General features: G+C 36.6%; 2 protein-coding genes and 2 non-coding genes across 9 annotated transcripts; 2 read left to right on the top strand and 2 right to left on the bottom strand.

Moving 5' to 3' along the window:
* Positions 1-14444: 14444 nt before the first annotated feature.
* LOC120070404 lies at positions 14445-14551 on the bottom strand. Its single transcript, XR_005479898.1, has one exon. It is a non-coding gene; the product is annotated as a small nucleolar RNA R71 (small nucleolar RNA).
* Positions 14552-31538: 16987 nt separating this feature from the next.
* On the top strand, positions 31539-36839 carry LOC120087676 (ubiquitin carboxyl-terminal hydrolase 2). Of its 4 annotated transcripts, none has more exons than XR_005484646.1 (4): positions 31539-31911; positions 32260-34985; positions 35736-36143; positions 36293-36434. XR_005484646.1 is itself a non-coding variant. In XM_039044543.1 (3 exons), exons 2-3 carry the CDS (start codon positions 32266-32268, stop codon positions 36528-36530), a joined length of 2958 nt encoding a protein of 985 aa, XP_038900471.1. In that variant the 5' UTR covers positions 31542-31911; positions 32247-32265; the 3' UTR covers positions 36531-36839. The 4 variants fall into 4 exon arrangements, 2 of the variants coding, with proteins under 2 accessions (XP_038900471.1, XP_038900463.1); XR_005484647.1 differs by having other exon boundaries at positions 35696-36143; XM_039044543.1 differs by lacking the exon at positions 35736-36143 and having other exon boundaries at positions 31542-31911; positions 32247-34985; positions 36293-36839.
* A 1137-nt stretch (positions 36840-37976) lies between these two features.
* LOC120087696 (O-fucosyltransferase 1) lies at positions 37977-42775 on the bottom strand. 3 transcript variants are annotated; one of them, XM_039044561.1, is made up of 10 exons: positions 42500-42775; positions 42234-42399; positions 41604-41682; positions 41399-41469; positions 40873-40961; positions 39970-40093; positions 39595-39878; positions 39289-39418; positions 38430-39159; positions 37977-38237 (listed from the first exon to the last, which is right to left on the bottom strand). In XM_039044561.1, the coding sequence occupies exons 1-9, from the start codon at positions 42505-42507 to the stop codon at positions 38539-38541; spliced, it is 1572 nt and encodes a 523-aa protein (XP_038900489.1). In that variant the 5' UTR covers positions 42508-42775; the 3' UTR covers positions 37977-38237; positions 38430-38538. The 3 variants fall into 3 exon arrangements, with proteins under 3 accessions (XP_038900489.1, XP_038900497.1, XP_038900502.1); XM_039044569.1 differs by lacking the exon at positions 42500-42775 and adding an exon at positions 41767-41959 and having other exon boundaries at positions 42234-42375; XM_039044574.1 differs by lacking the exon at positions 42500-42775 and adding an exon at positions 41767-41956 and having other exon boundaries at positions 42234-42373.
* Positions 42776-44941: 2166 nt separating this feature from the next.
* TRNAY-GUA lies at positions 44942-45031 on the top strand. The gene is given in 2 exon segments: positions 44942-44978; positions 44996-45031. It is a non-coding gene; the product is annotated as a tRNA-Tyr (tRNA).
* Positions 45032-72089: the final 27058 nt, after the last annotated feature.

Below are 72089 nucleotides of genomic sequence, written 5' to 3'. Positions count from 1 at the left end.
CTACTAACTCGTAAATGGTTAAGCTTTAGAGTAGCTTGAGAAATTAATTAGAATCATTCAAATTAAATGGAATGTGAGAATATATATTTAAATATGATTTGAATATATAAAGATGATTATTGTGCAAAAATTAATTTAATATTTGATATTAATTAATTAATATTTTAAATTAATTTATGAAATTAATTTTAGAAAATGATTTTTTCAGTAATTAAAATCAAAATTGAATTTTGAAATCAAATTTTGGTTTTAAAAGAAAATTGGAAAAATCGTATTGCATGCTACAAAAAGGAAAATGTTAATTTTCCAATATTATCTTCTTCATGCTCACACAAAGTCCATTTCCTTCTCTTCATTAATACTGCAAGCATGAGCTGCAAGCCATGCGTTTCTCTTCTTTGCATGTTCATCTGCAATAAATAAAGAAGTTTGGAGTGATTTGAAGGAATGCTAACACATAAATTTTGAGAGAAAATTTCAGTTAGAAGAAAGTGTTCTTCAAAGTGAGTTGTTGTGAGTCTCTGCCTGTTCTTCATCGTTTCAAGTTGTTCTTAAGTCCCACAACTCGGTCTAAAGCTCTAAGAGGGTAGTAGGGAAGATCTTGAGGTGGTTCACGGTGATCTTTGGTGAAGACTGTTGTTGTACAATCAAGTTCTTGGATAGTTCTTCAAATGTATGATCTTAAAACCCTCTTTTTAGAAGAGCATGCTTTAGTTTCTGCCAAAATTAGTGAATTTGAATGCTTATGGATCCTTGATACTTCCACTGCATGTTATCTAACTCTAATAGTAAGTTGTTATAAAATTGGGTTAGATATTTAAAATTTATAACAATGAATAATTGCATGCTTACATAGGTTAATCACTTGTTTTAATAGTTAAAATAGGTCGACATCTTGTAAAACTAAGGTTATAAATTCAACCGGTCTATAATCCTGTCTAAGGCTGGGGGTATTTAAGTTGACGGTCTACGGAACACCTCTTACTTAGGGATTATGGTCGAATAATTGAGCATTGTTAACTATTTTTATGAGCAATATGTGAGCGGTGTGAGATTTTAAAACTGGTTTATCACCAAGACATCATAGGTTAAAACCAAATATAAGCATTATACTTGGATAAAAACCTAGACTTGGGTTGTTTAATTAGTTGGAACAAGCCTAAAGAAATGCATACCTCGTTTAACGTTAGAACACTTCAGTGGAAGTCTAATAACATATATGATATGTGATGCTCAATTTTATGAAGTGGAAATGTGGATGATATGCGTTGATGAAATTGCATTGTATACTCAAGTTTCCCCAGCAGAATCCAAGTGTAAATTTCTCTGAGTTTCCTGGTAAATCCAGAGTCAAACAAGGGACTTGTGAAAACAGATTGCGTTAGTAATTTTTATGAAAACCTTGCGGTAACCAAGTAAATAAATTGTTAGTTTGTTGTTGATTGCGTTAATGAGAAAATAAACAAATGCGGCGGATTTAAGAAAAGGAAGTTGAGTGATAGATGCAATGAGTATGCGATGAACGGGTTGAGAAGATCTTTAGCTAGCATTACTTGGGAATGCGTCAGACTATGCGATCATGTTACCACCATACACCGCAAGTCCTTTTCCAATGCAAACGTGATGCTCCTAAGTCTATGACGCATGTGTTGAATGCAAAAGTGTCCATAGAGCTTATTCCTAAGTCTCTACTCTTGTCCTATGCGATGATGCAAAATGCATGAAAGCAAGGTGACCGCGTACAATCATATTCTATCTCTAGGATGCATGTGATGGGTTAATAACAAATAGTGCTTATTCCTAAGCTCCTATCTCTCGATTATGCGTTCTAATCTGGTTCTTCCGAGCCTAGATTCTAACCTGACCTTCCCAAGTCTAGATCCTGTCCTTAGACTACCATCCTGAGTATCTCTAATGAACGAATGAAGCATACATAATACAAGATAATCGCAAAGAATGAAGATTCCTTAGTTGTGCTAGCTAAATGCTTCTCAACCCATTCAACTGATTTAGTTACTCATGCGTAAATAATAGAGAGCAAACAAATATAGAGAAGGAAATTCCATTTTTATAAATGAGTTTAAGTACAAAATAACAATGGAAGTTAGAGGTAGAGAGCCTGGTAGCAATTCCTTGTTGACCGAGGCTTTTACACTGAAATCTCTATTCGGTTCTAAAGATGTTCCTGCTCTCACAGGCATCGGCCCTCTCTCTGCCCTTGAAGCTTCTGGCGCTCTCCCAAGCTTACCGGAATGATCTGCCGACACAACCTCCTTCCTCGCTTCCGCCTTAAAATGAAAGAAAGCTAAGAACAAAGATGTATGAACTAAAGAATGGTGAACTGATCATCACAACCCTTTTCTGAAGAACGCCCCTGGTATTTATAAAGCATCCATGGTGAAAGGCGGCTTCTCTCTCATGGTTGTATAGACGGGACGGCTTTAATTCCTAACTGATGCATCGAATAATTGTCACCGAAAAGCTTATTGTACTTTGTGATCGTTATTGGCTGTCAACTTAATTCGGATTCGACTGTCATCAGTTTTTTGTCCCATCGCGCTTAATTAGCCTTTCAACTAGATGTGCTCACCATGTTGCGCTGACCAAGTTGCGGTGATCCTTCTCGAATGAATGTTTTCGAACACAATCATCGCAAAGCCCTACGGTGAAGTTGCACTCAACCAATGATTTCCTATGATCGCAATTCTTGCATTGCGTCAACGCATACTCTACACAGAAATACAAAAATACAAAAATCAACTATTCTAATGCGTTGAACGCATGCGACTGCAATATTATGAAATTGATGCTTAATGGGCAAAAATTAACATATTTTATCAATGCAATCCAACATTATTTAAGAACTTAGCACTATAACGTGCATTTCTGCCCGTTATCGATATGCTATTAGAACACTTCAATGAAATTAAATAACATATATGATATGTTAGAATGCTTCAGTGGGAGATTAATAAACATATATGATATGATTATTTTTAGCTCCCATGCCCCTAAGAGTTCACGATCGAAATTCATGTTTCACTTCGTGTCACCCTGGAAGTGACCTCCATTCGGAAAGTGTTTACATGAATCGAGATTTTTGGTGAAAAGGGGAAATTATTCACCATAAAATCAAATGTGATGATTTGATTTTAATTTTCACGTCCCAAGATGTTCACACCATGAGGTTCATGTAGCACTTTGTGTCACCCTAGGAGTGACCTCCATTCGGAAAGAGTTTGCGTCAATCAATATCAAGGTGAATGAAGGGAAGTTGTTCAATGAAAAATCAAATATACGATATATTGGTTTGAATTCACACATCCCTAGAAAATTCCCACCGTGAGATCCATGCAGCACTTCGTATCACCATAGAAGTGACCTCCATTTGGAAAGTATTTGTCATGAGGTCAAGATCAAAGTGATGGGGGAAGTAGTTCATAGTAAGTAGGTGAAGGATATGTGTCAACGTATCATGCGGTCTCTTCTGTTGGTTTGGACCGTAAGATTCCTAGGTTGTGCCTGCTTGTCGTATTTAAGTCAGCCTCACTAGTCGTTTAATGACAGCTATCCCCTCGAAGGGTTTTAACATAGTATTCAGAACAACTCAAACTCCAGAAATGGATAAGATTTCTAAAGTCGTTTTCAACTTTGACTTTCCAATTTAGGAGCATCTTTGTGGTCGATTTCTGAGGTCTAAAAATATAGGGTTGCACTTACAGAATTACTAAAAAGTTAGTAATTTTCGACCAAAAACAGTAGCTAAATGACTATCGAAATATGAGTTATTCTAAGGATAATATTTAGTCAAGAATGTCTTGATGTATTATCGTTGCAAAAATAATCTTGGGTACATTATTTTTCTAAAACTTGATTGGGTTTAGAAAAAAATTCACTGATAAATTTTGTTCATATTTTTCAAAATGACAAGTTCATTAGTACAATGGTTGGCATCTGATGAGCTTATTGGGGATAATTATGTCACCTGGAAAACAAACTTGAATACTATACTAGTGATAGATGATCTACGATTCATTTTAACAAAGTAGTGTCCTCCTATTCTTGGCTCAAATGCAAATCGAATTGTTCGGGATGCATACGATAGATGGATCAGGGAAAATGACAAAGCCCATGCCTATATCCTTGCCAGCATATCTGATGTCTTGGTGAAGAAATATGAGAGTATGGGTACTGCCAAAGAGATTATGGAATCTCTCTGTAGGATGTTTGGACAACCGTCCTTCTCCCTGAGGCATGATGCTATCAAATACGTTTACAACTGTCGTATAAAAGAAGGGGCCTTTGTTAGAGAACATGTCTTGAACATGATGGTCCATTTCAATGTAGCAGAAGTAAATGGGGTTGTCATTGACGAGAAAAGTCAAGTTGGTTTTATTCTAGAATCTCTTCCGAAAAGTTTTCTGTAGTTCTGCACGAACGCCCTTATGAATAAAATAGAATATAACTTGACTACTCTTCTAAATGAGCTACAAGCTTACCAGACTATGATGAGAGCAAAAGGTCTGGAACGAGAAGTAAATGTTACTACAGCTGAAAAGAGAGGAACGTCCTTTAAAAAGCCTGATATTGCTTCTTCTTCACAGACTAAGAGTATTCCAGTTAAGAAGAACAAGGGGAAAGGGAAGAAAAAAACCCGCTGGTGGAAGAGGCAAGGCTAATATTGCAGATAAAGGAAAATATTTCCACTGCAACGAAGAAAGGTACTGGAAGAGAAACTGTCCTTAGTACCTTGCAAAGAATAGAGTAGAGAAAGCAAAACAGACAAACTAGTTCTTGAAGATTGCTTGTTGTCCTCAAGTTGACCAGTGGGAGATGTTGTCATTGTTGTCAGAAGATGATCTTATCTACTTTTGTTATTGTAATAAAAGTTATTTTGCCTCATTATAAAGAACAAATTGTATAAACTTTTTTTTTTTTTTGTAAATGAAATGTTCATTAATAAAAGTTATGTTTGTTCTATTGCAAAGCAACTCCTGTTAGAACAAACCTAGTTAAAAGCCTTTTGTAAATATTTAGATATTTAAAACGGCTGGAAGTCAAAACAAGTAGTTATTTAACCTAAGTGATAAGTTTAGAATACTTGAAAAGTTCAAAGTGTACAAAACTTGTTAGGTAAAATAAGACCGAAATACTTCGGTTGGATCAAAGTATAGAAAGTTTGAGATTTCTAGGACTATTCTGATAGAACATGAAATCCAGTGAAAACTTTCTACATCTAGTTGCCTTAATTATTTTTCCAACATTATTCCAATTTTAATGTATTTCTAATCCATATGAGATATGAAGAACTCATAAAATTTGTTTATGATATGTAAAAATTGTTTATATAGTTCAGAAATCTGAAAAGATCGATATAACTGTTAATGTCGAACCCTTAAGTGTTGGAATATTGTTCAAGATCACCATGTATTATTTGTTTCCATAAAGGTTTGCATATATCAATAAAGAGTTATTGATTAAGACTAACACTGTAAACAAAAGTTGTTTTGGACAGGTTAAATGCATCTTACTCAAAGAGTTGAGAGTACCTCGATGTAGTGGGAGGAATGTATGACTTTTTAGCCATTATTGAGAAAATAGTGTTGTGAAAATAAGATACATTCCCCATATAGTTTAATAAGAAGTCTAATGTTTACAACAATTCTCTCGGCTAGGACTATCAGGTATATAACCTAGGGCAAGTGGGAGAAAAAACCAGATATGTGATATCGAATGGTAAACCATGGGTATGTGATGCCCTTGTTTATTGTATTTCTCTATAAAAACTCAAAAACTCAGTATTATATATTCAGATATATATGGTACCACTGAAGTTTTAGTCCAAGTGGGAGTTTGTTAGGTTTTATGTCCTAAAACTCGTGGTTTGTAAAATAATTAAAACTCATTCTAAAAATTCAATAAGTTGTTATTGAACATATGAATTGCTTATTTCGCTTTAGAAATAAAACCAATAAATTAAAAGATCTAGGACTATTACATGAATACTTGAACTTTACGTCGAGACATAAAAGTGGACTAGGTTCGAGTAAATAGTCTAAATGATCTATAGTATATGAATAAGGTTGGGTACCTTATTCTGGTAACACTATCAGATGTGGCCCACTCTGTAGTTGTTACAAGAAGTTGTAAAGTGCTACAGACGAAGTGATCCTAATTCGTATATGTAATGACATGAGGAGTGGAGGTGTCCTGTGCAATAAGTTTGCACGAGATCAAACCATGAAATAAGTCACTCTTACTTTATAACGTTGTTTACTTTTTAAGACTGACTATTTCAAAGCGATGACCTAGGTAACTTGACCTTTATCTTGAGTTAGCTATGAACTCCTATTTATTCGAGATTATCCTTAGATTTGCATAAGTGAGGGTTGACTCAATAGTGTCAGCTCAATAAACCTCCATTGTAGGGGTAAGACCGGGTAGATAGCTGGGGACATAGGGTGCAAGATGGAATCCACTCCTACCCGCTTTCAGGGATGTAGAGAGGTTGTTCCCTTAAATACTGACTACGGGTCTTGAACAAGGGACCCCACTCTCTCATTGGCCCGAGAGGGACTTGGTTTGATGATCGGATCACAAACCAATTGTTCATTAGAGGATCAGTGAGATTTAAGGAAAAAAAAAAGGTAATCTTGGGGGTAAAATAGTCATTTGACCCAGTCGTTATTACGAACAACCTATGAAGGGTTAACTTACTAATCATGGTTATATTGAGTGGACATAATATATTTACAGTGAAGGGAGTGTAACTCTGAGCTTTAGTGTAGTGACCTAGTAGTTAATGAATGGGGGTTAATTCGGTGTAAAGAGTTTAGCCAATTAATCTCGGATCGTTGGAGCCCATGATTTGTAAATCCACGAAGTCCCCTATTAGCTCACAAATGGATTAACCTTGGAGTAGCGTGACAAGTTAATTTGAAATGTTCGAATTAGAATTAAGGGAATTAGTAATTATATGTGATATAATTACGCGTTTAATTTTGGAATTAAACGAAATTAGAGAATCAATTAATATTTAAATATGATTTAAATATTAAATTCATGAATAAGGATTCGTGATGGTGGAATTAGTGTTAAATTAATTTAATATTTGATATTGAATTAATTTTTTAAAATTAATAAAGATTTCATTTTTGAAAATTGATTTTAGAAATCAATTACAAAATCAAAATTGAGAAAGATGGAAAACGGAAAATCTCAAAAGTGGATTTCTCTAGCATAGCCGCCCCATTAACTCGGTTGACCCGGAAGGGGGTAGCATTTGTTTGGAATGAGGCTTGTGAAAGCAGTTTCCAGGACCTCAAGCAGAGGCTGGTTTCAGCCCCAGTTCTCATAGTACCGGACGGATCAGGTGGTTTCGTCATTTTCAGTTATTTATCCAAGAAGGGGTTGGGATGCGTATTGATGCAGCAGGGTAGAGTAGTTGCTTACACTTCACGTCAGCTGAAGAAGCACGAACGGAATTATCCCACGCATGACTTGGAATTAGCAGCGGTGGTTTTTGCTCTCAAGATTTGGAGACATTACTTGTATGAGGAAAAGATACAGATCTTCACCGACCACAAGAGTTTGAAGAACTTTTTCACTCAAAAGGAGCTAAACATGAGGCAAAGAAGGTGGTTGGAACTTATAAAGGATTATGACTGTGAAATTTTGTACCACCCGGGGAAAGCAAACGTAGTGGCAGATGCTTTAAGCAGAAAGGTGGCCCATTCCGCAGCTCTCATTACCGGACAGACTCACCTATGTAGGGAACTGGAGAAGGCAGAGATTGCAGTAGTCGTGGGGAAGGTCGCGGTACAGTTAGCACAGTTGTTGGTGCAACCAAGCCTAAGGCAGAAGATTATTGATGCGCAGCGGAAGCCGGGGTACGATTCCCTTGACAGCAAAATCTAATTTTTATGAAAATCCCGTGACGACCCTTATTTGAAGGAAAGAGTTCATAGACTGGAGTCAGGCCAGGATAGCGAATTCTCTGTGTCAGCAGAAGGTGGCCTCCTTTATTAGGGGCGTCTGTGCGTGCCGACGGTTAATGACATTAAGGAAGAGCTGTTGTCAGAGGCTCATAATTCCTTATTCTCGGTCCACACGGCAGCACCAAGATGTACCAGGATCTGAAACGTTACTACTGGTGGAATGATATGAAAAGAGAGGTTGCGGAGTTCGTCAGTAAGTGTTTGGTGTGCCAACAGGTGAAAGCCTCGAGGCAGAGGCCAGCAGGCTTGTTACAACCATTAAATGTACCATAATAGAAGTGGGAACATGTGTCTATGGACTTCATCGTGGGGTTGCCTCGAACAGTTAAAGGTTTCACTGTGATATGGGTCGTTGTAGACAGACTTACAAAGCTAGCACATTTCATACCTAGAAAGTCCACCTTTTCAGTGAATAAGTGGGCACAGATATACATGAAGGAAGTGGTAAGATTGCATAGAGTACCCATGTCCATTGTGCCGGACAGAGACCCTCGTTTCATGTCTAACTTCTGGAAAAGTCTCCAGGCGGCATTGGGGACCCGGTTAAACTTCAGTACAGCGTTCCACCCTCAGACTGATGGGCAGACAAAGAGATTGAATCAGATACTGGAAGACATGTTGCGTGCCTGTGCCATAGAGTTTCCGGAAGCTGGGATGCTCACCTGCACTTAATGAAGTTTGCGTACAATAACAGCTACCAGTCCACTATTAGGATGTCACCCTTCGAGGCCCTATATGGGAAGAGTTGTAGGTCCTCTGTGTGTTGGGATGAGATAGGAGTGAAGAGATTGTTAGGACCTGAATTGGTGCATACCACAAATGAGGCCATACAGAAAATCATGGCTCGTATGCAGACAGAAGAGCTATGCCGATGTAAGATATAAGGACCTGGAATTTGAGACTGGGGTGAAAGTATTCTTAAAGGTGGCACCCATGAAGGGTATTCTGAGGTTTGGCAGGAAAGGAAAGTTGAGTGCGAGATTCATTGGACCTTTCGAGGTCCTAGAACGAGTTGGCCCCGTAGCTTACCATTTGGCCTTGCCCCCAGCATTGTCTTCAGTTCATAATGTCTTCCATGTTTCGATGCTAAGGAATTATGTGCAGACCCATCCCATGTAGTTGACTATGAGCCCTTGCAGTTGAATGATAACTTGAGCTACGAGGAGAAGCCCATAGAGATTCTTGCCAGAGAAGTAAAGACATTGCGCCGTTGGGAAATTGTTTTTGTGAAAGTTTTGTGGCAGAACCACCAGTTCAGGGAAGTCACCTGGGAGCGAGAGGATGAGATGAAGGCCCAGTACCCGGAGCTTTTTCAGGAATGAACTTTCGGGGACGAAAGTTCTTTGAGGAGGGAAGAATGTAACACCCTGTATTTTTTTTAGTGTTAATGTAATTTTAATATTTTATTATTGGAGGGCATTTTTTGGAATTTTGGATTTCCAGTGTAAGTGCAGGAATTTTTTTTTTTTTTTTTTAACCTTGGAAGTTGTTCAATTTGGAAATTTATGACAGGAATAAATTTCTTTTCAGGAAGTAAAGGTAGTAAATGAAATATAGTAGAATAAGGAAAAGAATAAAATAAAGGGTTTATTGTATTTCCTTATAAATTATTGTTTTTTTTTTTTTATTATTATTTATAAAAAAACAACCTTTCTCTTCTTCTTCCTTGAGCCACTCAAAAGCCCTAGCCGCCCCTTTGTTTTTGTTTCTCCAGCCGCCATCGATGCAGCTTCGTTCGCTACCTCCAGCCACCAGCGTTCCACCGACGTCGGTTCGAGCCATCTCTGCCACCGCCAACCTAACCCGATTTCGTTGCATCGTTGCAGAGCTCAGCCCCGCCCTCCGGATCCACACGTCCGTCACCGTCTCACGTTCGCTTCAGCTGCAGACTCGCGCGACCAGAAACCCAGCCTCATTCGCCGCTTCAACCGCCGTCTCACGTTCGCTCCAGCTGCGGACTTGCGCGACCAGAAACGCAACTTCGTTCGTCGCTCGTCCAACCCGCTGTCCGAGCCCAGCCGCCTTCCTTCACTGTCGTTCGTCGGATTTCGGCGAATGTTGGTAAGTTTTGGGTGAGGTCAGTTGAGTTTTGAAGGGTTTGGGTTGCCCATTAAAAATTGTGGATTTTCCTTTTTGTTGATACCGATTATATTTGGGATTTAGATCCAAGACTGGGGTACTTCAGAATGCGCAACGTGTTACCCAGCGGATTCAAGTTTGTTCGGCAAGTAGTTTGGTAAACGTTATGATCCTTGTTGTTGGTTGTTAGGTACCCATTGATTATTGGACTAAAGGATGGTTTAATTTTAAGTATTCTTGAAGGTTCCAAGTCATCAACCATTGAGTTCTAAAATCTACTAAGAGGAGATTTTGAAGTCGAAATCTTGCGAGTGTTTGTGGAGCAAGTTTCGTTTTGGGTAAGTTAATTGGTGATCATTGGATGCATTTTGTATGTTTGGATCCTGGTTCCAAGACTGAAATTTAGTATTATGTATGTATTAGGGGACTTAATTCAAGGTTTATTTTGTTGAAGAGCATTAGCTTAGATTAATATCTAAACTTGACTTCGAGGTAAGTAATCTTATCACTGGAACTGCCCACGGGCCAGGCTCTAGTTGTATGCTAGCATGATAAGTGTATGTTATGGTAAATGTTAGCATGTTGATTGACAGTATGACTTGAATCAAAGTATGTTCTAGCACAAATTCTGATTTATTTACATACACACCTGAGTGCTTGATCGTTAGTATGTGATAGTATGTGTTTTCATATGTTGATGTCTAATCTGCTGGCGTTGAGGCATACTTGTATGTTGTGGCTTTATGATATAAGTTATACATGGATGATGTATAATATGTTGTTAAGAATTATGGGTATGTGATACAGCCATGGTATTAAGGATTTTTATGTATGCTTTAGAACCGTACCATGTTGAATTTTAGTACGTTAGGACTGTGTGAATATCCTTATTGATTAGTTAGATGCCCACCAATTTTGTGTTTCCTTCGGGATTCACCAGTTTGTATTTTCTTTGGGATTCACCAGTTTTGTGTTTCCTTCGGGATTCACCAGTTTTGTGGGCATACTTAACTACAATAGGATAGGACTCAGTCTCTTATATGTTACATGTATTTATGTGCCATATGTGGGTATCTAAAGGACGTAGATGCCTAGCCTGACCCCAGTGATGGGGTTACTTACTGAGTATTTCATACTCATTCTTTCTTATGTTGATGTTTCAGGTAAGGGTAGAGATGCACCGGCGATGGCGCAGCGGAATTCATGATCAAGCCATTGGGATTAGTTTTTTCGCTTCCGCATCATGAGATTTAGAGTTCTTTTCATGTTTCCCTTAATGTTTAGTTTTGATGGTTGAAACTTATTATTAAGAATTGTTTTTCATATGCACTTATTAACCTTTATGATATGGGTACCCTATTATTGTTTTTAACAATTGCATTTATTAAATGTCTTTTGAACTTCTCTTGTTTTTAATTAGCATTTATTTCAAATAACTGAGCGTCGTTTTAAATTATTTGCATGCATTTATTTTAGTAACGGCCTTACCTAGGTCCTAGGGGGTCGGGTCGTTACAATTGGTATCAGAGCCTGTGTTTTGGGTTCTGTAGACTGACATACTATGTAAGTCTAGATAGTCCCTGTGGCCAGTAACGAATTTCTCGTCATCGCCAGGTACGTTCTACTAACGAAAGTTTCCATGTGTATGTGAGGACAGTGATGTAGTGTCTTAAACGCATGATGTCTGAGAGAGGCCCAGAAATAGTTAGCTAACGTACGAATTTATGACAGGACATGGCACCTAAACGTAGAACAAGGAAAGCAGTTAAAGAAGAAGTACCAGTAGAAAGAGAAGGGAGTAATCAAACTGCTCCGGCAACGCCAATTCCGCCTACAACCCAAGTGGATGAAAAGGCAATGGAAGCCCAAATTAGTGAAGCTGTGGCAACCACTCTGATGGGGAAGCTGCAGGAGTTGATCCGTAGCACGATGGCAGGACAGCCTGCCCAGACTCAGGCTCAGGAGGAACCGGTGCCGAGCCGTTACAAACAAACCCGTCCGCAGGACAAGGACACACAGAGCCTTTCTCTCGAGGCCAAACATTTAAAGGATTTCCAGAAGTATGACCCTCGCCCCTTTGATGGATCGTTAGGAGACACCACAGGCAAAGTTGTGGTTGTCATCCATTGAAATAATTTTCCGTTTTATGAGGTGCCCGGAAGAGCACAAAACTGCAATGCGATTATGCCGATTGGTAACGCGACAATTTGGTGGCGTTCGGCAGAAAAGATGATCAATATTTGAAGGTGACCTTGCAACCTGGGAACAGTTCAAGGAACGTTTTTATGAGAAGTACTTTTCGGCCAACACCCGATACAGCAAGCAGGCAGAATTCTTGAACCTGAAGTAGGGCGTTATGTCAGTGGAGGAGTACGAGCAAGAATTCGATAAGCTGTCTCAGTTTGCTCTTAAGCTAGTGGCCACCGAGGCAGCGAGGACCGAGAGATTTATCCAGGGCCTGAGAAGCGTGTTGCGAGGGATGGTGCATGCCTTGGATATCTAGACTTATGTCGTGGCACTACGAGCCGCTGTGAGGATTGATGCCGACTCCCAAGGGGGAAAGGAATACATGAGGTCACTCGGGATTGGGACCTCCACAGGGAAGAAAAGGAAGGTTGAGCACAGAACTCTTGAACATCAGCAGAGGGGTCAGAACACAGTGCATGCTCCATGTTAGTGGGGACAACAGAGTACCCAGGCTGGGAATGGCAGGGAGGATAGACCAATATGCACCACTTGCGGTAAGCAACACTAGGGACATTGTTTAGCCAGCTCTGGGAATTGTTTCCGTTGTGGCCAGAAGGGACATATGAAAGATAGATACCCAAGGAAGAATGCGCCTGCGCACAGGAGCCAGCCCGTAGGATCGTTCCAGGGAGGCCCGAACTGCCAGCAACAGCAGGGAAAGTTATTTTCTACCACTCGGCGTGAGGCCGAGAAGTCAGGCATCGTGGTGACAGGTACACTTCCCATTTTGGGACACCATGCTTTTGTTTTATTTGACTCTGGTTCTTCGCACTCATTTATATCTGCTATGTTTTGTGAGACACGCCATGTTAGACTCAGAATCGTTGCCATTTGCATTGTCTATTTCCACTCCCTCGGGAGAGATCATGTTAGCTACAGAAAAGATAAAGGCATGTCAAGTAGAGGTATCAGACCGCGCATTAGATGTAACCCTGATAATTTTAGATATGCACGATTTTGATGTTATATTAGGCATGGATTAGTTAGCTGCTAACCATGCCAACATAGATTGCTCTCGTAAGAAGGTTATCTTTAAGCCTCCTATAGGAGCCTGTTTTAAGTTTAAAGGGGTTGGCACCGTAGTCCTACCCAAGGTGATATCCGCATTGAAGGCCAGTAGGCTATTCGACCAAGGAGCCTGGGGCTTTATGATTGCATAGTCTGACACATTCCTAAGTAACGCCAGCTAAAGACCTTCTCAACCCGTTCATCTGCATATTCAGTGCATCTATCACACAATCAGACTTTTCTCAAAGTTGTCGCATTTGTTTATTTTTCATTACCGCAATCAACAAACAAACCAACAATCAATTGAATTACCGGATACCACAAAGTTTTCTAAAAATTACCATCGCAACCTGTTTTCACAAGTCCCTGAGTTTAACCCTAGACTTACCAGGAACTCAGTGGAATTTATACTTGGATTCCACTGAGAAAACTTGAGTGCTCAACGCATTTTTCACCATCGCATTTCATCCACTATTCCACATCATAAAACAACGCACCAAGTTTTTGATGCCGTTACCGAGGACTTCGGCAAAATAGTGTGCTAACGGTGATTTTTTTTATTTCTTTGCAGACTCTCAATCTCTGGTGAATTACGACTCGAAGATTGAGAGAACATTTCGACGTAGATTAAGAGACAACTGCCAACAACAAGAGAGAACACCAAGAATGATGGGACAACCGGAAGCAAAGGCCGCTAACGCGAATAATATAATGGCCAACCCCATCCTTCTGGCAAATGACCGTAATAGACCCATCCGGGACTATGCATTGCCTAACCTCTATTATTTCTCTCCAGGAATCATGAGGCCGGCGTTAAATGGATCGAGGTTTGAAATGAAGTCGGTAATGTTGCAGATGATCCAGGCTGCTTGGCAGGTTGAAGGAAGGCGTGGCGAAGACCCACACGCCCACCTCCGGAGCTTCATAGAAATCTGCAACACTTTTGTGTTCCCAAATATCTCCACTGAGGAAGTTCGACTCACCTTGTTCCCATTTTCCTTATGCGATCAAGTAAGAAAATGGGCATATTCTCTCGAACCGGGGGAGATAACTTCGTGGGCTCATGTGGTGGAAAATTTTATAAAGAAGTATTTCCCACCAATCGAGAATGCTAGTAGAAGGAAATTAATAACAAATTTTGAACAAGAAGATGACGAATCGCTCAGCGATGCCTGGGCGAGGTTCAAGTGGCTGGTAAGAGACTGTCCACATAATGGATTACCAGACTGCCTACAGATGGAGATCTTTTACCAAGGATTGAATCCCTCTTTGCAGACCGTTGCCAATGCGGTAGCCGCTGGTGGTCTGCTAGATAAAATATATGAGAAGGTAAAGAGTATACTTGATCACATTTCCAAAAATCATGAGGATTGGCGGGAAAGCGATCAAAGATTAAGAATTAAAGATAATGATGCAAACAACGGGGCCATCGCATCCCTGCAAAATCAAATGACTGCGATGATGAGTTTGATACAAGACATCGCAATTAATAATATGGGAGCGAAGAAAGGGCAGGTCAGCATAATTACTCAAACAACCATGAGTTGTGTCATTTGTAGTGATACTCACTCGATGGAAGAATGCCCAACAAACCCATAGTCGGTATGCTTCATGAGAAATAATCCATATTCCGATACATATAACCCCGGGTGGCGAAACCACCCAAATTTTGCACGAAAAAATCAACAACAAAGCTTTCAACCTGTGGCACAAAAAGGAAGGCCACCTGGATTTTTCATGCAAACAACCGGTCCAGTGCATAACCAAGCTAGCAGCTCATAAACACCGCAATTTGCGTCCTTTGAAAGCTTGTTGAAGCAGTACATTGAGAAAAACAAATCAGTGCTTTAGAATCAAGATTCAAATGGGACAAATTGCAGACGAGCTAAAAAATAGACCGCAAGGAGCGTTGCCGAGCTCAATTGAGCTCCCTCGCAATGTTAGAGGTACCGGCAAAGAACAATTCTTAGCAGTCTCCTTGCTAAGTGACAACATGACTGCGGAAGTAGGGGAGGAGCCCATTGCGACCAACTTGAATGCGGTGACAACCGAAGACCTGTTGACCTATAGTTCGAAAAGCCCGAGAAAATGGACCTTGAAGTTGCATCCACCCTCAAGCCTCTAGATCTTGAGATAGAAGAAGTCCAACCACCAGCGACTCCGCAAAGATTGAAAGAGAAACAAAATGATGAAGACAAGATCGCAATAGTGACTGCAGCGCAAAATGCTATGATCCCACCAAAAATGTGCGACCCAGGAATCTTCACGATACCATGCTCCATTGGAGGGGTCTACAGTGGCCAAGCACTATGTGACCTTGAGGTAAGTATAAACATAATGCCGCTATCAATCTTCAAACAATTGAATGTCGACACACTCACGCCCACAAAGGAAACTCTCCTACTCACGAATAGATCTCGGATACACCCCATCCAGCTCCTCGCGAATGAAACGATTCAAAAAAATATACAAAGGAGAGTTGAAAAATGCCGCAATCTCAATCGATAAATTAATCCTGTCGGCAGACTTCCTCATTTTGGATTATAAAGTAGACGAAGATGCACTCATCATATTGGGACGACCATTCCTTTCGACCAGTTGCGCTCAAATTGATGTGCGCAAGGGGGAGATTGTAATGAACATTCATGGGGAAAAACTCTGGAATAAGGCAGTAAAGATCCTAGAGGACAAAGAAAAGAGGGAAAACCCACCGTGGACGTGAACAACCCAGCTTGGAATAAGCGGTCCCTGAGTTATTATATGACTCAACCTCATCAGGGATACAACTCTTTTGAATATCCTTTTTCCTGCATTAATACTTCATGAACATTCATCATACTCGTTATTATATATTGTCGCAATTACTTTGTTGTTATCTGGACTCTTTATATTCTTAAAAAAAAAGACTGCGGTAAAAGAATGTTGTTTTGTTTAAATTATTTGACCCTCTCACTATTTTTAGTGCAATGATCGAGGCACAGGATTGTGAAGGTGTTTCACGAAGAAGCAACTCATCTTACTCCGTCACCGCAATCCAAAGAAGATAGATCGCCGCAAAGAATGATGCATCAATACATAATGCGAACGACAGCGCAAATTTTGGGGTTATATTCTTCCTTCACTTTATTTCAAATTTTGCACTATCGCATCGCATTTTAGTATTAAAATTTTTATCACCGCATCCTCTTTGATTACCGCAATCATTTGACATGGATAAATTTAGTAAGTTACTGCATGTTGTCTCTTTACCAATTATGATTTCAATGACGAAAAACATGCTTCTATTTCTTTTGTATATACTAGAATCAACTTAACTTTAAGATAGTTATCTCATGAACTATTCCTAGAAGTTAGGGGTTTGCTAGCTTTCTTTCAAACTCTCTTTACAAAGCTTTCTAAGAACATCGCATGACTTATTTCAATCTTTTGGCAATGAGGACATTGTCGCATTTTAAATTTAGGGTTTATTTTCAACCTTGCTATTTTGAAAAAAAAAAAAAAGAAGAAAAGAGGAAAATAACAACTCCAATGTCAACACAATGGGAAACCCATGTTGATAAGAGTTAAGTTGTGAAGGGCACTTACCCATAGTTGGATGTCTGCATGACACACGTGAGGGCAAGCCAAAACGAAAGTAAGTCACCAGGATCAACGCATAAATAAATGACTGCAACTCCACTACCAAGTAGGTATGAGTTTACTCTGAGAAAGAGCGCATTGCTCGTAGTTGGATGTCGCATGACACACGTGAGGGCAAGCCAAAATGAAAGTAAGTCACCATGATCAACGCATAAATAAATGACCGCAACTCCGCTGCCAAGTAGTTATGAGTTTAGTCTGAGAAAGAGCGCATTACTCGTAGTTGGATGTTTGCATGACACACATAAGGGCAAGCCAAAACGAAGGCAAGGCACTTGGATCAGCACAAGGTCAGAAAAAAAAATAATAACGTCAAGAAATATGCAAGGATAAAATCATTTAACACCCCGTTGGAAAAAAAAAATTTAAATAAATCATGCGATGTTCCAGAATTTAGTAAAGTCCTTTTGAAGGTTAAGTTTGCAATCCCTAGGTCTTAGAAATATTTTAAGAGGAGACTTGAATAAGACTTAAGGAAACTTTGGTATATAGGATGTGAATGAAGTATCCTTGAGAAATCTAGGAAAAGAACATTGCGGTCGACTTGCTAAAGGAAATCTTTAGCTTATGCTTGAGGCAAGCATTGTTTAAAATTGGGAGTGTGATAGCAAGCAAAAATACACGTTATCATAGTACTAAGTTCTTAAACAATGTTGGCTTGCGTTGATAAAATATGTTAAATTGCGCCCAAAAAGCATCAAATTCATAATATTGCGGTCGTATGCGTTCATCGCATAGAAATAGTTGGTTTTTGTGTTTTTATGCAGAATATGCGTTGACGCAAGGCAGAAATTGCGATCATAGGAAATCATTGGTCGAGCGCAGTATTACCGCAAGACTTTGCGATGATTGTGTTCGCAAATATTTGCTCAAGAAGGATTGCTGCAACTTAGTGGGCGCAACTTGGTGGGCACATCTGGGGGAAAGGCATAATTAATCGCGATAGGACAGAAAGCTGATGACGGTCGAATCCGAATTAATCTGACAGTCGCTAACGATAACAAGTACGTTCAGCTTTTCGGTGACAAATATTCAGCACATCAGTCAAGGAATTAAAGCCATCCCATCTGTGAAATCATAAGAGAGAAGCCGCCTTCACCCCGAAGCTCTATAGATACCGGAGGCATCCTTCAATAAAGGGGTTCACCAGTTCACCATCTCACGAGTTCACAAGTTCTATTCATAGTTTAGCCTTGTTCTTAGATTTTCTTTTACTTTAAGGCAGACGCGAGAGAAGAAGGTTGTGCTGACAGATCGTTCTGGTAAGCTTGGGAGAGCATCGGAAGCTTCAAGAACAGAGAGGGCCGACTCCTACGGAAGCAGGAATATCTTTTGAACCGAATAGATATTGACAGTATAAAAGCCTCGGTCAGCAAAGAATTGCTACCAAGCTCTCTACCTTATGTTCCATTGTTATTTTGTACTCAACTCATTTATAAAAAATGGAATTTACTTCTCTATATCTGTTCACTCTCTGTTATTTACGCATGAGTAGCTAAATTTGTTGAATGGGTTGAGAAGCATTTAGCTTACACAACTGGGAATCTTCATTCTATGTGATTATCTTGTGTTATGTATGCTACATTCGTCCATTAGAGATACTCGGGAGGGTAGTCTAAGGACAGGATTTAGGCTTGGGAAAGTCAGGTTAGAATCTAGTCTTGGGAGAGTCAGATTAGAACGCATAATCAAGAGATATGAGCTTAGGAATAAGCACTGTTTTCTATTAACGCATCGCATGCATCCTAGAGATAGGATATGATTGTGTGTGGTTACCTTGCCTTTATGCATCCTACATCATCACATAGGATAAGAGTAGAGACTTAGGAATAAGCTCTATGGACACTTTTGCATTCAACACATGCGCCCTAGACTTAGGAGCATCGCATTTGCATTGGAAAATGACTTGTTGTGCATCGTTGTAGCATGATCGCATAGTCTGACGCATTCCCAAGTAATGCTAGCTAAAGACCCCCGTTCATCTGCATACTCAGTGCATCTATCACATAATCAGACTTTTCTCAAATCCGCCGCATTTGTTTATTTTTCATTACCGCAATCAACAAACAAACCAACAATCAATTGAGTTACCGGTTACCGCAAAGTTTTCTAAAAATTATCGTCGCAACCTATTTTCACAAGTCCCTGAGTTCGACCCTGGACTTACCAAGAACTCAATGGAGTTTACACTTAGATTCCACTGAGAAAACTTGAGTGCTCAACGCATTTTTCACCATCGCATTTCATCCACTATTCCACATCATAAAACAACGCACCAGATGACATGACCTAAATCCTGAGTGAGTTGTGAACTCCTGCTCATGAAGGCGGTTCTTTGATTTGTATCGGTGAGAATGGCCAGATTGTCAACTAAAAAAGTCTACCACTTTGGGGATTCGTCTAACTGGGGAGCTAGGAACACAGCTACATGAGACGGAATTCACTCTTTCCAATATGCAGGAGCAAGTAGATAAATTGCTCCCTTAAGGGCTGATTTCAAGACTTGAACATAGTGGTTACACCCTCTCCTGGCTTGAGAGGGACTTGGTCATAGTTGGACTTTGACTTATTGTTCATTAGAGGGATTAGTGGTACTTAAGGAGTTAGATATAACTATAGGGGCAAAAAAGTAATTTTGGCTCAACTGTAGTTACGAGCAATTTATGAAGGATCATCGTATTATTGATTGGTTATATTCAATGGACACAGAAAAATCTATCTGTAGTGCGAAGAGTGCAACTATCGATCTTTAGTAGAGTGACCAGCAGCTAACGAATGTTGGGTAATTTAATTAAAGAGTTTAATTAATTATCCGAGTACCGTTTGAGCTTCAATCTCCAAGTCCATAAGGTCCTCTCTGTAGCTCAACAAGGATTTAATTGAGAATTAATTTTGGACTAATTTGAAGTGTTCAAATTAATAGAGGGAATTGATTATATATGATATAATTAATTAAATTAATTATATATGAGATATAATTAATATAATGTATTTGATACATTATAATATAAGGTAATATGAGAGAAATTTGAATATGATTCAAATAGTAATTATGTGAATGAGATTCAAGTAATTAATTTAATATAAATATGATTTATATTAAATACCAAAAATAAGTTGAGAGGAATTAAATATTTGAATATGATTCAAATATTAATTATATGAATAAGATTCATATAAGTTAATTTAATATAAATGTGATTTATATTAAATGTCATCTATTATTGAGAGAAAATAAATCTATAGGTTATATTGTATTTGATGCAATATAAAACTATAGGCTATATGTTATATTTGATATAACATATAGTGTGTGTGTATATATATATATATATAATAAAGTAGTTGTTATATATATATAGAATCATCAATTTAATTTAAATTAATTAAAGGGAATGAGTTACAACTCCCTTCTTCTATTCTCTCAATTAATTTAGTGGGTTATGAAAGATTGGGGTGGTTGGAGATTCATCTTCTCCCTCAATTATCTCTGATAAGAGTTCTCCTTGGAAAAATTTACAAAGAAGAAAAGTTCTTCTTTTCCCTTTCCTCCTCTTCATCTCCCTTCTCTCTTCCAAGGATTCAAGGAAACCCCACAACTCTTGCTTGAATCTTTTGTCCCAAGAGAATACAGAGGGTTCACAAGTGGTGGTGTCTCTTTTAAAGAAAGAGATCCACATGGAGAAAGAGATTTGTTTGTGTTTTGTACGAGGGATTCTTGAAGAAAGTATTCTTCAAAGGTAAGGGTTCTGAAACCCTAAGTATTCCTTTATTTAAAGCATGTTATAATTCATGTAAATGCATATCTAGTTCTTATTTACTTTAAAACTTACATTCAATGAAAAATGGAATTTGGGTCGATCTTGCTTCCGCTCAAGGATCTCTTCAATTAGAAGTTCCTTCAATTACATCTAACTTCTTAAGTATCATTGATCCCTCTAATAAACAGTAAGTCCTAGTCCAACTATGACCAAACTCCTCTTGAGCTAGGAGAGGGTGTGGCGCTACATTGTTCAAGCCCCAGAATCAGCTCTTAAGGGGGCAATTTATCTACTTACCCCGACCTTGGAGAAGGAGTGAATTTTGTCTTATGTAGTTGTGTTTTTCAGCTTCCCAATCAGGCGAACCCCCAAAATGGTAGACTTATTGCGTCAACGATCTAGCTACTCTCACTCATACAAATCAAAGGACCGCCTTCATAGCCAAAAGTTTACAACTCACTTAGGATTCAGGTCATGTCACCTATGGTCATCCTGGTGAAATGTATGTCTCTATTATGAATCCTGTTATATAATGAGACTAGTCATTTCATGGTTCGATCTTATACAAACTCTTGTATAGAATACCCTCGCTCATATGTCTCCACACGAATGATCAGGATCAGATCATTTGTAGTACTTTACAACAATTGTAACATCTACAAAACTGGTCATACTCGTAGTGTCATTAGGATAAGGTGTCCAGTCTTATCCATCTACTACAGACCATTTAGGTTATCACTTAAAAGTGATCCACCTGTATGTCTCTACATACATGTTTAAGTTACAGATGATAACCTTGGATGTTAGTTTATTGGTTTGTGGGTTTAATACTACTAAATGTCAAATAAAATATCTCATATTTTATTAAATAAATAAAATTTTTATACAATACAATTACAAACTACATGACCCTACGATATTTAGGACATTAACCCCAACAGTGGCACGCTGGGAGCATCCCCCTTAGGAAGGCATTTGCATGGGAAAGGTACGTATCAAACTCCAGAAATGGATAAGATCGCTATAATCAATTGTTCCATCATGTTCTTCCTTGAGGCAGAATGGTTAGGGCAGGGTTGTAGAGTTGAAAATGAAGGTTACACTTACGATAAAGCAGTAAGGCAGTTAATGATTTATTGATCAAATGAATTGTAATTAAATATTATATGAATAAGGAGTTATTCTGGGATAATATATGATTGAGAATTTCTCACTTCAATGATAAGGAACAACTATATACCCTGAGGCGGCATTTATTCCAATTCACTGAATGTATCATTACAAAATAAATAATGTTAGGTTCATTACTAGTTTTTGCTAAATTGATTGGATTAAAATGAAAAATGAATTTTTGCACAAACATCTAATATAAATAATTTGTTTTTTGTATCAGCATGTCTGGTTCAATTGTTACTTTGCTTGACGCTGAAAAATTAGCTGGAGAAAATTATACAACTTGGAAAAATATGATGAATACATTTTTGGTAGTGGATGACCTCAAATTCATTCTCATGTAGGAATGTCCTCCATCCCCTGGGCACAATGCTTCATGAAGTGTTTGTGATGCTTATGAGAGGTGGACTAGTGATGCTTATGAGAGGTGGACTAGTGATGCTTATGAGAGGTGGACTGAGGCCAATGATAAGGAAAAGGTCTATATTTTGGCAGGCTTATCTGAAGTCCTAGCCAAAAAGTATGAGACAATGATCATTGCATGCCAGATCATGGAATCATTGCATGACATGTAGAAAACTTTCCTCACAAGCCACGCATGATGCTCTTAAGTTCATCTTCAATGTGCGAATGGCTAAAGGATCGTCTGTTAAGGAACATGTCCTTAACATGATGAACCATTTCAACATCACTAAGATGAATGGAAGTCTCGTAAATGAGCTTAGTCAAGTGAGCTTTATTATGCAATTGTTGTCGGACAGCTTTCTACAAGTCCATAGCAATTGTATTATGAACAAAATTGACTATAATGTCACCACCCTTCTTAATGAGCTATACATTTTTTTAGTCTTTAATGAAAGTCAAAAGAAATAATTAGGAGGCAAATGTTGCATTCTCCAACAAGAAAAAGTTTATTAGAAGTTCAACCTCTGGAACTAAATCTATGCCTCCCTCTTTATCTGGTATGAGAAAAAATGGAAAAAGAAGAAGGGTGGAAAGAAGAATAAAGCTACCACTGTCGTTGCTGCCTAAAAGGGCAAGAAGGTCAAAGTTGCAAAAGGAATTTGTTTTCATTGCAACCAAGATGGACATTGAAAAAGGAATTGCTCAAAATATTTGGTCGAGAAAAAGAAGGAAAAAGAAGGTAAATATGATTTACTGGTTTTTGAAACGTGTTTAGTGGAATATGATAACAATACCTGGATACTTGATTCAGGAGCCACTAACCACGTTTGTACTTCTTTGCAGAAAAGTAGTTCCTGGAGACAACTGGCAACAGAAGAGATGACCCTATGGGTTAGAATAGGAGAGGTTGTTTAGGCCGTTGCAGTTGGGAGTTTGAAGTTGTTTTTTAATCAAAGTATATGTTGTTAGGCAATGTTTACTATGTTCCTAATTTTCAAAGGAACTTGATTTCAGTTTCATGTTTGTTAAAACACTCTTTTAATGTATCTTTTATTCGGGATAAAGAGTTTTTCTCAAAAAATGGTATTGATATTTGTTCTACAACGAACAAAAGCAACTTATATGTACTAAGGCAGTTAGTATCTAAAATGCTCCACAATATTGAAATGTTCAACACTGCAACCACTAAAACTAAGAAGAGAAAAATTTCTCCTAAAGATAATGCTCATCTTTAGAATCTAAGACTAGGTCACATTAATCTCAATGGGATTGAGAAGTTGGTTGAGAATGGACTTCTAAACGAGTTAGAAGAAAATTCTTTACCTATATATGAATCTTGTCTAGAGGGAAAAATGACAAAACGATCTTTTACTGAAAAAGTTATAAAGCCAAAGAACCTTTGGAGCTTATACATTCAGACCTTTGTGGTCTACTGAGTGTAAAAGCTAGTTGAGGATTTGAATATTTTGTCACTTTTACAGACGATTATTTAAGATATGAGTATGTTTATCTAATGCAACATAAGTCTGACACATTTGAAAAGTTCAAGGAATATAAGGCTGAAATTGAAAATTTGTTGGGTAAAAAGATTAAAACACTTCGATCAGATCGAGGTAGAGAGTACATGGATATTGAATTTCATAACTATATGATAGAACATGAAATCACATCTCAACCCTCGGCACCTGGTACACCTTAACAAAACGGTGTATCAGAAAGGAGAAATAGAACCCTATTGGATATGGTTTCGTTTGATGAGCTATATTTCTCTACCTATCTCATTTTAGGGTTATGCAGTTGGGACTGCAACTTACCATTTAAACTAGGTTCCATTAAATAGTGTTACTGGAACATCTTTTGAATTATGGAGAGGTTGTAAAAGTAGTTTATGGCATCTCAGGATTTTGGTATGTCTAGCACATGTGCTTGTGGCAAATCCAAAGAAATTAGAACTACGTTCAAGATTATGCCTATTTATAGGTTATTCTAAAGAAATGAGAGTTGGTTTGTTCTTCGATCCAAAAGAAAACAAAGTATTTGTATCAACAAAGAAAACAAATGTTAATGAGCCTTGTGTTTACAAGTAGATCATCAACAATTCGGTAGCTTTTCTTGTATTGTATGTGGATGATATCCTACTCATTAAGAATAATGAAGGTTACCTGACTACCATTAAAGAATGGCTAGTTACTCAATTCCAAATGAAAGGTTTAGGTGAAGCACAAATTGTTCTAGGGATCAAAAGAACACATCACTAGCCTGTCTGAAACTTCCTATATTGACAAAGTGTTTGCCAAATATTCGATGCAAAATTTCAAGAAGGGTCTGTTACCTTTCAGGCATGGAATTATCTTGTCTAAGAAATAGTGTCCTAAGAGGACACCTGAAGAGGTTGAAGAGACGAGATGAACTATCTATGCATTTATCGTGGGTAGCCTTATGTATGTCATGTTGTGTACTAGACCCGATATCTGTCATGCAGTGGGAGTAGTCAGTAGATATCAATCCAATCCAGAATTTAATCACTGGACAGCAGTTAAAGCTATTCTTAAGTATCTTAGAAGAATGAGAAACTATATGCTTGTGTATAGTGCTAAGGATTTTATCCTTACAGGATATACTGACTCTGACTTCGAGACTGATAAGGATTCAAGGAAATCCACATCAGGATCAGCGTTCACTCTGAATGAATGAACTATAGTATGGCATAACATTAAGCAAGGTTGTATTTTGGATTTCACCACGGAGGCTGAGTATGTAGCTGCCTGTGAAGCTGCTAAGGAAGCCGTCTAGCTCAGAAAATTTCTCACAAATTTGGAAGTTATTCCAAATATGTCCTTGCCCATAACAATTTATTGTGATAATAGTGGCGTTGTGGCAAACTCTAAGGAGCCTCGTAGCCACAAATGTGGAAAGCATATAGCGTAAGTATCATCTTATTAGAGAGATTTTGTAGAGAGACATGATCGTCACAAAGATTGTCTCAGAGTATAATATTGCTAATCCATTTACAAAGGCTCTCACGGCTAAAGTGTTTAAGGGTTACCTGGAAGGTCTAGGTCTACGAGATATGAGTCGCCTAAGCTATGACAAATGGGAGATTTTATTAGGTATATATACCATAGCTTATTGTATTGTATATTGATACTTTCCTTTCCCACTCGTCTTTTATTGTGTTATGATACATTCCACTAGCTTTGAACAAGTGGGAGATTGTTGAGATTGATGTCCTAAATCTAGTGTATCTCGTGGTTTGTAGTTTTGTTAACACAAATATTTAATAAAATCATAGGTATGTTATTTGATATTTAGACAACATTAATTCAATCCAATAAACCAAGATCCAAGGTTATATGATGTCACTTGAACAGTATGTGGTTGATATACAGGTGGTTCACGTTCAAGTAATAACCTAAAAAGTCTGCAATAAAGGATGAAGGTTGGGTGCCTTATCCTAGTAACACTACGGATACTACCCACTTTGTAATTGTTACATGATATGTAAGTGTTACAAACAATATAAACCATATTGTTTATGTATAAAGAAGTTTATACATAGATCGGACCACAAAATAATTATTTTCTTATTATAACAACGTTACTTAAAGAAACTAATATTTCACTAGAATGACCATACGAGACTTGACCTTAATCTTAAGTGAGTTGTGAGCTCTTGTTTATGACAACAGTCCTTTGATCTATATGGATGAGAGTGGCCATGATAGCCAACTCAACAAGCCTATCATTTTGGGAATTTTATTTATTAGGGAGCTAAGAACATAACTACACAAATGGAATTCACTCCTTCCCATTCCTTGGAAAAGTAGATAAATTACTCCCTTAACAGTTGATTCCGAGTCTTGAACAATGAGGCCTCAACTTCTCACTAGCTCAAAATGTGTTAGTTTATAATTGGATTATAAATTGTTTGTTCATTAGAAAAATCAGTGGTACTTAAGGAGTTAGATGTAACTGCAAAAATAAAACGATATTTTGACCCAGCTGTAGTTATGTGTATTTGTGAAGGGTCATCCCTCTGTTAATTGGTTATACCATGGACACAGAAATATATCTACATTGCAAAAAGTGCAGCTATCAATCTTTACTAAAGTGATTGGTAGTTAATGAATATTGATAAAGTGGATTAAAAGAGTTTAATCAATTAATTTTATATCTTAGAACTTCTAATCTATAGGTTCATAAGATTCCCTTATTATCTCACTAAAAGATAGTAATAAGGAATTATTTAAATTGTTCAAATCAAATGAGGGAATTTTGTATTAATGAGATTAATATATAATGGTTAATTATAGATATGATCTATAATCCAAATTATGTAAGAGAGAGATATTTGAATAAGATTCAAATATCAGATTTATATGAATTGAATTCATAAAGAGATGTATACATATAAATATGTGATATTTATATGTTAATCAACTCTATATTAAATATGATTTAATATAGTTATCTATTTGATTAATTAATGTTAATTAATTGGTTAAGAAATAATGGAAATTGGAGGTTAGTATAAATATATGATAATTATGATAATTAATTAAATGTATATATTAAATAGGATATGATCATTTAATTAATGTGTCACTTAATTGAATAAAAGTTATTTAATTAATTAGCACTAAGGGTATATATGGAAATACTTGGAGAAGAGGTTAACCTTCTCCATATAAATATATCATTATAACCCATTTAGGGCAAAGGGACTTCTATCACAAAAAATCCTAGCCTCCAACCTCCACTTCTCTCTAACTTCTCTCTAGAAATTCTCTTCCTTTTTTCTTCCTAAAAGTTCCTGGAGACCACTCTTCCAAGTTTTTTGGAATCCTTGAGAATAGCAAGGTGACTTTTATTAGTGGTGTCCTTTTTAGAGAAGTTTGAGATCGTTGATAACGATGGAAAAGGAAAGGTAGAGGAATCTTCAAAGGTGATTTTTTATTTCTCTTGTTCTTCCTCTTTTCTAGCATGCTTATATTTTATTTAAATGTTTATCCTAAAAATGCATGTTTTATTTTACTGCTTTTGTTTCCATAAAATCGAATGTCTAAATGCAAAATGTTCACACGCTTCCGCTTGGGATTCGATCCCTTCAATTACTTCTCTGTATATTTGCACCTACATGAGAGAGTGAGTTGAGGGGTTATGGGAGTTATCAAAATAACTCCTTCCCCTTTAAATTTCAAAATTCAAATCAATGAATTTTAATTTAATATGTATATATATTAACTAATTTAATGTCACACCCTGCCCCGAGCCTGCACTTCTGAGCCCGAGGTAAGGCATGATATTAACTGATAATACTTTGGCTAATCTACTAGTTTCTTTTACTATGTCTGCAACGGAAAATATTACATGTTTTTATTAGAAACTAGTTTACAAATTCAAGTTACATTTACATGAAAACCCTATCCTGACAACCAATCTCATTTCAAGCTATTTCTAAACTTGTGGCAAACCTTAACCAACACCGCAACTTGGACTCGTCAGCTACCTATAAAATAAGCACAGAGACAAACCATGAGCCTTTACAAAGCTCAGTGAGTGGTAACACAAATACAAATCTTCCACAAATAAAATCATGAGATTCCCAAGCGAACCTCCACCATATCATAAAGCTTTCATAAACCCACCTACACACACGGTAGATAGTTAACATATCATAACTACAATATCAACCTATGCGCACATAGTTCCCCCTTTCATGGGCTTAGAGGCTAGGCCCATCGGCCCTCTGACCATCCCATTTCAAGGTTTTTCCATCCCACAGACTCGGGCACTAGACTCCTCGGTCCCCTGACCATCCTGTAAGGATTTATTCTGGGCTCAAGTTCTAGGTCCTTAGACCTCCTGACTATCCCAACGTTATACATATCTCATAGCATAACCTACAGCATATTAATTTACAATATGCTCAAAAGAAAAAAAGAAGGAACCACTCACAGTGAGTTGTTGAGAACTTTCTTCGCAGTTCACCTGGTTTCCCTTGTTCCACCGTTGGATCCTATTTCATGTTTAAGCTTAGATTACTAATGCTTTCTGGCCTTATCTCAAGATATTCCCTTCTTCAAAAATGTGTGGAAATGTCTTAACTATAATACCTTAAAGTTTCGCCTTCAAATTCTTTGGCGAAAGTTTCGAGTCACACGTTTATTTCTCCTGGCCCGACTGTCTCCTCACTGGTGAGCACCTCTCGATTTTCCTTAATTGTGACAGCCTTAAAATTAGAATTTCGTTGAGGCAGCCCTCACACTGAAACTACAATTAATTTAGAAGCTTTTGGTTCAAGAATCACCTGATTTGCACGAGTAGTTTGGAAGAACTTCTTGTTTGAAGTTAGCCTATGCGTCTGTCTGTAAAGTTTTGCTCCCTTTGCGCCTTTGCTTGCACCTTCGACCGAAACCTGCTTTCCCATCTCTTATTTTTCCCTCTCTTTGTGATCTTTAAGTACTTAATTGATGTGTAGGTCGAAGTGAGACATTCTCCTCTTTTTATAGGCACTCAACACTCTTCTTTGTCTGACACCTCCTCCCTTGGCCACATCCAAGTGTTTTCCTTAGCATCTGCCAACTTTCAGCCTTCTCCACCTCTTACTTAAGGTGTCTTCACCTCACACCATCAACGCAACTTTTGATCAACACAACCTTAAGTGTCCTTCTCCCCCATAGCCAACACGTGAGACTTAACTTTGCATGTCTACTCATGCACCCATCTCATTTCCTTAAGGCCTAAAACTCCTTCCTAGCAAGCCACATGTTTGATGACATTCTCCATATGCGTTCATTCTCCATATGCACTCATCCTTCATATGCATCCATCCAATTCAATATGCGTTCAACTAGGATGATGCGCAACACCCCTTTTCAACACATACTGCTAGCCTCGAATATCAACGCATAGTATACCATCAACACATAGTATGCCATCAACGCATAGTATACCATCAACGCATAATATGCCATCAATGCATAGTATGTCATCAACGCATAGTATGCCATCAACACATAGTATACCATCAAAGCATAATATACCATCAATACATAATATACCATCAACGCATAGAAACCTTTGGCTCCACTTGGTTTTCAACTCAACACCATCGCATCTTCTACAACGCAACCCAACTTACTTACTTTGTCATCGCAAGCCTTAACAATCGCAAGAGCAAACCACTATGCGTCCCTCCTAGCTTTTCCCATCGCATGGCCTATGCCTTAGCAAAATCGCCGCATCCAACGTATCCATCGTGCATGTCATCGTCTACTTCCAACACATGGCACGGTCACATGGCATCAACGTATAGGACGATCGCATGGCATCAATGCGTAGGACGGTCGCATGGTATCAACGCATACCTTTTATCGTAAACCATCGGCCGCATAGTCCAACGCATCCAACGTGTCTGCCTCTATCGCTGCATGCCACCCTCTAGCACATGCTTCGCATTGCGTCATTGCATACCCTCGCGTCACCGCCTACCCTCGCACCACCGCAACCTTCCAACGCATCTCTTTCAGCTGGATGCCTTCAACCGTATGGACGCATATCCTCGTGTCCAACACATCCAACGCAGCCGTCGAACCCTATGCATTGATCTAACCTCCAAGAGCAGCAGCTGCCGTATGCGTTATTCTTGGCCCTACTTCAACCTCTCCCATTGCCCAAGTAATCTCTCACAATTTTATGGACAACGCATGGCAATGCCTAGTCCAACACTTAGTTATTTTCACAGCATGATTATACTTAGCCACATCTTTACTAGTTATGGTTTATTTTCAGAGTACTTAAATTCTTTGCATCACTTAGGGATCTTCCTACTCTTGTCCTAGAATTTAACTCTTAGTTAATTCCTTTTATTTTCTGCTATAAAGGGAAAATGGGCTCTGGGTTTCACATTTAATATATATCATATTAAACTATACGTTACAACATATATAACACATAACACATAACTTACTATTTATATTATATCATATATAATATAACCCATAATTTATTATTCTCTCATGTAATATATAGTATTAATATGAATCATATTCACACATTTATTTCTCTCACTAAAACTTTATATTATAATGTATCATATACATTATACTAATTGTATCTTATACAATTAATTCCCGTTAATTAATTTGAACAATTCAAATGAATCCAAAATAATTAGATTATCATCAATCCTTATTGAGCTAACAATGAGACCTTATGAACCTATAGATTGAATTAATTAATCAAGTTTAATTAAATTAATCAATCTTCATTAATTTTTTATCGCTCTATTAAAGATCAACAGCTGCACTATTCACACTATAGATATATTTATATGTCCCTTGGATATAACCAATCAGTAGTGTGTTGACCCTTCACAAATTGCTTATAAGTATAGTTGGGTCAAAATTACCGTTTTACCCTTGTAGCTACATCTAACTCCTTGAATACCATTGATCTCCAATAATAACTTAACCCCTCTCAATCCAAGAGATGGTATGACGCCACATTGTTCAAGACTCGAAATTAGCTCTTAAGTGAGCAATGTATCTACCAACCCTAACAATGGGAAGGAATGAATTAATTGTGTTCCCAGCTCTCTAATCAAACAAATCTCCAAAATGATAGACATGTTGAGTTGGTGAATCTGTTCGCTCTCACCCATACAGATCAAAGGACCGCCATTATAGGCAGAAAGTTCACAACCCACTCAGAATTATGGTCAAGTCACTTATGATCATCCTCGTGAAAGGTAAGTCACTTCTAACAACAGTTTTATAATTGTGATTATTCGTCCGATCTTATAAAAACTGGAAAAAAAAATCTACATATTTTAGCAAGGAAACAATAACAATAAATATTAAATCGTCAATTGATTAAAAAAAATTAAGTTAATTGGTGAATTAAATTTAATTATATATCATCTAACAATAAATTTAATTGAAAGAAAAAAATACTAGATAATAAATTTAGTCTCGATCTTAAAAGATAGAATTTATAAAGTTATAAATCTTCATAAAGATTTGTTATGATGTGATAAAACTTCGTCAATATGTGCTTTAAATTTTATTTTTTTTCAATAAGCAAAATTTTTATGATAAAGAAAAAAACAAAATTATTATTATTCTTCTTTTTAAAGCCTATTTAAACCCTAAATATAGCCTTTCAAATTTAGATTTCATCTGTAAAAATGTAGTTGCTACGTACGAAAAAATCAGGGTTTTATAGAATGATTAAAGAAAGATTTCAATTGATAAGTCGAGTATAAATTGTTAGTTTCCCTCATAATTATCAATTGGCGAAATTATTTTAAAATATTGTCACCCACTTTATTGCCTTTTTTTCTGAAACTCTCTATCTCTCTCTGTTCAGAAGCCCTCACTAATCTAACGCTAAAGAACCATCTTCTTCATCTTCCAGATTGAGAAGAGTTTTAGTAGCAGCAGCCAGCCTTAATGTGTTCACTTCTCTTTCTCCATCTCAATCTCTCAAGATCTTGAAGCTTCGTTCTTCAATCTTTCAATCTTCATTTTCTCATGTGATTGCTGGGTTCGCTGTAAATTTCCATCAGCAGTCTTGCTTCTCTTCATCTCCAATTCCAGGTATAGGATTTCGACTCTGGTTCTTATTTTGTTTTGAACTCTCCGATTGGTTGTTCATAAGAAGCTTTTTGTGGAATATATTGCTCTGGATCTTCGTTAGAATTCCCTAGAAGAAGATGATGCGTTTGTAGGTTATATGGATTGTGAATGGTTGTGTACGACTTACAGAAATGGCTGATTTTGGAGTTTCTCGCGATTGTTCGAGAGAGGGGGGGGTTCGTTATTTATTTTTCGAAATTTTGATTTTATTGTTCTGGTGGTAGCTGATTTTGTTCGATTTGATTTCATTGTGCAATGGACAATTATTGGTTTCTTTGTTTCTAATGGTATCTTAGAATCTGTTTTTAGGGAACCATGGGGAAGAAAGTTAAGAAGAAGACCAATAGAGCTCCTCCGAAAGAGAAGCGGGTATCTTCAAGTTCACCGAGGAAGGTGCCCCAGCGAAACAGCACAACGGTGGAGACTGCTGATGAGGACGTTCCAGTTGTGAAGGAGAAAAGCCAATGCCGGCATCTTGATAAATGCTTTAATTTGAATGAGTTATCATCTAAACTTGGGTCTTCCGAACCTATTAGCTGCGAAGATTGTCAAGATAGTTCAGCTGATAGAAGGGGAACTAGGGGGAAGGCTAGACATGGGAAGAAAAAAGGGGGAACTTCTGTGGATGTAAAAACTGATGCCAAAGCTATTTGGATTTGTTTGCAGTGTGGGCATTATGCCTGTGGGGGTATTGGACTTCCTACAAACCCTCAGAGTCATGCTGTTCGGCACGTCAGGCAAACTCGTCACCCTGTGGTGATTCAGTTTGAAAACCCGCAGCTTCGATGGTGTTTCTCTTGCAATACCTTACTTCCAGTAGAGAAAACTGAAGAAAATGGTGAACAAAAGGATGACTTGTCTGATGTGGTGAAATTAATTCGGGACCGGTCAATGGAATCCTCGCCTGTGGATGTTAAGAACACATGGCACACGAGTAGTGAAGTTACAGCTGGAACTGAATCAGAAAGTTCGGTATTAAGTGATTTGGACAGAAGAAATCATTATGTTGTAAAAGGATTGATTAATCTTGGTAATACTTGTTTTTTCAATTCAATCCTTCAAAATCTCTTGGCCATTGATATGTTGAGAGATCATTTCACAAAATTGGAAGAATGTGTTGGACCTTTAACTATAGCTTTGAAGAAGATCTTTATAGAAGCAAGAATGGAAACCAGAATGAAATGTTCGATAAATCCAAGATCAGTTTTTGGCTCCATCTCTTCCAAAGCCCCTCAGTTCAAAGGATATGAACAACATGACAGTCATGAATTGCTCCGCGTCCTACTCGACACATTGTCTTCTGAAGAGCTGACTTCGAGAAAGATGACGAATTCTAAGGAAGAGAGAATATCTGGAAATCCCACTCCTACTTTTGTTGATGAGATGTTTGGGGGGCAAATATCAAGTGCCGTATGTTGCAAAGAATGTGGCCATATATCGACAGTTTATGAGCCATTTCTAGATCTTTCTCTCCCCGTTCCAATGAAGAAATCTCTGGCCAAAAAGGTCCAACCAGCCTCTCGAGCAAAGAAGACAAAACTACCACCCAAGAGAAATGGAAAGACGATTCCTAAAACTGACAAGGCTTCAGATGTTGTAACAGTTCAAATTGCCTCAGTTCCATCATCTAGTAATGAGTCTTCCCTTCCATCAGAGGCCGGTGTGAGTAGCACGACTACCATCATGGAGAAGACCTTAACTTCTCAGAATGTCTCAGATGTTAAAGAGTCGGAAAAAGAAGTTTTGATTGAGAATGGAGGAGAATGTGCTTCAGATAATTTGACGTGGATGGATTTCCTTGGACCAGAACTGAATGCCAAAAATTGTGATATTTCCACTATTCAGGATTCTGAAAATAATGTTGAATTATTTATTAGTGACGACTCACAACAAAGCGTCTCTGGGTTGAGTATGCAGGTTTCATCCCTTCACAATGAGCCCAATCAACGACCAGATTTTTCTTCAGTGAATTCATGGGATGCCGAAGCTCCTTTACAGGTTCAAGCCTCTGAAGTTTTGCTGCTTCCTTACAAGGAAGAGAGTTCCACTGCTGAATTAGCAAAAGAAGATGATCAGGCCTCCTCATCAATTTTGGGCTGTGCTCAAGAAGATTTTGATGGATTTGGCCTTGGTGATATGTTTGATGAGCCTGAAATCGCTATAGGGCCCATTGCAAGGCCCTCCATGTCGAATGAAGTTGCAGAAAGTAGTTTTAATAGTGAATCTGATCATGAGGAAGTTGATAACACCGATGCTCCCGTCTCTGTGGAGAGTTGTCTAACTTATTTCACAAAGCCGGAACTTCTGTCCAACGAAAATGGATATAACTGTGAGAAATGCTCAAAAAGACTACAACGACAAAAGCTGGAAATGAAGAGACAATCAAAAGTTGCTTGCAAAGCTGTAGCAAATGGATGTCAAACTGCAATAGGGGGTGATACATCTAGTTTCAACGAGGACTCTTCAGTTGAAGTAAAAAATCAAAGAAATGTGAATTTAGCAAATGGTTCTGTAAGTAACAATAGTGGTGAAAGCTTGAATTTGAAAGAAAATGCAGATTGTTCCAGTCGAGATTGCACAAAACCTGCTAATTGCCAGAAAGGCAAGACGGATTCCCTTCCTTTAGATGAGGATGATGCTAAGGTTGACACAGATATGAATCCTGGCCTAGCATATTCTTCAGGTTGTAATAACACCAGCAATCAAGAGAATTCAGATGATAGATCCGGTTGTTCTCTTTCCAACGATGATCCTAAAAGCAGTGCACTTGCAAAAACTAATACTGAGCTCTTGAGTTCACAAATATCTGCCGAGAATCAATCAGAAAAAAGTGAGGACGGTGAGATGGATTCTGATTCAACAATTGTGAATGTGAAAAGAGATGCAACAAAGAGGTTTCTTATTCACAAGGCCCCTCCTATCTTGACAATTCATATTAAGAGGTTCAGTCCTGATGCTCGGGGTCGTTATAGTAAATTGAATGGCCACATCAGATTCAAGGAAACAATTGATCTTAAACCATACCTGGATACACGGTATTGTCTTCATCCTTTTATCCTGGTGCATTTTACATTTTTTCTTTTTCCCTAGACAAAAAATTTCCATTTAGGTTTATGTGTGTGTGTAAAATAAAAAAATAAAAATCCATTGGGGTGTGGGGTAAAGGAAGGAAAGGTAAAATTGAGTAAACTGCTACCTCTTCGCCTGTCCATTCAAAGGACCTCAATCTGTCATATACTTGGTTAAATTGCACCCATATGCCATGTTTATCCTATGTTACTTTTCTAACCTAAGTGCTTGGAGATGCTCAGAAGTTACATCAAACTTTCCAAGTTTATTCTGAAAGGGCACCATGGTGGGATACTGATAGTAAACAAAACACAACATAACATTTTCGTAACCACTGTTGTTGACTAGACGATCTATGGAGATGCAATTTTTTCTTTCACATCAACATAACCTTTAATTATACATCATAGGCTCCTCCTTGTCCAATTTATTGTCAGGCCAAAAGCTGCTTGTCATTTTTCAATGGTATAGGCACCACAATATGGAACTTTTAAGCTTTTGAATCAAGATCTTGAATTTACCGGTAGGATGATGATGATTGTGGAAGATGATAGCACTGCCATTGTTTTATGATTGCTAATGAAATCACTTGTCTGGTCATCATCATTCTACTGCATTTAATCTCTGATTTTGATAATAGCACTTCCATTTAATCTCCACGTTTCCATTATTATAGGTTTTGTGGTCTCCTTAGTAATTGGTGAAGCTTTTTGTAGATCCTTTCGTACCCTCGATGAAATCATTTCTTATTGAACAAAAAAATCCAAGAACCTGATCCGAGAAAAGAATGAACTGATGGTGTAAACAAAAAGACGAAAAAGATTGCATTGGAAATTTTGATTCACCCAATCTGTTATAGCTCATGGATTCACATTCATGTACACCATCCATGCTACAACAGGAAGAACCGTGGCTAACAAAATATTTTTCATGTGGAGTTACATACGCTACTCACGCTAGTCAACAGACTTTCACCAAAGTACATGTCCATAGTGCCCCTGAGCCGAGGGCAGGGGCCGATCGCTGATGTACATGACCTGTGGAGTTTTCCTACACTGCAGTCACACTTAAGTGTTCTTTGTCTTACATTGAAAAGAAGTATTCGCCAATGGTTCTCTTAATAGGTGCATACTTAAATGATATCTAGTTTCCTGGAGAGTTCAACCAATACGAAAGCTGGATGAGAATTTGATGATTACTGGTGAATGAATTAGAACAAATGTACTTAAAATGTAACATTATTAGTTAACACTATGCTTATTTATGTTCACAGGTGTGTGGATAGGGACAAGTGTAACTATCGGTTGGTCGGGGTCGTGGAGCACTCCGGATCTATGAGAGGAGGCCATTATGTTGCATACGTGAGAGGGGGCAACAGGAAGAGGAGCAATGGGGAAGCTGAGGAAGATGCTTCTGTTTGGTATTATGCAAGTGATGCCGTCGTAAATGAGGTTACCCTGGATCGGGTTCTTGGTTGCGAGGCATACATCCTATTTTATGAGATAACATGAAAAATCTTTGGCTAACTCATGCTTACTTCTTCATAACCTCCAACAGAAGACAGAAGAGAGAGAAGAGAGAGAGGCAGGTGAGTGTACAACACCTTTTACAAAAGAATTTTCCCCCCAGTAAAAATCCATTCTTTTGATCTATTAGATCTAGGTTTTGAAATATGATTATCACAAAATTTGTCTTATTGCCATTGCCAATAGGGGGTGGAGGGCTTGAGACCCTGGCCTTTGTCACCCCGGATTTTGTATTTTTTGTTATATGAGAGATATGATTGCTCAAATTGTTCCTTTTTTCCATTTTTGCTCAAATTGTTCCTTCTTCCATCTGTTTTTTTCTCCCCTGTGACATTCTGAGAAGTGAGAACATTTATCTGACAGGTTAGTATTAACGAATCCAAAATTTTGAATATATGGTTCTATGGCACTTCAAAATTTGTAAATGCATTTCCTTTTTGTTAGGCTCGAATGTGCTTTTAATATGATCATGAGTAAATGCGCTAACTTTGAAAGCTGACGTGACAAAAAATTGTTCGACGAGGTCATCGTCACGATGTGACTGCCTCCTTGAGTTTTCATTTTCATGCTCTCTAATAACACACAAAATATAGATTCAGCTAGCGTTGAAAACTGTAACAGGACCACGTCACAGTTTCATTGAATAACTTATTCTCATTGTTCAACATGCTTAAAAGATAAACATCGCATTCAATATAAGGTAATTGGTGTTGGATTGTAAATGTTTATTTTTAACAAATGGATGAGAAATGTCAATAAGGTTCTCGCCTTTTCCAGTGGAAGTGAAAATGACCTTTCAAATTCTCACTTGTCGATTTACTCCTCAAATTTTTTTATAGTAACAGGTAGAAAATAAGGTGTTCGACAAGGCTTTTCTAGTTTTGCCATGTCGAAGAATAATAGATCATAGAAGCACACTTGGAATTCAAGAAAGGGTAAAACCATTTGTGATTTTAAATAACGAATTAACTAATTATTATACTAAAAAGATAAATTTGGCCACAGATTTTGTAAATAAATGAAAATGCCAAATGAATGTCGTTTAGATGATACTAATCCAAAGATTTTCTTCTTTGCCATAACTCTTTGCCAACATGAGAATAATTCGACCATTAAAGGTATCTATTTCTCCATCAATCTTATTTTTTTTTTTCATTAAAAAGCAAAGTACTATGAAGAAAGGAACTGTACAAAAGCAAAACAAATCATTAACATTTAGGATAAGAGAGACGTTATTGGTAAAAATAAGCATAGTTTAACGATAATTATCATGTACTCCTTGGAAAGATATGCCAAATTCACTACATTGTAAGAACTATTAGTCTGTTACTAATAAAATTCACAGTCGTCTTAATTCTACCATATTCACGGTCATTTTATCTTTAGAACTATGAATTAACATAATTTGAAGCTTCCATACCTTCAATAAGGTAGTTAAAATAAGGGCATCAAAAGGAACATTGATTGATCGAGAACGAACTTCGTAAAAAGTTTTACCTGCATGAGTTGTGTGAACCAGAGTGCAAAACATGCTATTGCTACATTACAAAATAGGACATTTGATTCGAGAGAACAGTATAACATATGAAGAAAGTACATTATACACACCCTAAATGAATCCGCTGTTGCATCGGCATGACTCTCCTCCTGTCCTGTCATTGTGTTGCAATGCTAGAATAAATGCCAACGGACCTGTAAAGAGCAAAAAAAAAAAGATTCAACAGGACAAAAATCAAAATGATGGAAATAGGGAAAGGAATGCATTGTTATGTCCTCCATCATGCAAAAGGAAAGGGCATTACCAAATGACCTTCTATGGCAGGAATGTTACGTGAAAAAAAAAATGTGATTTATGCTTAGTATTTTTTTACCCATAAGATTTACCTGGAGGCAAGTGCCGTTGGTAAATAAAACCTATTCAATTGGAATTGGTTACTGTGTTGTTGGCTGAGTGGAGTTGTAAAGAGCTCGCTAAAGTCTTCATATATGTTTCTCATCTTCGTACTGTGGTAGTTGAATTGGATTGGTTTGAGACATCCAAATCATTGTCACTTTGACTTTCCACCAATCCGCCATTCAAAATCTCCAACACGTTATCTGGTGGACATTTATCAGCGGGATTCTTTGGTGACATTTGGCAGAAACATTCAGGCCAAGAATTTGTATAGAATGACTCTGGTGAAACACGATCATGTGGCCCGCCGAAGTGTGTGCCAAGCATTACTCTCCTAATAGCTTCTTCAAAACCTTCCGTCCTTCCATTCTCTCTATCGATGAAAATTGGTGCAAGAGCTTTTCTGTCTGGTCTGATTGTAGTCCGAAAGCCATAATAAAGACGGTGCCCCAGCAAATTGTTGGCGAAGTTGCTTGGTCCATCATAGGTTGGCATGAAGATGTCAGAAAGAAGACAAACCATGTAGTCAACTGCAGACCCTGTCAATCCTCTCACATTTTCAACAAGTTCCTCTGAAGATTCAACAGAGCTGTGGTTCTCAAGGCGGGGAAACAAAGCACGAAATGGCTTCATGAATCGTTCACCACCAAAGAGCTCACCAGCCGCCAGATATATTCTAGTAGAATTGTCAAACCCCATGGAACGTAAAATGAGACCAACCTACAGAACAAAGAAGACTGCAGCATCAGTGATTCTTTACCATATCATTTTTACATGTCAATAAAAAAACGACAAATGTAAGTGCCCAGTAATAAACTGGTTTTAGTCACGTGTATATGCAAACGTCACCTCCTCTGGAGTTAAGGGACATTTTCCAATTGCCCTTCTTTCACTATAAACCAGTCTCTTTTTTGCAAAATTTTCCTCTCGATATTTCTTCAAGATCTTTTGTTCTTCGGGAGTAAAAATATCAAAACACCTGCAAACCAGTCAAATTATGTAAATGCCAAAGCATTATTGCTCACGGTAAAGTGGGGATGCCTAAGCCCCTCTTGTAATGTTCTGGAAGAAATAGAAGTAGTGTCGGGGGATGAACCCAAGTATTCTAAAGCAACCACCAGGACCTTGCATAAAAATGAAGAAAATGCTTATTACCCTGCAAAGGCCAGCATGTCCATCTCAAAACGAAGGTGAATAGACATGAAATGGCCTTGATTACGGAGCTTATCAACTATTGACTGACTAATTCTTAAAATATGTGGCTTAAATCTCAGAGCGTGATAGTTAACCCTGCATCTCAATCTTTGGTATTCAGGATTATCAATTTCTTCTGCTAAACGATGTGAGAATGGAGTGAGATATATGGCACCATGCTCCCTCATCTTCTCAAGAGCAGCCGTAGTATACCAACTGATTGGAGCATCTCTAGGGGGTCGGAGCTGAATCAATTAAAGAGAACATGAACACAATTAAAGAATTTCCAACAAAAAGAAATTTTCTTTCAGAACTCAAACATCTGACTTTTTTTACCTGAAAAGGTTTTATCTTCTTAGTTTTCCCATTCTTCCATATATCTGGAATGCTTTCCACAATTCGTACATCATATCTCAGTGTCCTTATAAAATTCTCAACATCATAGATACCATGAAAACCACTGCACAAATAAAATCTATAATTACCAGGAATGTGTTATGGAGGATAAAATATACTGTGGAAAGAGAAACAATATTTAATTGAAGCTTTGGTACATAAGAAATAAGTTTTTCGGCAGTCATATAGAAGTTTTGCATCATGCCAATCGAAATTCAAGTTAGTAAGAATGGTTGAAAGTGCTCCTGTTTACAGAGGAGGCTGATTAAATCCAAACCAGATATTTTTTTAATTTGCCTAGTTAGGTATTTCTCAGGCTTAAGATTAGCTTGAGAAAATTGTGCACTGAACATTTTATTTTTTCTTTCGGATAACATTGATAAATGAAATAAGGGAATGTTTTAAGGAGCTGAGAAAAAAACTGAAGCCATTATGGGAGGGAGATAATGTGTAACCTCAAAAGCTGGAAGTAAATGCAACATTAAAAGAATCCTCCACAAAATTCCAGGAGGGAGCTTGACTTCAAAACTATTATGGCATTATCTCACTGTCACTTTCCATACTTCAATTGGATTATTGGAGCCATATATTGAGATATGCGTGTGTGAGTGTGTGTATCACTATAGGAGTTCCCACATTTCACCATGTTTCAAAAGAAATGCTAGAAGAAAAATGAAAAAGCTCCTATCACTTCATGTTTTCATGGTCTCAACAACCAAATAAAATAAGTAGGCAATTACAACATAACATCTACATACATGGTGACTAGAATAGATAGAAGCACTGAGATACCTTTTCTTTCTTGTTTTTTTTTTTTCGACACAAAAGTAAAATATAAAATACCTCTTCTCATGCCAAAAGGAGTTTGCATCTAACTCAGGTAGAACTAGTGTTGCATTCATAATCCGAGCAGCAAGAACAGCATTACAGATCTAAAATATCCAAAATAATATTTTACAATGAGAAACCAAATATGATGTAGAGGAACAAGAGAAGGTGCAGAAATTAAACAAAAGCAGAAGATGAAGAAAGCTACGGAAGAGACTTCTATTATTAATCACAAACAAGGTAACGTCATTACCAATGACCAACCTAAGTCGGCAAATCCCAAGGGGAGTCACAATAACGCCAACTAATAATTTAAAATGATCCATCATTGGCGAGTCTATAGACATGCCATCTTTAAATTTTCTGTGATAATTAGTCTGTTCTAACAATCCACCCAGGTAATGCATAAGTGAAAAGCCCCAGTTTTCAGGACATAAATAGCATGATTTCTACTCAAATTTGAACTTCCATCTTGCTCAAAACAAAAAAACTGAGAGTGCAGTGAAAAATCTAGAGTTCAAGATATGTAAGAAATACTAACAGCACTGCGTTGTTGATTAAGACCACCATTACAGCGAACCTTCAAGTAGCCGTTGCTCTTATTCGGTGGAGCTGTCATAGTGTGATTGAGTTTTAAAATCTATCTTATATAAGACAATAAAACCATAATTTATGAACGTAAGGAAAAAGCATGCAATATAATATGGATGCAGAAGACAGTGATCTTTAAAGGCAACAAAGAATACGTGGCCAATCCGATCTTGGAGCTGAGGAAGGTCTCCAACCACCAGAATCAGCATGGACCCAAAGTTCTTCAGCCTTGATCTGGCCAAACAAGAATAAAATGAAATATCAAATTTCCATCGTGTTGAAATATTCACACACTACCACAATGGTTTTACCTACTACCTCCTCCATGTGTCCAGAAACTACCTCATGCGAGATAGCTTTCTCTTTGCCATCGTAATTCTTGATGATGAGAAAATCACTCAATGCATTTCTCTATTAAAACGGAATCAGACCCCCTTTTTTCTAATGTAAGGACTAAGGTGGCTACTCTTGCACTTTATTGTAAAACTACAATGTGATCTTGATTTCACTGCTGAAAAATAAATTTCAATAAAGAACAGTCATAATGTAATGCAGACTTTGAAATTGTTTCAGGAAAATGAATTGAGATTGTCCCGAAATTCCAGCAATAAAATAATGGGCTGAGAAACATTGTTCCTATATTTCGCAAGTGGAAGAAGAATGAACATAATCAATTTCATGGCATTAACTATGTTATTGCCATTCTAGAACTCTACTTCAACACTATCGCAACAGCGAACATAAACAGCAAATAATCGCACGCAACAAGCTCGGCCTCAACTAACCTCAGAGCGAGAGACAGATCCAAAGCCACCTTTGCTCGTCGATGAAACAAGCAATGAAACTGTGCAGATCAAGAGAACAACCACAGCGATTGATAACCTCCCCATCATGCCCTTCAATCCTCCTACACCTTGCTTCACATGGGGCCGATGTAAATGGTGCCCTGATCTGCAGCGAAGGAAATTGAAATTTCAAATTCTAAGAAAACGAGGAAACATCACAACCTGAATGAGAAAAATGTATGAGAAAACGAAGATCCAAAAACAACCTTCTCATGGTTGAGGAATGAAGTGTGTGCACTGCACAAAGTCGGAGATTCTGCTTCGATTTAGATCGTCAATTCGTGAACAACCGAGCAGTTGGCAAGTTCGGGCACTGATGATCTGGAAGATAGTGGAAGAAACTGAATCGAATTCTGGGATTTTTATACACCGACATGCGCAGATTCGAGGGAGAATTGGCTGTGTTGAGCACAAGCGAAGCGATGAAGATAGTTGTTCTTCTTCTTGTCCTACTTGGGTTGGTTTAACGCCATTAATGTTCACATTCATGTCCGACCCCTTTCTTATTCTTCCCCTAGGTAAATTAATTTTCATTTTTAGGGTAATATTTTAAACTATAAAAGTGCTGAAAATATTTTTAGATTTAGTAAAATATTACCGTTTATTAGTAATAGATGGTGATGGATATTAATAAACATCTATAATTACCACTAACATATTTCTATTATTGTCTAATAGGATGTGATATTTTATTATATTTATAAATAAGGTGACTTATTTTTCTACATTTGAAAATAACCCTATTTTTTATTTTTAAAAAAATATATTTTATATCAAATTATATAGCATACTAGGGTGTTCAAATGACTCGACAACTTGAACAACTTGGACTATCCAACTCAAGTTGTAAGGATTGGTTGGATTAGTTTTAATTTTGGGTTGAATTTGGTTGGATTGGGTTCGGGTTACACTTTTATAAATTCAGGTTGACCCAACCCAACCTGAATCTACTTCCTGAATTATTATAAACCAACCAGTCGGATTCACATTTTACCCAATCTTCCCTTTCTAGCCCGAAGCCAATAACCGAGAGAACCCTTAATACTACAGACAGGAATTTTCAGAATTTTCTATTGAATGAATGGTACATGATTCTACATCGACAAGCACCAAGAAAAGAAGAAACAAATTATATTATTTAGTGCTTCATTTCGATACTTATTGTGAAATTGCGTTGCTGCGTCAGAAGAAGGATAGACCCAACCCAACCTGAATTTCTAATATTATTGATATATATATATATTATAACTTATAAAGATTATAATTTATAAATATCTTGGAGTTTGATATTTAATAAATATCAACCCCCAACCCAAAATTTAAGGATTGGGTTGGAGACTCTATTCGAGTCATTCGAGTAATCAAATCGACCAGTTCAAATTTTTGAGTTGGTCCAAAAACCTTCTAATCTAATATGTGTACATCCGTGTACTATACTTCTATTTGTTTTGATGATGTTTTTAAACTTTTATGAAAATGTCGCAATAATATTCTTTCAACTTTCAAAAATAGTTTAAAACAATCTTTATCTTTGTTTTAAGGATAAAAATCAGTATCAATACTCTCAACTTTGTACCTCTATTTCAATATTATTTTTAAGCTTCCAAATGTTTTATTAATATTATTAATATTCTAAAATAAAAATAAAAAGATAGTTTTTTTTTTTTTTTTTGTTGCAATCATAAAAATGTAGAAATCGTTTGCTTTCATTTGCCGCCTCTATGTCTCCATCTTCCATTTACTCTCTATATTATTTATTTCAATAGACAGTGACCTAACACACATCCATTTTTTCTATTTTCTACTTTCCTCTTTCATGACATCGTAATCTCCTTAACTTGTATTAAAAAAGATTAAGATTTGAATCTCTACTTCGAATCTAAACAAACGTAGTAGTTTTCTAGTATGATAGATATTTCTTACGTCAATATTACATTGACCTCCTTACAATATAAATCAAAGTAAATCGAGATCCAAATTTAATATCTACAATTTATATTTGTTTTGCAAAGTACATATATAACTGAATGGGTTTTAACCATTGGTCTATTCTTCTCTTTTTAGATTTAAATACTACTCTAGTTCCTATATTTTTCGTTTTGATTCATTTTGGTTCTTATGCTTTCAAAATGTTTATTTTTGTTTCTATACCTTCAACCTTGGTTCATTTTAGTTCTTATACTTTAAAAATGCTCATTTTAGTCGTTATATTTTAAACTTTGATTCATTTTTATCTTTACACTTCTTAAAAAGTGACAATTTTTTGTCTCGTCATTTTCATTTTTAAAGAATCAAAATGATCGCTTTTTAAAAGTTCAATGACCAAAATGAATCAAAATTGAAAGTACACGAACCAAAATTGAAAGTATAGGAACCAAAATTAACCTTTTAAAAATAGAGGAATAAAAATGAACCAAACTTAAAATTATAAACAACAAAGTAGTATTTAATTTTTTTTAAAATATATATACATAAAATTCAAATCCGTGGCCTCTTTAGCCGCAACATGGCTCAACCAATTTTTCTCGAATTTTCACCCATGAAATTAAAATCTTTGGTTATTTTTCATCCCAAATCTTATATCTAAAAAAAATAAATAATAACAATAATTTAATGATATATTAAAATACGAGAGGTATTTTCACAAACCGACCTTAGCTCAGTTGGTAGAGCGGAGGACTGTAGTGTGATGCATCTCAGATATCCTTAGGTCGCTGGTTCGAATCCGGCAGGTCGGATTTTTGTGTTAATTTTCTCCCCTTTTTCAATTTCCCCCTCTTTTTCTTCCTCTTTTTACATTGAAATTTAATCATTTTATTGTACTGGCCACGTGGAAATTTACAATTTTGTTTTGAGTGTCTGAAAAATAAAGTTTAATAAAAAATAATAATATAATGGTTGGTTAGAGGAGATTGCAGATTTGGTTAGAAATTTCACTAAAATCTCTTTATTTTTCTCCAAATTTATTTTGAGTGATTGCCGAATATTCTAATTCAACCATTCTAATTTTTTTAAATTAATTTATTTTTTAAATTAAATATTTAAAAATGCATTACACACGCCCAAAATAGTAAAATTAGTGAGAGATAATGTGGATGATTTTGTATGGTTATCTAATTTCCCAAATTCCTTAAGTAATCTTGCTATGTTGGATATTTGTCCTATTTCTGCCCTTGTGGTGTTTAAATAAAGAGGTAATTTCATTTCAAAAAGTAAAAGAAAATAATTAAATATCGTCATTAAAATATTTAAAGAAAATTTAAATGATAAAATTTCTGAAAATATTTAAAAATAATAGTAAAATATCATAGTCTATTTGTAGATAACAGTGAAAATTTGCTATATTTGTAAATATTTTGATTATTTTTTGTATTTAAAAATAAAAATAGAATATACATTAGTTTTATATTGTTTTTGTAATTAAAATAATTATATTATCTAAAATAGTACCGCATGTATTAACAAAAACAGTAGTACCATTTTAACTATTCGAAGTTTCAAACGTAATGGCAAAATAATTTTTTTGCATTCACGTTCTAAACTATACATATTGTAGGCAGTTATATGAGGTAATTTGAAATTCCAATAGTTTTTTTTCTAAATTATCTCAAACAAAATGTATTAAACATTTTGAACAATCGCCATTACTACCAAGGAATGACAAAACAACAATTTGTAAATTTTGTAGGATAAAATAGAAAGCAAAAATTATCAATCTAGAGATTAAAATATGTAGATCATACAAATATTTTAAAGGTTAAAAATCACCTTTACTTCCTAAAGTTTTATATAAGTAACAATTTCGTCTCTAAACTTTGGTTTGTAACTATTTAGTCTCTATATTTTCAATTAGGTAACAATTTAATCTCTGAACTTTATTATGTAACAATCTAGCCCTTGAACTTTAAAATTTGTAATGAATAGTCTCTGCTGTAGAAATTAATGTTTAGGTTTAATGAAATTTCATGCATAAATAAACCATTAAATTCATTATAGACTTTATAGTTTTACAAAATATAAAGTTTACATCATAAACTATTAAAAATTGACATCTAATTTTGATAAATCTTTTTATTTTAGGGACTAAATTGTTACAATGTCGAAAGTACAATGGCTAAATTGTCACATACTAAAGTTAAGGAACTAAATCATTACAAAATTGAAAGTATATGGACTAAATCGTTACAAACCAAAGTTTAGGGACTAAATTGTTGTTTTCATAAAAGTTCAGGGATCAAAAATATTTTTTAACCTATTTTAAATGAGATGATTTTAACGGATGTTTTAAATTTTATTTTATCATAGTTAGAAACGGATGAAAAATATGTATTTAATATCATATTATCCAACATAATGTTGAGGGCACATGTGTTATTATGTATTTTTTATTTAGAATTTGAGTATTTTGTGGTGTAGACTCAACTCAAACAAAATAGAGCAGGTAATTTATGAATTGAATGGAATTCCTTGCGGAAGCGTATGAACGCTGTGACATTGACATTCAATTTTGAAAACAACAAAATACAGAGAATTAAACATATAGATTTATAGAATAAACAATTATACTTAAACATGCTTTACCATAAAGAAAAATGAAGAGAAAACTCACCCTTATAGATCACTTCTCTTTTATTTTCCTGTCCTCGAGATCACGATCTTTTCTCTTCACGAACAAGAAAAACTCTTCTTGAATACATGAATCACAAAAACTAAACATATGGACACTACCACTCAGTGACCTTGCTATTCTCCAACAAGGAATGAAATGGTGGGATTTCTTTAGAGTTTTGGGAGAGGGAAGGTAAATTGGCAGGGTTTTTTTTTTTTTTTTTAATAGAGAAAAATGAAAGAGTCTTCTGTATTATACGTATGAACCACTTCCCACACCTATATTTTCACAAAACAATGATAAAGAAGATAAGGGAGGGAGGGAAGAGAGTTACAATAACTCCCTCCCACGTACAAAAAACTTAACTCCCTTGTAATATTATATAAAATATAATATTATTAATATACGATCAATTAACTAACCATTAATTAATTAATCATATATTATACATCTTAATTGTATTAAAATGCGAGCCTTCCTTATAACACATAGTTTTAGTATGAATCTCATTTACATTAATTTTTAACCTATAGAATTTATATGAATCTCATTCATATAGATAATATTTGAATCTTATTCAAATATTTATCTCTCATATACTATATAATTTAAATTATAATCATATTTATAATTAACTATATACTATAATGTATCCATATACATTATACTACATATTGATCATATTAATATAATTAATATTTCTAATTCCAATAAATAATTTGAATAATTCAAATTATTCCAAAAATAATTATCCCTTATTATTATCCTTAGTGAGCTAGCAAGGGAACCTTATGGACCTACATATTAGAAGCTCCAATGATACGAGATTAATTAATTAAACCCTTTAATTAAATTAATCAACATTCATTAGCTACAGGTCACTCCACTAAAGACCCACAACTGCATTATTTGCACTATAGATATACTTTTATTTCCATGGATATAACCAATGAATAGTAAGTTGATCCTTCACAAATTTCTTGTAACTACAGTTGGGTCAAATTATCGTTTTACCCCTGTAGTTAATTTAACTCCTTAAATACCACTGATCTCACTAATGAACAAATAGTTTATAGTCCAACTATAAACTCATCCCTTGCCAATAAGAGGGTAAGGCCTTATTGTTCACGTTGGAGTATATTAACATGCAGTGGAGAAAAACAAAATAAATGAGCACTCTAATCATACTTAATTTGAGTTTAAAACATGCTTCAAAGTAACTTTTACAGAAGAGGGTTTGCTGAATATAATACTTTGAAGTATCCTTTTCGAGTCCAGTTGAGTTCCACGTGAAAGAGCTTCAATCTTCAAGTAGACCATCACCAAGATCTTCTTAAAGGAACTCTGATTAGAGAACCATGTGAGTGAAAGTAGATCGTTCCAAATCCTATTGAGAAAGAACATAAAAAATTACAGTCCAATGGAACAGATTATGCATAAACAGTAAATTACAGCATGCTTCTTTAAATGAACAGACAAGGGATAGAGTATGCAAACATTTGAAGAACCTTTCTTCAAGTATCCCTCGATCATTCAGCAACTCGTTTAACAGCACAAACTGGAATGCAACGATTATAACTCGATCCCAATGAACGTTTGGATGAACCTCAATCACAATCGAGTTCAACTCGATCTTTGAACCTCAAACAGAACTAGAACACCACCACAAGAGTTACCTTGGTATTCGGTGTGAGAATCCAGGAGTTGTGGGCTCTGTGTGACTTTGGACAGGAAGAAGGTAAACGATCGAGTAAGTGGGAGATGAATAAAGTCTATCATATAGACTAGATACTCAATCGTTTAGTAAGAAGAAGCCTATTGTATAGACTTGCTGCTCGATTGTGTAGCAACGAGTAAACGAGTAACATCATATAGTAAACTCGAAACTCGATCATGTATGCTCTCTATGCTATCGTTTAGTAAAACACTTTTACTTGATAGCCTTTTTGTGAGATCAATCCGAATGAATACATTAACTACTGAATCTTAGAAAACCATTTTCCTTTTATCTCACAGTTACCATAAAGCTTCCAATAACCTTCCACTCAATTCGATTATTAAAGAAAAAGAATAATTAATTATCATATAATTAATATGTTATAAATAAATATAATAACCAACTCATCATATTATATTTATAACCTATAGTTTTAATATTTCATCATATGAAACATATAAACCATAATTCTTTTTCTATTTTATGGTATTTAATATAAATCATATTTATATTAATTCTTCCAATGATAATGTATCAAATACATCATATCAATCATATCACATATAATTGAATTTCCTCTTGTTTAACCTAAAATCTGATTCTCAATTTGAACCCATTGAGCTACCAAGGGGACCTTATGAACTTGTAGCTTGAAACTCCAACGGAACGTGAATAACTAACTAAACTCTTCAATCACGATATTCACTATCCGTTAACTGTTGGTCAGTCCACTAAAGACCGACAACTGCACTCTTCGTACTACAGATATATTTTTGTGTCCATATGACTAATCAACAGTACAATGACTATTCATAAATCGCTCGTAAGTACAACTAGGCTAATTCACCGTTTTGCCCCGTGTAGTTACATCTAACTCCTTAATTACGACTGATTCCTCTAATAAACAATAAGTCATAGTCTTATAATGACTAAGTCCTCTCGGGCCAGGAGAGGGTGTGGCCACTATGTTAAAGACTCGGAATTAGCCCTTGAGGAAGTAATTTATCTACTTACCCCTGCTTTGAGAAAGGAGTGAAATCCGCGTTGTGTAGTTGAGTTCCCCGCTCCCCAAACAGACGAATCCTCAAAATGGTAGGCTTGTTGAGTTGACAATCTGGCCACTCTCACCCATACAAATCAAATGACCGCCCTCATGAGCAGGAGTTCCAAACTCACTCAGGATCAAGGTCATGTCACATATGGTCATTCTAGTGAAATGTAAGTCTCAATTATCAACGATGTTATATAAAGAAACTAATCATTTCGTGGTTCGGTCTTATTCAAACTTTTTGTATAGGATACCCCCACTCGTATGTCTCCACATGAATGGTCAGGATCAAACCATTTGTAGCACTTTACAGCACTTGTAATATCTAAAAAGCGGGCCGTATTCGTAGTGTCACCAAGATAAGGTATCATTCCTTTATTCTTATACTACATACCATTTAGGTTATTACTTAAGGCATGGTCCACTTGTATGTCTCCACATACATGCTTAAGTTACATAAAATAACCTCGGATCTTAGTTTATTGGATTGCTGTCTCTTATACACATCTAGATGTGTATAAGAGACAGAGCTATGAGAGACTTTGTAAACGAATCAGCAACATTGTGCTTCGACGCGATCTTCGTGACTATCACATCACCGTAATGCACAATCTCCCTGATCAAATGATACTTCTGTTAGATGTGCTTGCCTCTTCGGTAACTCCAAGGTTCCTTAGAATTTTCCACAGCCATGATGTTATCACAATAGGGTGTGATCGGCAGAGACATATTTGAAATAACTTCCAATTTGGTAAAGAACTTCCTAAGCTAAACAGCCTCTTTAGCAGCTTCACGAGCGACTACGTATTCAGCTTCCATAGTGGAGTTCGCGATGCATCCCTACTTGATGTTTTGCCAAACTACAACTCCTCCATTCAGAGTGAACACTACCCTGATGTCGATTTTCGAGAATCTCTATTAGTCTAAAAGTCAGAGTCTGTGATCCTGTAAGGATCAAATTCTTATATCCACACACGAGCATATAGTCCCTCGTTCTTTAAAGATACTTGAGGATTGTTTTGATCGTCGTCCAGTGATCTAATCCTGGATTGGACTGATATCAACTGATAATCCCTACTACATAGCAAATTTCAGGTCTAGTACATAACATTGCATACATAAGGCTACTAATAGTCGATGCATAGGGAATACGTCTCATTTCCTCGACCTCTTGAGGTATCTTAGGACACTGCTCCTTAGACAAAATAATTCTATGCTTGAAAGATAATAAACCCCTCTTGGAATTCTGCATTGAGTACCTGATCAACATCTTATCAATGTACGATGCCTGAGACAACGCCAACATTTTGTTCTTACGAGCCCTTATAATTTGAATCCCTAGAACAAACTACGCCTCTCCCAAATATTTCATTTGGAATTGGGTGGCTAGCCATTTGTTAATGCAGTCAGAATACCTACATCATTCCCAATGAGTAGGATATCATACACATACAGCACAAGGAAAGCTACTGAGCTGTTGATGATTTTCTTGTAAATACAAGGCTCATCAACATTATGATCAAAGCCAAAGGATTTGATCGCACTATCAAATTGAATGTTCCAAGATCTAGATGCTTGTTTTAGTCCATAAATGGACCTATTAAGCTTGCAAACCTTTTGCTCTTAATCTGGAATAATGAACCCTTCTGGTTGAGCCATGTAGATGGTCTCCTCAAGGTTACCATTTGAAAAGGCAGTCTTGACGTCCATTTACCATATCTCATAATCATAAAATGTGGTTATGGACAGGAGAATCCTGATAGACTTCAACATGACAACAGGTGAGAAAGTTTCCTCATAGTTCATTCCTTCAACCTGGGTATAACCCTTTGCCACAAGTCTAGCCTTAAAAGTTTGTACCTTTCCATCTACACCTCTTTTTCTTTTGTAGATCCACTTACAACCTATAGGTTTTACCCTATCAGGCTGATTCATAAGTTCCCAGATAGAATGGAAGTACATAGACTTCATTTCCTGATTCATGGCTTTAATCCATTTATCTTTGTCAACATCCTCCATTGCTTGCTTATAAGACAACAAATTCTCAACTCCATCATCAGATATGATGTTTTGGGCTTCTGTTAAACCCATGTAGTGTTCAGGTGGGTTCGCAACCCTCCCATTACGTCGAGGCATTCCCAACTCTTGAGATGGTTGACTAGATGGACTAACATCAACAACTCTTGTTGATCTATTAGCTTGTTCAACAACTCTTGTTGAACTCTCACTAGTCTTATTAGAAATCTCATTTAAAACAAGTTTACTTTGTGGCTTATGATACCTGATGTGGTATTCTTCCAAGAAGATAGCAATATAAACACCTTATTTTTACTTGGATCATAGAAGTATCCACCGCTTGTTTACTTGGGGTAGCCTACAAATAGGCAAACTTTCGAATGAGGTTCCAACTTTTTAAGGTTAGCTATTAACACGTGGGCAGGACATCCTCAAATCCTGAAGTGACGTAAACTACCTTTACAACCTCTCCATAATTCAAAAGGCATTTCAGAAACACTTTTCAAGGGAACATTGTTTAAAATATAAACTGCAATCTCTACTGCATATCCCCAAAACGAGTCTAGAAGATGAGCATAATTTGTCAAGACCGAACCATGTCCAACAGGGTTCTGTTTCTCCTTTCTAATACACCATTCTGCTGAGGTGTACCTAGGACTGAGAGTTGGGATGTGATTCCATGTTCTATCATATAGTTCTAGAACTCTAAGTCCATATACTCCCCACCACGATCAGATCATAATGTTTTTTTCTTTTTACCTAACAAGTTTTCGACTTCAATCTTATACTCGAACTTTTCAAGAGCTTTAGACTTATGTTACATTAGGTATAGATACTCATAACTTGAATAATCATCTACGAAGAAGATAAAATATTCATACCCACCTCGTGCTCTAACACTCATCAGATCACAGAGGTCTGAATGTATAAGCTCTAAAGTTTCCTTCGCTCTATAACCTTTTCCTGTAAAAGGTCGTTTGGTCATTTTGTCTTCAAGGCAAGATTCACATACAGACAAAAAGTTTTCTTCTAAACCATTTAGAAATCCACATTTCACCAACTTCTCAATTCTATTAAGAGTGATGTGACCTAACCTTAAATGCCAAATATGGGTATTTTTCATAGGAGAAACCCTTGGTCTTTTTACAGTGGTTGCTGTTTTGAACATTTCAGTATTAAGCAAGGCTTTTATGACTACCTTAGTGCATACAAGTTATTTTCCATTGAATCAAAACTAATCTTCATACCATTCTTAAAAATAAACACTGTATTCTCAGAAAAAGAAGATGGAATAACTTTGTTCAATCAGACAAGAAACTGAAATTAAGTTCCTCTTGATATGAGGAATCACATAAACATTATCTAGTAACAGATAACGTTTCTTGTCCAAAAATAACCTATGTCTACCTACAACCACAACTAAAACAACCTCACCATTACCGACTCTAAGAGTCATTTCTCCAGCTTCCAATGTTTTCCAGGAACTAAATCCTTAATGGGAAGAACATACGTGGTTAGTAGCACCTAAATCAAGTATCCAGGCAGAATCATCATTCTCTACCAAACACGTCTCTAAGATAAATAAATCACATTTATCGTCTTTAAACTTCTTTCTCTTCTAGAAAGTAATGGGATCAATATCAGAACCTATATAAGCTCCAAGTTTCATTTCAAAGAACAATTCTCATCGATGAACTTCGTCTGAGTCAGCAACAATTGCTTTCTCTTTTAGTCCCTTGACATTCAAGAAAGACTGGAGGTTATCTTGGGAACTGATACTACTGGTTTCTTTATCATCAATCCCTTTTTGCTAAAAAAGTAAGAACTTGCGTTCAAACAATTCTTGCAACGAGTCCATGATCTCACGTGCAATGACCATGTTCTAAACCCTTTTGGCCAATGCATCAGGTATACTAGCCAAAATGTGAAGTCGGGGCATCGAATTAGCCTTCATCCATACCTCATAAGCATTACAAACATTTTGCAGTGCATCAGGGGTCGAGACTTGAGGACACTCCTCAACTATGACAAACTTGAGGTAGTTTACCATGAAATACTTTAGACTCTTTCCAACGTATAAAATCGGTCAAATTTGAAAGACAACTAACGGAAAATCAAGCATTGACATGTTGCTAAAAAAACAAACATATTGATCTACGTTAGATTTTTGGCAATTACTCTTTAAAACAAATCCAATATGGTTTAGCAAAATCCAAATGAACCCCATAACACATCTAGTTTTGCAATGACGCTTCAGTGGTTTAGGACAAAAGCCACCGAAGGGTAGTCAATTTATCCCTCCTCTGAATTGAGACACTCTCAACCAATCATTACATCAGAACAACTTTTTTTCCTATAACGACTAGCCATTATTGATTTGGTCAAAAAATCATTAACTTGCTTAACAATTTTCCGTAAGTGTGACCCTTCATTTTAAATCCTAGAGTTCCGCCCCAAGCAGACAATCTGAAGGGAAAAAATACAATTGGGGCAAAAACTAAAGTGACCCTATCCATTTCTGGAGTTTTGCCTTGATATTGACCAACCGCACAAACCATCCAAAGGGGGACGCTCTCAAGGCGCCACAAGGTCGTGCAAGAAGATCACACGGTGCAAACCAATGAAGGAGACCGCAAAACATATCGACACACATCCTTCACCCACTTACTATAAATACTCTCTCCGTTCACCTTATTATTGACTCATGCAAACACCATCCGAAGGGGGACGCTTCTAGGGCGCCACGAGGCCAAGCATGAATCTCACGGTGTGAATGGAATTGACATATCATATATATCTTTTCCTCCTACTAAATATTTTAAAACCTAGGCTTTAGTTTACTTAGAAAAACATGGCTAATCATTTTTACTAAGTGACTGTTTAGGTTTGCCCAAAAGTAACACTTACTTTGGAAAGTTAAACAACTGTTGATCATCATTCATTAAACACTTTAACGAACTTTAATCAGCTGTTGCATGTTTGTAGCAAATCTATCTAATTCACCTTTCAAAGTAGGTTCCTAGGTAGGGGTGTTTCATTTCTGTCAGCTTAAATATCCCAGCCTAGCTAGAACCCATCTTAGACAAAAGGTCCCTTATAGATAGATTTATTACAAATTTAATCTTTAATGGAAATCAATTTAATCCTATTAAACCGATTTAAAAGATTAAACTTAGGTTTCTAATCTCATTAGTACCATGAACTTAGGTCTATCTCAATCAAATTTTAAAACCATTTTAAAACATGATTTTACCTAAGTTTGCATGCAACTCTTGGTTATTAATTTTAATTTTAATTTCATTAATTATAACTCTTATAAAAAAAATGAAACAATCAAAATCAACAACAATGCGAAGCTAGACATCCATAAGGCATTCATAACTCTTATAAATAAACCTAAGTGTCATGCTCCATGCACTGTTCATTCATTACTACTTTTATATAACTCTTATATAACAAAGTAATGAACCAAGCATACATGCTCTCATACACCCTTATACTATAACACTTATAATATAAAGATGATGCATGAATATACTTAATGCATGCATAAATATAACTCTTATATTATATGATGCATGAGCATGCTTTAATGTAATTTAATCATGCAATCTACTATATTATAACACTTATAATATAAAGATGATGCATGAATAAATGCATAACCTAAGGTGGGTTTTAAATCTATATGTCAAAAATTATGGCATATAAACTAACATACATTACATGTACATTAAAAAAAATTGATGGACTAGGATAATATGCCTCAAAATAAGAAAAATAAAGCTAACTATTACATTGAACATTAAGTCAACCGGTTCAAACAAGCGAATCGAATCTTGAACCATTCGGGCGACGCCTTGTCTCTTTGATTGTGTAACAGCTCCTTGTGATCGTCTAGTAACGTTGAGCGTGTAACCACGATCGTGTAGCATGGATTGAGTGCCTTTAACTATGCGATGAAGCATGAAGGTCACGTGATCGTGCAGTGCACAACGCGCAACACATGCCTAAACGATCGAGTAAATGACGACTATGCGATGAAGCATGATCGTCTAAATGAAGGAGGAGCAAGCGTCAAGTATATTATAATGGATGATCGAGTAGCCAGTGACTATGTGATGAAGCATGCTGGACTACACGATTGTTTAGTGTGCACACCTACCATGCGTCGAGTATCATATACTCTATGCAATCGTTTACCCCAAGCGTCTACGCGATCGAGCAGCCAATGCAACAGATAGAGTAAACCCTTTACTCAATTGTTTAGCATCAGCCATGCGATCATTTAGTAATTGCTACACGATCAAGTAGAACTTTTCTACATGATCGTTTAGTCAAATTTAAACGATCGTTTAGCTTGGGCTACACGATGTGACCAACCTTTGGTCTTCTTCCTCGAAGAGCACAACATCTCCATGCATCTTTGAAGCCTCATCACGAACGACTCAAAATACTTCAACTACTTTGAATACAAACTCGATTGCTTGTTAATTATGCCTAAAAACACAGGGGCCCTTACAAATTAACACTTTGTAAACTTAAAGAAAACTTTAAACAGAGGCAATCATCCCGTAAACATCCATCAATACATCCACAAACACATTTAACTCTTAAACACATTGTAAAATACTTAAAACCCACCAAGACTGTAAAAAAAAGTTCAATACAGCAATGGAATTTGGAATATCAGAAAAACTTGACTCTGATACCAATTGAAGGAACTCTGATTAGAGAACCATGTGAGTGGAAGTGGATCGTTACAAATCCCATTGAGAAAGAACACAAACAATTATAGTCCAACGGAACAGATTATGCATAAACAGTAAAATACAACATGCTTCTTTAAATGAACAGAAAAAGGGATAGAGTATGAAAACCTTTGAAGAACCTTTCTTTAAGTATCCCTCGATCGTTCAACAACTCGTTTAACAGCACGAACTCGAACACAATAATCAGAACTCAATCTCAATGAACGTCTAGATGAACCTTGATCGCAATCGAGTTCAATTCGATCTTCGAACCTCGAACGAAACTAGAACACCACCACAAGAGTTACCTTGGTATTCTCGGTGTGAGAATCCAGGAGTTGTGGGCTCTGTGTGACTTTGGATAGAGGAATGAAGAAGGTAGACGATCGAGTAAGTGGGAGATGAATAAAGTCTATCGTATAGACTAGATACTCGATCGTTTAGTAAAAAGAAACCTATCGTATAGACTTGTTGCTCGATCATGTAGCAACAAGTAAACGAGTAACTGTCGTATAGTAAACTCGAAACTTGATCGTGTATGCTCTTTATGCTATCATTTAGTAAACACTTTTATTCGATAGCCATTTTGTGAGATCAAGCTAGAAAACTATTTTCTTTTTATCTCACAGTTACTATAAAACTTCCAATAACCTCCCACTCAATTCGGTTATTAAAGAAAAATAATAATTAATTATCATATAATTAATATGTTATAAATAAATATAATAACCAACGTATCATATTATATTTATAACCTATAGATTTAATAGTTCATCATATGAAACATATAAACCATAGTTCTTTTTCTATTTTATGGTATTTAATATAAATCATATTTATATTAATTCCTCCAATGATAATGTATCAAATACATCATTCAATTATATCATATGTAATTGAATTGCCTCTTGTTAATTTGAACAATTCAAACTAACCCAAAATCTAATTTTCACTTAAACCCATTGAGCTACCAAGGGGACCTCATGGACCTATAGCTTGAAGCTCCAACAGTACGTGGATAACTGACTAAACTTTTTAATCACGATATTCACCATTCGTTAACTGTTGGTCATTCCACTAAAGACCGACAGCTGCACTCTTCGCACTACAGATATATTTCTGTATCCATATGACCAATCAACAGTGCAATGACCCTTCACAATTCGCTCGTAAGTACAACTGGGTAAATTCACTGTTTTGCCCCGTGTAGTTACATCTAACTCTTTAAGTACCATTGATTCCTCTAATGAACAATAAGTCATAGTCTTACTATGACGAAGTCCTCTCGGGCCAAGAGAGGGTGTGGCCACTATGTTCAAAACTCATAATCAACCTTTAAGAGAGCAATTTATCTACTTACCCCTGCTTCGGGGAATGAGTGAATTCTGTCTTATGTAGCTGAGTTCCCAGCTCCTTAATCAGAAGAATCCCTAAAATGGTAGGCTTGTTGAGTTGACAATCTGGCCACTTTCACCCATACAAATCAAAGGATCGCCCTCATGAACAGGAGTTTCGAAATCACTAAGGATTAAGGTCATTTCACCTATGGTCATTCTAGTGAAATGTAAGTCTCAATTATTAATGGTGCTATATAAAGAGACTAATCATTTCGTGGTCCGGTCTTATACAAACTCTTTGTATAGGATACCCCCGCTCGCATGTCTCTACATGAATGGTCAAGATCAAACCATTTGTAGCATTTTACAACACTTGTAACATCTACAAAGCGGGTCGTATCAGTAGTGTCACTAGGATAAGGTATCCCTCCTTTATCCTTATACTACAGACCATTTAGTTTATTACTTAAGGCATGATCCACTTGTATGTCTCCACATACATGCTTAAGTTACATAAAATAACATTGGATCTTAGTTTATTTGATTGAGTAAATGCTTATAAGATAACATTTATTTTATTAATAACAATATGTTTACAAAGTGTTTACAAACTACGAGATTACCGGGAGAATTAGGACACCAATCCCAACACTTCTCGACTATTCTCTTACAAGGATTGTGTGGTGGAAACACTAAATTGAGCTGGATGTATATGAGATTTGAAGAAGGTTTGGTGATTTATGCAGAGTTCCTTTTTGAAGTTCTTGTAAACCTGAATCATTATTCATCTCAGCACTTCAATTTATAGAGCTTTCACCATGCAAATTTATGGCTTGCACGAAGGGCAGCTCCTACTTCATGGAGAAAATGGAGTTGTGAATAAGGAAGTTCAATACATAGTGGAGATTTTCAACATTTTGAAAATCTCCACTTTGAAAATTTATTTTCCAAAAAATGATTTCGAAAATCATTTTTAAATTGAATTTATTTAATTTCATTTATTAGTTTTATAAAAATTAATTCAATTGATTAATTTTTAAATAAAACTAATTAATTAAACATTTTTATTAAATTTATTAATTTAATATCCAATATTAAATTAATAAAAACAATTCCATCAAAATGAAATTAATTTAATACAATTAATATTTAAATCATATTTAAACATTAACTGTTTCTCCAATTTCATTTAATTTTGATCAAATTAAATATTTTAATTGTATCAAATACAATAAATAGAAACCCTAATTGAATTTGAACATTTCAAATTCTAAACCCTAATTTCAAATCTTATCAAGATTACTCAACTTACTAATCCAAATTATGAGCTAGTAGAATTTAACAACACGAGCACTTAGTACAATTCAACTGGGTATAACACGATTACCGTGTGAACATACAAATAACGTATACGATAATACTTTTCTAAAGCAAAGGAGATGTTATAGCAGATACTATAAGTTAAAATAACCATAGACTTATTAAAACGAACTCGACGTCTCGTGGAAATGTCAATAAGTTGTCGAGGCACCCTCTTAACAAGCCATGTCATGAAGGAAATTATTCACTTTGCACAGGCAGTAAGCAGACTATAGCGACTGTCAAATATATAATGGTTAATTCTAGTAGAACTACACATCAAACTACTCAAATTTGACATAACTATTAATACTTGCACTGTAACACTTGAGTCCCCATAAGATTCCCTAGGTTGAGGGAAGAATTCAAAATTAAAGCCTTGGAAGGAAAAAGTTTGGCTAAGTCCCTAAACTATGCCTTGGAGTTAAGAATATTTGATGGGAACCCAAGCTGAAAATTTGGAGGGTAGAATTTTGACTCAGTGTCTGAACCATGTTTTGGAGGAAGCATTAACGCTTAGAAAAATTTCTAAGTATTGGGACCATGTTGTTAGAAGTGAAGTATGCGTTGGTCTAGAAGAGAAGAGAAGAAGAAAAGTTTGGTGTATTGGGAGAAAAAGGTTGGGATTCAAGAGTTGGAAGCATAATAGGATGAAGTAAAAAATTTGGCTAAGTATTCAAACTATGCTTTGGACTAGAAAAACTTAAGGGCATGAGTTGGCCTAAAAGGAGCAAAATTTAGCTATGTATTGGAAAGGAAGGTTGGAAGCATAATTGAGTATTTAGGAGGGATAAATGTGCCTAAACACTTGAGAGAAAAGGGAGCCATGCGTTTAAACCTTCAAAAGGAAAGTTTGAACTCATAGCATGGTTTGAATATTAGCTAAGTGTTAAAGCCATGAGTTGGACGCATAGTTTAGTTCATAGGGGGAAGAATTGGTTAAGTGTTGGATAACCATGCGTTGAACTTTGCACAACTAAATAGAGGAAATAAGGTTGGACACTTAGTATAAAGATGGTGAATGCATAGTCAGGTTGGAAATTTGGCTAAGTGTTGGAAGAGAGAGTTGGACACATAGCCACTAAAGAAGGGAAAATGTGACTAAGTGTTTAGACTATGCTTTGAAAGGAGTTGAGAGACTTAGGAGAACCTTCAAGTGGTGAAATTAGGCATGCAAAAGTTGGAGGGAAAAGTTGTTTCATGCCCAAAAAGAAGCGAGCTACATCTGAGTTAAACTTAGAGATGGAAGTCTTCTTTCGTTTCTCGACGATGAAGTAAGACTAAGCTAATGAGCTTATTATCCCAAGTCAAAAGAAGTTGATAGGATCCCCTTTTTTACGTCCCCGTGTCCCTCCCATGTGGCAACAAGTATGTTTAGGGGTGAGAATTTGACTAAGTGTTGGACAGTTTGTTGGATACATACCCTAATAGGGGCATGTTGAATGCCTAGAGTGTGAAAATGGAGTGATTGGACGCATGCCTTGAGAAATGGACATTTAGATGCATGATAGGTGAATAATTAGGGTATGCATACACTAGTTGGACCAAAATTCTAAGGAGAAAGTGGCTAACTCGAATGTGGACACCTGAGGAAGTTAAGTGGCAGCATGACGTGAATTAGGGTTTCGGGGGTAGGGCATGTGTTGGCCTAGGGAAAGTGAAGACACTTAGTCTTGCATGCAAGTAAAGGTGTCAAAGGCTAAGTATTGGACCTTGCAGGAAGATGACACTTGGAATCTCATAAAGTAGGAGGTGTCATGCATTTAGAGCTTGAAAGGAGGATGAGGACGGTTTAAGAATGCCTATATACCCCAAGTGAGTCTCACTTCCCATCATAACTCAGAATCTCCAAGAGAGGACTCAAAAGGGGAGTGTTGAAGAGAATTAGGGTTTCAGGGGTAGGGCATGCATTGGAATGGACCAACCATGCATCCATGAGAAGGTTCGAGCATCCAACTAAGTCTAAGTTAAGTTAAAAAGGTAGCTCATGCATCCAAGATGGTGGACTATGCGTCCAACTGGCCTAAGGAAGCAACCATGTGTCCAACTGGTACTGAGAAAGGCTACCATGCATCCACAGCCGTCCTAAGTTGACCTGAAGTCTGTTTTCATATCCGTTGGAGTTTGTAAGTTAAGTTTAGGGTCAAGAAGGTACTCTAAGGTTGTTCTAGCCCTAAACATGGTATTCTAAGTTAAAATTGAGCTAGTACAGACTCGAGATTCCAAAAGGAGACGAGAAAGCGATAAGGCTTGGAAAAAAAGGGGAGAAACACTGCTGGCAAACTGTGAGTGACTGTTTTGAGCAAAGTTTTAGAAACTATGTTTTTATGCTTTTACTTTTTTTAAACTCTGGTTTGAATATTCATGTGCTGCTAAAAGTTATGGTTTTTTAAAGTAATTTCAAAACCATTAGATCTAGTACCAAGCCGAAAGCTCTACATGCACGTTTGACGAGTGCTATGTGTTGAGTTGGTTCCACATTAGCACTTATATTGAGCGTGTTGAGTTGGTTCCACCTCAGTAAATAAAGGTTGAGTATGGTTCCACCTCATTTCCTAGGAGTATGGAGTTGGTCTACCCTAGGGAAGTTTGGGTACAAGTTTGATGTATGATTTATTATGCGTTCAATAAGTTTATTGAAATGATTTGTTATATAGATTTGCGTAGTTTTAATTAAAAAGTTTGTTTATAGAATGTCACACATTGAGTTCCCAACTCATGTTTTCCCTCCAAGTAGCAAAAGAGAGAAGTTCTAGGGTATTACTAAGGTCAAGGTTTGTCATGCTACAGTTATACTTCCGAACTTAATTTTTTTATTATGAGTTTTTGTAGTTAAGAGTCTGGAGTTGTATGAACATCATATTGGTTGTAATAAAGTTAAGCCTTGTTGTATATTTCCTTGGCTATGAGTTTAATGAACAAAACAGGTAAGAGTGGACAGTAGGTACAGAAAAAGGTGATATTTGTCATCCTCACACCTCATTTCAGGTTTGAGAGGTGATCTCGGGAGGGGGTGTGACATGCACTCAACTAAATTCATATCAAAATAAAGAAAGGAAATAGATAACTCTTTAGTTGAAATAAAATACGCCAAATGAATAAACAATTTGATATTTGTAGGCTTATTATGTACTAACTCTCCAAAATAAAAAATCAAATCAAATGAATACAAAATTGAATCATTTGTCAAATTTAAACTCAATTGAGTTGTTATTTTACTAAAATCAAACATAACTTATTTAAATGGAATAAATTACATCCAATTTGAAAGTTTTACAAGTGAATTTATCGTACATCTAGTTGTTCAATTATCCCACAACGTTATAAATATCTAATAAAACCAAGGACTCATGGTCTCACTTTTAATGGGTTATAGATAATCTTTAAATCTTGTAGCTTAAAGCTTGTCTATAAGTCAAAATGAGTTAATTTTTAATATTGAAGTCTAAGGGTCGATTTTTTACTATCTTATAATGTTGATCCTAATTTGAACAACCATAAGAGTTTGAGGATTTGATGCTTATCATTTTTTTAAAAAGTCAATTTGATGTTTATCATTAGAATTCCCAAGTAATTGCAATAAGTAAGTGTTTGCACGAGGTTTTTGGAGAAACTTGTTTTGTGGAGTTGAACTTGTGTTGATGTTGATGTTGATGTTGATGCAATGTGGTTCGATTTATAGTACTTAATTCTCTTATTCTCCCTCAGTTGAATGTGTATGCTCGATGTATGGAAGTAGAGCGTATGGATGTTCTTGAAATTGGAGTCTTAGAATAATATTTGTATCTTCAAAGGACTTCAGTCTTCAAGTGTGATCAGCTTCAAGAGTCAATGAGTCTTTTGATTGTAGAGAATTCCCTCTAGGCTCTCCGAAGTGTAGAATTTCTGACACTTACAAATGAGAAGAGCTCCTCTATTTATAGAGCTATCTGCTAGGCTTCGTGGGCTTGGGCTTGGTTGGTCCATTGTGAAGGAACTCTAATTACAAATAACCTATGAGCGGAAGTAGATCGTCCAAACTCCATTGTGAAAGAACTCATACATTTACAGTCATACTAAACAGATTATGCATTAAATCATAAATTACAGCATGCTTTGAATTAAATACAAAGGATGAGAGACTTTACCTTTGAAGAACCTTTCTTCGAGTGTATCCCTCGATCGTTCACCAACGCATCAAACAACACGAACGTAACGAGCAATTCGAACTCCCTCGAACAACAACAAATATTAACTCGATCCTCAAACAAATCTGAACAAAGCCCACAATGATCGAGTACCTAGTCTATACGATAGACTTAACCATTCTCCCACTTACTTGATCGTTTAGTTCCTCCTTCCCTCTATCAAATCCAACAGAGCCCACACCTCCTAGATTCTCACACCGAGAATACCAAGGTAACCTCTTGGTAGCGTCGAGTTTGTTGTTCGAGGGTCGAGGATCAAGTATTACTCGATTTTGTTCGAGGATCTGACAGTTCGTGATTTGCACTAGTTGTTCATTGCGTTCGTGCACTTGATCGAGTTTACTTGGACGTTGGACTAGTGTTGATCGAGGAATACTCGAAGAATAGTTCTTCAAAGGTATGTCACTTGATTCTTTTGGTTTTAACTTAAAAGCATGTTGTAATTTACTCAATGATGTATAACTATTATTATTTGTTTGTAAATGTTTTGTTCTTTCACAATGGGTTTGGAACGATCTTGCTTCCGCTCAACCGTTCTCTTGTTTAAGAGTTCCTTCAATTGGTATAAGAGCCAGGTTGTTCTGATATTCCAAATTCCATTGATGTATTGAATTGCATTTATAATATTGGTGGGTTTTATGCATATCTACATTGTATTTAGGTGTTAGATGTATTTGTGGATGTGAATTAATGGATGTTTCTGGGATGATAGCCTCTATTTACTGCTTTCTTTTACATTTCAAAGTTAATTTGTAAGGGCCCCTGTGTTTTTTGGCATAATTGACTTTGCTATCGAGTTTGTATTCAAAGTGTTTAGAGTGTTTTGAGTCGTTCGTGATGAAGCTTCAACGCATGAAGATGCAGTTCACATCGAGGAAGAAGACCAAGAGTTGGTCAGATCGTGTAGCCCAGGCTAAACGATCGTTGAGAGGTGGCTAGGTGATCGTATAAAAATGTTCTACTCGATCGTGTAACATTTGCTAAACGATCGCATGCCTGATGCTAAGCGATCGAGTAAAGAGTTTACTCGATTGTGTTGCGTTGGCTACTCAATTGTGTAAACAATGGGGGTAAACGATCGTTGAGTATGGAATACTCGTTTCATGGTAGGCGCGTGCACTAAATGATCGAGTAGGCCAGCATGCTTCATTAGTCACTGGCTACTCAATCCTCGGTATATAGTACTCGACGCTTGCTTCTTTATCGTTTAGATGATCATGCTTCATCGCATAGTTGTCGTCTACTTGATCATTTAGGCATGTGTTATACTCAGTGCGCTGCACGATCAAGTGGCCTTCATGCTTCATCGCATAGTCAAAGGCACTCGGTCCATGCTACACGATCGTGGTTACTCGGCCAACGTTACTTAATGATCACAAGGAAAAGCTACATGATTAGGGAGCGAGGCTTTGCCCGAGCGGTTCAAGACCCGGTTCGCCTGTTTGAACCTGTTGACTCGATGGATTTATGTAATAGATAGTTTTAATCTCCGGTTCTTGAGGCAAATCATCCTAGTCCATTAATTTTATGAATTTACATGTGATGTATGTTTGAATTATATGTCATAAGGTATGCCATATAGTTTTAAGTCCCACCATAGGTTATGCATTTATTCATGCATCATCTTTATATTATAAGAGTTATAATATATAGTTTGCATGATTAAATTACTTTAAAGCATGCTCGTGAATCATATAATATAAGAGTTATAATATATGCATGCATTAAACATATCAATGCATCATCTTTATATTATAAGTGTTATAATATAAGGGTGTATGAAAGCATGTATGCTTGGTTCATTATAATTTATATAAGAGTTATATATACTAACGAATGAACATTACATGAGGCATGACACATAGGTTAATTTATAAAAGTTATAAATACCTAGTATAGCTTAGTAATGTGGATGGTTTTAGTTGTTTCCCTTTATAAGAATTATAATAGAAATTAGAACTAAAATCAATAAGAAAGACATGTATGCAAACTTAGGCTATAATCATGTTTTAAAAGATTTTTAAAATTTGATTGAGATAGACCTAAGATCACGGTTCTAATGAGATTAGAAACGTAAGTTTAATATTTTACTCAGTTTAATAGGATTAAATTGACCAATAAAAGATTAAATATGTACCAAATCTATCTATAAGGGACCTTTTGTCTAGGCTGGGGTATTTAAGCTAACGGAAACGGAACACTCCTACTTGGGAACCTACGTGGAAAAGTGATTTAGGTAGATTTGTTGCATGCATGCAAATTTGATGATAACCTGTTAAAATGTTTAATGGGACTTGATTCGAACTTGTTTAGTTATCAAAAGCAAGAGTTGTTTTTTAACAAATTAAACTCACCATAGATAAAATCAGTAGCTGGATTGTATAAGTTAATGAATCCCTATGTAGAACATTCAGTGGGAGGTACTTAGGGTATATGATACTTCACTTAAACCCCTACACGTTTCTCTCTAAATTTCACACCGTGAGATCTATCCTCCGCCTGAGGCACCCTAGGAGTGTCCCCCTAAAGGATGGTGTTTGGGTAGATCAATTCCAAGGTGAATGGAGAGAATGTTCATAGTAAGTGGAAGCAGGACGTGTGACAACATATCCCACGATCTCTTTCATTAGGTTGGATAACGTTTTCGTGCATCACTTTGAGGCACCCTGGGAGTGTCCCCTTAAAGGATGGCAGTATTGCACAATTCTTTATCTAATCTCCTGAAAATGATAGAGTTGCTTTAGTTTCTTGTCCTAATCTGCTTTTTCCTTACGGTGGGTGCATTAGAGCGGGACTCTAGGGCCTAAAATCAGGAGTTACACTTACGGAGAATTGTTAAGGTTGTTAAGAAATTCTGAACCGAAAATGGTGATTGTTAAAGTTAGTTACAAAAGTTGTTTCAATCTAATGGTTGAGAATATCTCATCCTAGTGAAAGGGCACTTGATCACCCCATCGGTGACTTTTTTCCTGCCTTACTGGGGCATCATTGTAAAATTGATATCTTTTCACTTAGGGTACACCAGAACTATTTTGCTCAAACCTAAAATTGGTATTAAAAGTGGCAATGCAAATAGACTTATTAAGTTTGTTCTTGTTTTCAGCAACTTTTAGATGGAAACCACCACTTTAGCTCTATTATCTACTGACAAATTAACTGGCAAAAACTACGCTAGTTGGAAAAACATGATTAACACCATACTAATCATCGACCACATCTGGTTTGTCCTTACGGAGGAGTGTCCTCCTATTCCAACTCAAACCATCGCACAATGTTCGAGAGGCTGAGAAATGGACACGGATGAATTAGAAGGCCCGAGCTTACATCTTGGCCAGTCTAAACGACGTCTTGGACAAGAAGCATGAGCCCATGGTCTCTGCTCGCGAGATCACAGAATCCCTGAGGGGAATGTTTGGACAGCCATTCGGGCAACTCAAGCATGAAGCTTTTAAGTGCATCTTCAACTCCAAAATGGAGGAAGGTACATTTGTTCGAGAACATGTTCTGAACATGATGATCCACTTTAATGTGGCGGAGATGAACGGGGCTCGAATTGATGAGGGCAACCAGGTTAGCTTTATTCTGCATACATTGCCAGAAAGCTTTCTGTTGGGTTTTATATCCTAAAACTCGCAGTTTGTAGAATGATAAACATTTTCTATAATCAATATACTTGTTATTGATTTCATAAATTGTATGAACGTCTAAATCCAATAAATTAATACCCATGACTATTGTATGAGTACTTGAACTTTATGTGGAGACATAAGAGTGGATCGGGTTCGAGTAAATAGTCAAAATGATCTATGGTACATGAATGAGATTGGGTACCTTATTCTGGTAACACCATTGGATGCGGCCTACTCTGTAGTTATTACGAAGAGTTGTAAAGTGTTGCATACGATGTGATCTTAATTCGTACATGTTATGACATGAGGAGTGGGGGCGTCTTATGCAATGAGTTTGCATAAGATCAGGACCAAGAAATAAGTCACTCTTACTTTATAACGTTGTTTACTGTTTAAGACTGACTATTTCACCTAGATGACCTAGGTAACTCGATCTTAATCCTGAGCTAACTATGAACTCCTATTTATTCGGGATTGCCCTTAGATTTGCATAGTTGAGGGTCTGTCTCTTATACACATCTAGATGTGTATAAGAGACAGGCCCAACAGCACCGGCTCAATAAGACTTCCATTTCAGGGGTAAAACTGGATAGATAGCTGGGGACATAGGGTGCAAGATGGAGTTCACGCCTACCCATTTAGGGATAGGAGAAAGGTTTTTCTCTTAAGTACTGAATCTAGGTCTTGAACAAGGGGTCCATCCTCTCACTGGGCTGAGAGAGTTTGATTTAAGGATTGGATCACAAACAAGTTGTTCATTGGAGGATTAGTAGGGATTTGAGGAATAAGACATAATCTCGGGGGTAAAGCAGATATTTGACCCAGTCGTTATTACGAACAACCTGTGAAGGGTCGACTTGTTGATTATGATTAAATCATGTGGACATATTACAGTGAGTGGAGTGCAACTATGGACTTTAGTGGAGTGACCCATTAGTTAACAATCGTTGGAGCCCATGATCTGTAGGTCCGCGAGGTCCCCCTACTAGCTCATAACGGACTAGCTCTATAATAGCGTGATAAGTTAATTTGAATCGTTCAAAATAGAATTAAGGAAATTAGTAATTATATGAGATATAATTACATATTTAATTTGAGTATTAAACGAAATAGGAGAATTTATATATTTAAATATATAAAGATTGATATGTGTTAAAATTAATTTAATATTTGATATTAAATTAATTAAGTTTTATTTAATAATTAATTTATGAAATTGATTAAAATTTTCATTTTTAAAATTAAGATAGATTTTATAAAATCAAATTTTGATTTTTGAGATAAAATTGAAAAGGAAAAGACAAAACACACAAAATGGAAAAACAAGATTTTCCATTATCCATCTCCGTAGTTGCTCACTCAAAATGCATCTTCCTTGCCTTGTCTTCTCCAAGCATGTGCTACATCTCATGCAAGTCTCTCCTTTGCATGTTGATCTGCAATATAATGAAGAGATTGGAGTGAAAATCGGGCATGCAATCTACAGAGAATTTGAGAGAAATTTCAGTTTGAAGAAAGAGTTCTTCAACTAGATTTATGCAGTGAGCATTTCTCCTTCATCCCTTGATTCAAGCTTGTTTTGAGTCCCACGACTTAATCTAGAGCACCAAGAGAATAGTGGGGAAGATCTTGAGATGGTCTGCAACAAGATTTGGAGAAGATAGCAGCTAGAAAAGGAGTTTTGAAGAAGTTCTACAAGAGGTATGTCTTGAAACTTACTTATTTATAGCAAGAGCATGCTTTATATTTTGCCAAAATTAGTGAATTTGAGTGCTTAGATGATCATTGTACTTCCATTGTTGCTGATACTATCCAACACTTTCTACACTTCTTAAGCAACGCTATTCTGAACAAAGTTGATTACACCCTTACAACTCTCCTCAACGAGTTGCAGACATTCCAATCCTTGCTGAAAAGCAAGAAGAAGAAGGTTGGTGAGGATAATGTTGTTTCATCATCTAAGAAGTTCCATCGGGTTCGACCTCAGGAACTAAGTCTGCACCTTCTACTTCCAACACTAACAAGTGGAAGAAGATGAAGGGTAGTAAGGGGAAGGCACCGTCTAACCCACAACCTACCACTCAACAGGGTAGGCGACCAGCACTGATTGAAAAAGGAAAATGTTTCGACTGCAACCAGGATGGGCACTAGAAGCAGATATGCCCACGCTGGTTAAAGGAGAAGAAGAAGGCTAAGGCCAAGGCCAAACAGGGTAAATATGATTTACTGGTTTTGAAAACTTGTTTAGTGGAGAATGATGATTCTGCCTGGATTATAGACTCTAGGGCCACTAACCATGTTTGTTCTTTTTATCAAGGGATTAGATCTTGGTAGTAGCTTGAGGCTGGTGAGATGATAATGCGAGTAAGCACTGGGCACGTTGGCTCAATTGTGGCAGTGGGAGGCTGTCACACCCTACACTAGATTACTCTCGTAACCTGGATGGAATAGTGACTGTAACAGTTACCAACCCTTTTGCTGGCACTTACTGCCTATTTTACTTGTTAACTAATACTCAAACCTTGAATACATACATATTAACTCAGAACTTAATACATTTACACTACAGGGTTCCGCAACATTGATTATACATGGATATTACCACCTAGTGAGCCCTATCAAGAATACTAGTCACTAGACAGACACATGTGTACTAGCTAATACAGGTCTTCAATTACGATTCCCTCAACCTGTTTCTTTGAGTGGCAGAGCAGCAACAGAAATGTCTTCTGGGAACTGACCACTACCTGGAAAAGAAAACATTTCAAAACGTTAGCTAGAAGCTCAGTAAGTGACTTAATAAACGTAAATCTCATACTTAAACTGAAAGCTTAAAAACATAATGTTGGAACTTAAAGTATACCAAGTAGAAGTGTACTTAAAACCTTTTAAACCAATGTATATGAAACCTGAATCTTATTGAGAATGAACATTCACCGCTCTAATTCCCAACGTCAAGCCATGGCTAGATGAGACCTCTACTTTGACCTGTTCACATTAAACTATGGCTAGAAGAGATCCCTACGTCGATCTTTTTAAATATACCGATGGCATCTCAAGAAACATCCCTAAGACATAAATGTTGATAACAACTTTTATACATCAATAATCATCATTACATCCTGGTTGAGAACGAGCATACATCGTTCAAGCTCCCACCGACTATTACCGGCCAAAAGACCTATACCTCGGCCTCTGAGTCAAACCTGCCTACATACACACGGAGTTTGTTACGTACCGTTAACACCTTAGGTACATCTATTCAGATACCTTCTCTACCAGTATCTCTACTCATTATGTTTAGAAATACCAACGCATGTACTTTGGCAACTTTAGGTATTTAAAACATAGTACGTCAAGCTTCATTCAACCTTAGCTTTAACCCTAACGCATGCTTCATATTTTGTGAAATAAGTTCAATTAAAACATATTAAACTAGCTTGTAAAACCACTAGCATGCGTTAGACATGAAAAACATATTTGAAAAACTGATACATTAGTAAACATCAAGCGTTGATAAACATTCACAAGCATTAGAAATTTCAAACTATCCTTCTAGCCTAGAAGAATATATGACTGCCTTTATCCTTAGTTGAAAGTGAACTAATAGTTATAACCCTCAACGTCAACCTTAGTCGGGGAGAACTCTTTTGCTCAATCCCTCGACATCATATTACCTACGTGCACGTGGTTATAACTGAGTACCGTCATACCTTATGTACCTGACTAAGATACCTTCTCATTGTCCTTCAGTATCCTCAAGTACTTCTGCTCAGATACCTTCTCAAATGTCCTTCGGTATCGAGTTGCTAAGATACCTACTCATATGTCCTTCGGTATCAATTTGGTCGGATGCCTTCTCAAAAGTCCTTCGGTATCAAATTGGCCAGGTACCTTCTCAAATGTCCTTCGGTACCAAATTGGTTAGATACCTTCTCATATGTCCTTCGATATCAATTTGGCTGGATACCTTCTCAAGTGTCCTTCGGTGCCTCGTTTTAAGTAAAACTAGTCATAAACATTTAATTGAAAGCATACCATCTCATTGTCCTTCAGTATCTGTCACATAACTAGTCACAACATTCAGTTGAACACTAAAGATTAGTGCTCAGATCATCATACTAATTCATCCATCATACTAGTTTATCATAAAAATAAAGTTACTTAAACATGCTGAAAGTATTTGGAAAAGATAACATATTTAAATCATATCAATTCCATGGAAAACATGCTTTACATAGCATGAGAGACAGTTCCACAGTTACGTTGCTTGGCACTTCATCTATACACTTAACATGAGAATAACTTTAAAGAAATCATAATTTCTAAATCATTAAAAACTTTAATTCATCACATCTCTCACAACTTGTTGGCCTCTTAACGGGTTACATGCTTCTTTTAGCTCTTCTTGGCCTGTAAGGACATATTTCCCGGTTAAACCACCGAGAATTCCTAGTAAAATACCTTAATTAATTCATTTATTAAAGGAATTTTACACTGGCGGCTCTATTGGTGAGATCCCCATGAGCCACACCAGAGAGATCACCACAAGTGACACCAGCGAGATCACCATGAGTGACACCAGTGAGATCACCTTGAGCGAGACCAACGAAATCACCTTGAGTGAGATCTCATTACCAACGACACCAGTGATACCCAGACCCCCAGCGATACTCAACCACTAGCGACACCAGCGATACCCACTCACCTGCAACACAAGCGATACCTGCCCAATTTCTGGTGAGATTCCCCTCTAGAGTGAGATCCTCTTCACAAAATTAGTGAGATCTCCTTCATTAGCAAGATCCTCTTCACAAATTCTCACTATAATATCCACTGTGAGTTGTTTGCTTGTTCTTCCCAAGTAGCTGTTTGCTTATTCTTCCCAAGTAGCTGTCTGCTTATGCACAGGTTCTCTGTTACAACTTTAAAAATTCATAACTCAAAATATAGACCTCTTTTGAAGAAACTCCCTTCTACAAACATGTTTAGAATTGAGTAACTTTCTTACCTTAAAATTTCAGCCACAAATTCCTTATATTTTGGCCTAGAGATCCCAACATTCACCTCAGGCCCTGATTAACCCAAGATTCCGTCCCTCCTGTAATTTCATCACTTTCCATTCTTCTTCTCCTGCCATCTT

Source organism: Benincasa hispida, chromosome 1 (assembly GCF_009727055.1).
Source record: "Benincasa hispida cultivar B227 chromosome 1, ASM972705v1, whole genome shotgun sequence".
NCBI classification, from domain to species: domain Eukaryota; kingdom Viridiplantae; phylum Streptophyta; class Magnoliopsida; order Cucurbitales; family Cucurbitaceae; genus Benincasa; species Benincasa hispida.
Note: the sequence above shows the minus strand (reverse complement) of the source record. Positions and strands in the feature narration are given on the sequence as shown.

Bases quoted from the DNA above. Each gene is read 5' to 3' on its own strand.
- LOC120087696 (XM_039044561.1), bottom strand. The intron at 41,470-41,603 runs GTATTCTTTGTT...ACACTATGACAG, and splicing joins TCCAAGATCGGATTGGCCAC to CTCCACCGAATAAGAGCAAC. The intron at 40,094-40,872 runs GTATTTTATATT...TTATTTGTGCAG, and splicing joins TCCTTTTGGCATGAGAAGAG to TGGTTTTCATGGTATCTATG.
- LOC120087676 (XM_039044543.1), top strand. From the start codon at position 32,266: ATGGGGAAGAAAGTTAAGAAGAAGACCAATAGAGCTCCTCCGAAAGAG. The intron at 34,986-36,292 runs GTATTGTCTTCA...TTATGTTCACAG, and splicing joins AAACCATACCTGGATACACG to GTGTGTGGATAGGGACAAGT.